At 45.2% G+C, this 72,089-nt stretch overlaps 3 protein-coding genes across 10 annotated transcripts; 1 reads left to right on the forward strand and 2 right to left on the reverse strand.

The window, feature by feature from the left end:
• Positions 1 to 10,666: 10,666 nt before the first annotated feature.
• Positions 10,667 to 24,839, reverse strand: LOC138764698 (zinc finger protein 229-like). Of its 8 annotated transcripts, XM_069940929.1 has the most exons (6): positions 24,759 to 24,839; positions 18,776 to 18,894; positions 16,975 to 17,076; positions 15,695 to 15,944; positions 14,130 to 14,263; positions 10,667 to 12,907 (listed from the first exon to the last, which is right to left on the reverse strand). In XM_069940929.1, exon 6 carries the CDS (start codon positions 12,716 to 12,718, stop codon positions 11,105 to 11,107), a length of 1,614 nt encoding a protein of 537 aa, XP_069797030.1. In that variant the 5' UTR covers positions 12,719 to 12,907; positions 14,130 to 14,263; positions 15,695 to 15,944; positions 16,975 to 17,076; positions 18,776 to 18,894; positions 24,759 to 24,839; the 3' UTR covers positions 10,667 to 11,104. The 8 variants fall into 8 exon arrangements, with proteins under 8 accessions (XP_069797030.1, XP_069797031.1, XP_069797032.1 ...); XM_069940930.1 differs by lacking the exon at positions 16,975 to 17,076; XM_069940931.1 differs by lacking the exon at positions 14,130 to 14,263.
• A 13,438-nt stretch (positions 24,840 to 38,277) lies between these two features.
• On the forward strand, positions 38,278 to 42,685 carry LOC138764704 (zinc finger protein 229-like). Its single transcript, XM_069940952.1, has 2 exons — positions 38,278 to 39,033; positions 39,397 to 42,685. Exon 2 carries the CDS (start codon positions 39,591 to 39,593, stop codon positions 40,782 to 40,784), a length of 1,194 nt encoding a protein of 397 aa, XP_069797053.1. The 5' UTR covers positions 38,278 to 39,033; positions 39,397 to 39,590; the 3' UTR covers positions 40,785 to 42,685.
• Positions 42,686 to 59,255: 16,570 nt separating this feature from the next.
• LOC138764702 (zinc finger protein 229-like) lies at positions 59,256 to 65,936 on the reverse strand. Its single transcript, XM_069940950.1, has 2 exons — positions 65,780 to 65,936; positions 59,256 to 63,989 (listed from the first exon to the last, which is right to left on the reverse strand). The coding sequence occupies exon 2, from the start codon at positions 63,797 to 63,799 to the stop codon at positions 62,525 to 62,527; it is 1,275 nt and encodes a 424-aa protein (XP_069797051.1). The 5' UTR covers positions 63,800 to 63,989; positions 65,780 to 65,936; the 3' UTR covers positions 59,256 to 62,524.
• Positions 65,937 to 72,089: the final 6,153 nt, after the last annotated feature.

Raw genomic sequence — 72,089 nt, forward strand, 5'->3', positions numbered from 1 at the left:
GAAAAGGAGAGTTTGGCTGCTGTGAAGAAATGCTTGTTCTGCCTTTTTTTAAAACTTTATTTATTCATTCAAAGTACAGATAATAAGTAACATATATAACAATTAACCATAAACAGGAACATAATATTTTATATATATTTAAAAAAAGAAAAGAAAGAGAAAAAGACCCCCCCCCCCTTCAGCCGAATCTCCTAAGGAGAGCCATAAAGAGAAGAAAAAAAAATTAAGCACAGAAATTAAGATCTAATCAATGTAAATTAAAATGTAAATATTCTGAATATAACAACCACCTATTAATAAAGAAACTATAGTTATCACGTGAAACATATGTTATTTTTTCCATTATTAAACAATATTTTATCTCATTATGCCATCTATTAATATCAATCATATTTGTATCTTTCCACGTACTAGCAATACATTTTTTTTTGCTACAGATAAAGCTAAGGAAACAAAATCAAGATGAAACTTATCTAATCCCAGACCTTTCAGAGGTTGCAAACTACCCAATAAAAATACTGTCGGATTGAAAAGTATTTTAATGTTATGCAAGTATTCTAGAAACAACTGAACTTTCTTCCAAAAAGATTGTGTGTATATATGACCAAACCGCATGAAAAAAAGTTCCAACAGAGTTACCACATCTAAAACACAAATCTGATTCATAAAAACCATACGTTTTTAGTTTTTCAGGTGCTAAGTATAATTGATTTAAAAGATTAGAATTAATCATTGCATACGTGCATTTATCAATCTCAGTCCCTCTTCAATTTCATACTTTCTTTGACATTCAAATGTGTTTCTTGTATTAAAAAAAAGCAACATCAATTTTTTTTTTCTTAAAATACGCCAAAATGCGCTTATGCTTAACCTCAAACATTAAAAGTAGCAAACCTCAACTTTGATATATCTACTGATATTACTAAAAGCTAATAATATTATATAAAAACTCAAAGCAATGTAAATAGGCCCTCCAATAGGAGAAAGGAAAACCACAAATTAAAGACTAAATAAAATGAAATTTTTTTAAAAATCAAAACAAAAAAAAAACCCAAAAAACTACCAAAATGTAGCAACTCCTAAACAAAACTTGGGTGTGGATCACCCACCATTGGCTGATGACTACTAGAACTTAGAGCCAATCTCTCCTTCCCCAGCCAAACAAAGAATAACATCAAAATATCATAATGACATATAAAATAAGGTAAGAATAAATAAGTTCTTCTATTCATCCAAGAGATTCCAAACTCGGAGACCCCATTTCCAGAGAAGTTGGACTTTTTCCATTCCCATTTCTCCCATTTCTGCCATTTCTTCCATTTCCAGAACAACCAGATTTTTCTTTAGGAGACAATGGTGGACTATGTCTTTGTCCTCTTGCATCTGGCAATTAATCAGCAAAATTCATTGCTTCACGATCATTCTCAAAAAAACAAGATTGAAATTCTCCATAGAACACCTTCAACACTGCCAGATATTCCATTAGAAAAAATAACATATAGTTTAAGAAATAATATTGAAATATTCGAACAAGTATGGGAGCCTTACATTAAATACAATAGCGAAAACCTACCGGGGACAAACATTACCTAAGTTGATGGAAGGAGAAGGAAAGAAAAGAATGGACTCAGTAGAATTTCTGGTGTATTTTTGTTGAATGACAACATTGTCTGACTGGTTTAATGCAACCTAGATTGTATACCTAAAATGGATGAGGGGGGGGGGTGGGGGGGGTGGCTTGGGAGGAGGGAGTGGGGGGGGGGGAGAAAAAGTCACTGTATATGTGTGAAAAAGAAAAAGTGTATATCATGGCTAATGTGATTTATGGTGTGAAAAATAAAAAATTTTTTAAAAAAAAACACTGCCAGATAGCGAAAAGTAGACTTATAGCCTTTACGCCACTCTTGTCTTTTAAACTGTTTGTCCTTAATGCAGGTGTATTAGGCATTGTAAGAGTGTGACTCAACTAGCAATCAGAAAATTTGCATATCCCACATCCACAATCCCCATAGGTGCTGAATACCGGAGGTTTTACTGCATTGAGTACAGAAGGTGGGATGTTATGTTAAAGTTATTTACCGTATATCCTTGTGTAATTGTCGATTCCACGTAATAGTTGACCCTAATCCCCCAACCCCCCCCACCCCCACCCCCCGAACTTTTTTTGGCCCAAAATTTGTGTATTCCAAGTTGAGCTCACCCATAATTTTGTCCACAACCACCAGCCCATCCGAGGTCCGGACACCCCGACCACAGACACTCGCCCGCCCAACTGCCCACCAGAAATCCTGATGCTCCTGTATTGTGTTTGGAAGAGTATCAGGTTTGGTGGACAGAGACTTTCAAACACATTCCCGGGGTTGCAGCTCTCTGCAAGCACTGATCTATTGCAGTACATCCTGCCACAGACTCTCTCCTAGGCCCTAGCCGCCCACCCATCTGAGCACCCAACACCCCAAAAGTGGATTTACTACCTGAACCCAGGAAACCAATCTCCCAATGTCTTGAACAATACAGATACTTACAGTGGTTAAAAGTTGACCCTGTTCCCCCATATCTGACCTGAAAAATTGGTTCAAAACACTTGACCATTACATTAATATTTACAGTGTAAATATTACATTGGTAAGGCCAAATTTGGAGAATTGTTTGCAGTTTTGGTCACCTAACTACAGGAAAGATATCAATGATTGAAAGAGTGCAGAGATTTGTCAGAAACTGAGTTACACAGATTAGAACTTTATTCCCTGGAGTGTAGAAGAATGAGGGGAGATTTGAAGGAGGTATACAAAATTATGAGGAACAGATTAAGTGCAAGCAGGCTTTTTACACTGAGTGTAAGTGAGATACAAAGCAGAAGTCATGAGTTAAGGGTGAAAGGGGAAAATTTTAGGAGGATTATTAGCTGGAACATCTTCACAGAGAGTAGTCGGAGTGTGGAATGAGCTGCCAACTGAAGTAATGAATGCGTGCTCAATTTTAAAATTTAAGAAAAATGAGGACAGGTACATGGATGGGAGGGATAAGGAGGGCTGCGGACTGAATGCAGGTCAGTGGGACAAGGCAGAATAATAGTTTGACAGACTAGAAGGGCCAAAGGCCTTTTTCTGTGCTGTAATATTCTATGGTTCTACACAACCCCATAGTGTCCCAATACTGATGGAGATTGTGGAGGAGATGTTCTTGCCAATCCACACTAATTGGGATCTGGAGGTGAGAAAATCCAGGATCCAATTACACATTGGAGCCTCAGGTCTTGGAGCTTGCAGATCAGTTTTCAGAGGATGGTGGTGTTGAATGTCCAACTGTCATCAATGAAGAGCATCCTGATGGATGTGCCTTTGCTGTGAATGTCTTTCAAGGTTTTGTGTAGAGCCAGTGATATGGCATCTACTGCATACCTGTTACTGCAATAGGCGAATTAAAACAGATCCACGTCGCTGCTCAGACAAGACCTGATATGTTTCAACACCTGCCTCTCAAAACATTTTTTCAGTATGGATGTGAGAGCCACTGCCAGACAGTCATTTAGACAGGTTACCACATTCTTCTTGGGCCCTGGTACAATTGAAGCTGGTTTGAAAGAGGTGGGTGTACCATGCCCTGTCAGAGTGAGATGTTGAAGATATCCGTGAATACAGTGGCCAGTTGGTCATCACAGCTTTTCAGTAATCAGCCACATACTCTGTCCAGACTGGACTCACTCCCCTGAAGCCAACCAGAATGTCATCTTCTGGTACTGACAATAGAGGATCATTGGGAGGAATGTGGGGGGAGCTTCAGTGTTGTAAAGGTTAAAACCTTGTGGTTTTAAATTTTTAGTTAATTTTGTGCCTATCTCTTGAAGAGACTATTGTTTGTAGTGTGACCATAGTGACTATGATGTAATATGTCATAATATCTGCGCAGACTAACGGCTTGCTCATTATTCTTCAGGATGTAGAGCACAAAAGATTTTTCTTTGAATTGTGTTCTCTTTAAATTTGTTTATATTGTTATGAATCTCTTTAAAGTTTGAGCTTTATATACATTTTATATCTCTATAACTTGTTATTTAAAAGTGTCGTCTATACATGTTTCTTCCTTGTTCTGATGGTCAAATCAGGTATAGGAAAGATTGAGCTCACCTGGGACTGAAGCTCTGCTGCCTCCTGTTGCACCAAATTTGGTTTTGTAGCAGGAAATGTCACTTCGAACCTGCTGTTGCTTATGGGTACCCTGTGGTTTCCATTCTTATCCAGTATCTCCACTTTGCCGGGCGATGGCTTTCCGTAGGTCAAACCTGCATCGTGATCTGGATCTCTGGACTTTTTAAATGCCTGAGATCTGAGTCTGTCAGCCAAAGCTGGCTCCCTCCCCCCAACCGCGGGTCCCAGTCACCCCTCACCATTACCAGAGGTTGGAAGTACTGTTACCTGTGCTGGCCTGGAATGAGAGACAGAGAGACAAAATCTATCCGAGACCGAATTGAACCATCGGATCTCAACGAGGTGGTGTGCGGCAAGGTTGTTGAAGGAGTTGCTTGTGTGTCTCTGATTGGATGCTCCATCTTCACCTGTGGTTCCCTGCAGAGAGACGTCGCATCCACTTAAAGGGAGATCCACGTCTAGGAAGAGGGGTCCAGTTGCCATCGTTTGATTTACTGTGACATGGAGCATCTCTTCATTTGAAGAAGGGGTCAGCCCGAAATGTCAGTAATATATCTGTATCTCTTAAGGACACTGCGAGACCGGCAGACTTTCATGTTTTAGAGCACACATGTCAAACTCAGGCCCGCGGGCCAAATTTGGCCCATGATATAATTATATTTGGCCCGCAAGATCATATCAAATATGTATTAGAGCTGGCCCGCTGGCCGCCGTGTCAATATAGCGCATGCACAGCTAATACTACAAATCCCAGAATGCTTTGCAAATGCGCCGGCCCGTCAGCCCGCTAATCGCCCCCACCTCCTCTCTTTACTTTCATTAGCATCTGTGACCTGTCGCCCAACTCACATGTAATAAACACCTTACGAAAAACGGCCAAACAAAAGACAGAAAACAGGACCTTTCAAGACAGGTGGGAGGCAAACTCTGACCCCAGAGTTTGATGAACTTGCATCTAAGAAGAGATGCCAAGTATCTGCTTTAGACCCAGGTGCATCAGAGTAAATCACAGTGTAGCAAGCTAAGCTTGGATTAATATTTTCTTTGGTTAACTTTGGACTGTTCATAGTTGAAAGATTGGATTTTCATTGAAGCAAGTTGTTATTTTTTTGACTTGTTGGCTTGTGAAAAAGAATACATTTAAAAGGAGCTAAAAGGCTATAGAGAAATATTATTTATTGAATATTTTATTTCTCATTTGTTAATGCTTCTTCTGGAAAGAGTTTAACCAAAACTATTATGAAACATTTATTTCAATAAGAAAAAGTTTAACATTACATATGTTGAAAGAAGAGAAAACATGCAGATGTTGTTGAAAATTTTCAATAAATATTTAGTTTGGCCCACGACTTAGTCCAAGTTTTTAATTTTGGCCCTCTGTGAATTTGAGTTTGACACCCCTGTTTTAGAGGACTGTCTTTTGGCTGCCTTCTCCATGAGACACCCCCACCCATGGGGGTCATTCGGCTCTCAGGTGTGGCTGAATTCCCGCTGTATGCAACAGAGGCTCCTTCACCCTCCTCCGTTGTTCAGTGTCCAGTGCGTCGGTTCCAGCAACCTGATTGACGGTTCCCATGGCGATCTGCCAGTAAGACTGGATCTTGTAGGTAGGAAGCGGGTCCAGGAGAATTTGAGCATAGGTGGAGGTTAAAAGTAAAACAGGAAAATCTGCAGACACCATAGTTGAAGTAAAAACACAACGCTGGAGACACTCAGCAGGTCATACAGGGGCCTTTCTATAGTAAAGGTAAAACTTCATAACCAATGTTTCAGGCTTGGAACTCTTTATGAAGGTCTAGAAAACTGACAACAGGTATCAATCAAAAGAGTGGGGGGTGGGGTGGCATGGTCACAAAGACAGGAGGTGATAGGTGCAAAAGGGAGGGAACAGGAGCGATCAAGGGGAGGAGGGATGTCCAGATGAATAGAGAGGGAAGGGTGGAAGAGAGCTAGAAGGTGGGGGTGGGGCGAGAGTAGGTCAACAGAAAAGTGGATATTAATGCCATCTGTCTGGAGAGGGCCCAGATGGAAAATCAGATGTTCATGAAGTGTTGTTTCATGGGCCCCTGCATGGGGCCCCGAACTGTGGTGAGGGAGGTGTGGGCACAAGTGTGACACCTCCAGTGGCTACAAGGGAAGGGGCCAGGGGTGATTGGTGGGGAGGATGAGTGCACATCACAGAGGGAGCAGTCCCTGTGGAAGGCCAAGAGGGGAGGAGAAATGTGTCTAGTGATGGGATCCTGCAGTAAGTGCAGGAAATTTCACTGAATAATGTGGAGGCTGGTGGGTGAGGATAAGGGGGATTCTGTATGAGCAGTAAATGGAGGAGATGCAGGTGAGGGCTGAGTTGATGGACGTGAAGGGGAAGCCAAGTTTGTGGAAGAAATCAGACATTTCAGAAGCTCTGGACTAGAAGACCTCATCTTGGGAACAGATGTGATGGAGGTGGAGAAATTGAAAGAAGAGGATTGAATCCTTGCAGGGGAACAGGGTGTGAGGAAGTGTAGTCAAGGTAGTTGTGGGAGTTGGAGGGTTTGTAGTATATGTTAGTGGAAAGCTCATCTCCCGAGATGGAGACAGGAGCAGGAACGTGTTGGAGATGGACCAGTTGAGTTTGAGATTGGGGTGGAAGATGACCATGAAGTGAATGAGTTGATGACTCATCGCAAGTATGCGAAGCAGCCCCAATGTAGTTGTCAATAAACTGGAGGAAGAGTGAGGGGTCTCCCCGTGTAGGCTTGTTGGATAGATTGCTCCACAAAGCCCACAAACAAGTCAGCATAGCTGGGACCCTTGCAGGAACCATGGCTACTCCTATGATTTGGAGGAAGTGAGATGAGTTAAAGGAGTTGTTTAAAGTGAGAACATTCTGCCAGGCAGAAGAGGGTGTCTGGTCGAGTCTCTGGTCCAGAAAAAAGCGAAATGTTTTAAGGCCTTCTGTATAAGGGATCGAGGTATAAAGGGATTGGACATCCACCATGGAGATGAGTCAGTCAAGTTCAGGGAATCTGAAGTCATTGAAGATGGAGGGCATGTGAGGTGTCATGGATGTAGGAGGGGAGAGATTGGACAAGTGGAGAAAAGATAAGTCATGGTAAGATGAAGCTTGTTCAGTGTGGCAAGAGCAGGCAGAACAATGGGTCCACCTGGGTGTTGGGTTTGTATACCCTGGGTAGGTTGAAATGGGCATTGTGGGGAAGGGAGACAATGAGGTTGGAGGCCATGGGAGAGAGATGATGAGGGTGAGATAGTGTTGGAGACAGTAGCTTAATGTGTAGTGATGGGGTCCTGTAGGATGGGTAGATAGGAGGAGGTGTCTAAGAACTGTCATCTGGCCTCAGCAAAGTAGCAGTCAGTGAGCCAGATCACAACTGCACCACCCTTGTCTGCAGGTTTTATGGTGAGGTTGGGATTGTTGCAGAGTGGAGAGCAGAGTGTTCAGATGGAGTAAGATGAGAATATGAGAGGGGAGTGATGAAGTTGAGACTGTTGATGTCTCAGTGGTGATTGGAAATAAAAAGAGATCAGAGTGGGCGGCTGCCCAAGACAAGGTATCCAAGAGGAGGAGAAAGGCTTAAAGCAGGAGGTATCTGGTGTGAGGGGTGGAGAGTCAAAGTCGTGGAAGTAGGCCCAGTGATGGAAGAAGAGTTCGGCATCATGGCGTGGGCGGAACTCATCATGGTGCGGGGAGGAGGGAATGAATGCGTCTTCTGCTGAGAACTGGGTGCTCCATTTCAGAGAGGGGAAAGTCAGAAGAAGTGGTAAAGACAAAGCAGGGGTGAGTGTGGTGGAGGGGTTGGGGAAAAGGTTAGCAAGGTCCGAGGGTGAAGATGGAAGGAATGATTCCAAGGAGGGAGGTGGAGGGTTGGGGAGGTCAGAGGGGGAGGGGTCACTTGAGAGAAGGGGAGAGGGTGGTAGGGTTAGAGGGAATAAAGAAGAGGGGAGATGTGGGTAGAGTAGAAAGAGAAGTGGGGGACAGGAAAGGGTGAGGAGTAGTAGAGGGATGAGCCAGTGGAATCCATCAGCAAGGTCAAGACCACAATAAGCATTTATGTCAGGAGCCACATAGTGGAAGTCAGCGTGGGAAGCTCTGGCCTGAGGGTGGTTGGGGCTCAGCTGAGTATCGGTGGCCAGTGCATCAGGACCTCCTGCAGGTAGAAAACTGAAGCCATGGTTGGTGCATGTGGCTGTGGTGTCAAGAGCCTGGTAAGTGGGAAGCCAGAGTCCATGCTGGAGTCGGTGGCCAAGTCATCAAGAGCTCCAGTAAGTGGGCGGCTCCTGGATCAGAAGCTCTGGTGGATAGGCAGCAGAGCCAGGCTGGAGATGGAGGCCAAAACTGGGCACAGACTCTGAGATCGCTTCACTGAGCACCATCGCACTGTCCGCACCAGTATCAAAGACCTCCCAGTAGCCAACCATTTCAGATCTGCGTCACACTCTTGTCTGTCGTTGGCCTCATGTGCAATCCCATCAAGAACACCCCTAAATTGAAGGAACATTTTTCGTTGGGCCCTCTCCATCCGGGTTTCTGCTAACCTGCTGTCCTTTCCCCCTTCCTTCCTTTTCACCCCCCCCAATCAGCTCCCCATCCCCTTTTCCCTCTCTACTCACTTTGCCAACCCCCCCCCCCCCCCGCTTGTTGCTGTGCTCTCCATCTCTTCCCCACCTATTACCTCCTGCCTTTACAACCACAACTCCCCCTTTACCCTTTTATTTGGATGCCTGCTGACATTTTTCCATATCTTGAAGGGCTTAAACCCGAAACATTGGTTATTTATTTTTAAATCTTCCCTACATACAATTTAAGGAATTTTTTGATCTGTGTTTCTACAGCATTTTTACTTTTCTTTTAAAAATATTTTTAATTGTTTAATATTAAAAAACCTTTATACTTGGTCTTCTCAATAATAATGCAAATATCATGTACATATCACACAAAAATTGTAAGTCAGAAGTGTAACCATAATTATTTACTTAACCTATCCCATCCAAAACATCGAATTCTGATTATATTGAGTTAATCCATTTCTCATAATATAGACAAAATTAGCATTGAATAGAAAATTGATAGGATACAATTAAGAACCATTTATATATATATAATATATATATATAGAAAGGGGTTTTATACTTCTCGTGTGTTTTCATCTTATTCTGTGATTTGATCAATGTTTTTACTTTTTAAATATTTCCCTTGTGGATTCTGTTATGTGCAGATGAAGGAAGTGAGCATGGATACATTCCAGCAAACCTCTCTCCCCCCTCCCCTCCCCCCCCCCACCCCCCCCCCCCCGCCGTCAGGGCTCCTCAGATTGTATCTCTCTGCGTTCACCTCTGTGTTTCATCCCCCATGTGTCTGATCGTGCCACCAGCCCATCTGGATGGTCTACACCTGGGCAGGACTTGGATCAATGTCCCAGGGGATTTGTTTGCCCTTGTGTTGGGGAAGGTGAGACGACAGTGACATTTTCTGCAAGATGACAGAAGGAAGTAAAATAGAGACAGAGCAAAAGGTAGAAAAGGGAAAGTCAAACTGGAGAAAGGAAAAAAAATGAATGCAATAGACAAAAAGCCACATTGCAACTTGATTTAAAAAGTCACCGAGTGTGAGGGCAATATATCTGAATGCCCAGAGTATTGGAAACAAGGTAATAAACTGTTATTTAAATAAAAGGAAGTCTGCTGACACCGTGGTTGAAGTAAATATACAATGTTGGAGAAACTCCACCAGTCAAATAGTGTCCTTTATATAGAAAAGATCCATAACCAATGTTTCAGTCTGCCAGGGTTGGTGTGTTTCCATACCCTTCATCAAGATATGGAAAAATATTGGCATCTGAACAAAAAGGTAAAGGGGGGGGGGGGAAGAGGTATGTGGGGAAGAGCATGGCCTCAAAGGCAGGAGGTGAAGAAGGGAGGCCACAAATCAGTCCAAAGGGGTGTGATTTAGTGGCCATTACACAAACGTGGTTGCATGTTGGAGATTATTAGAATTATATATCCAGGGATATATATATGATTGGTGGTGTGCCTCAGCGATCAGTGTTGACACCATTGTTGTTTGTCATCTATAACAATGTACTGGATGATAATGTGGTAAAATGCATAAGCAAGTGATAACACTAAGATTAGAGGCATTGTGGACAGCAAGGAAGGGTTTCTGGACCAGCTGGAAAAAAAATGACTGAAAAATGGCAGATGGAATTTAATGCAGACGAATGTGAGGTGTTGCATTTTGGAAGGACAAACCAAGAGAGGACATACATGGTAAATGGTTGAGCACTGAGGAGTGCGGTAGAATAGAGGGATCTGGGAATACAGATACACAATTCCCTGAAAGTGGCATCACAAGTGTTTAGGGTTATAAAGAGATCTTTTGGCATCTTGGCATTCATAAATCAAAGTATTGACTTCAGGGGTTGGGATGTTATGATAAAGTTATACAAGACATTGGTGAGTCCACATTTGGAGTAGGTGTGCAGTTTTGGTCACCTAACTACAGAAATCAATAAGATAGAAAGAGTGCAGAGATTTACTAGGACTTCAGGAACTGAGTTACAGGGAAAAGTTAAACAGATTAGGACTTTATTCCTTCTGAAACACTGACCCTTCAGCCCACATGTCTGTACTGAACAAGTTGCCCAAGTTAAACTAAACTGCTGCCTGTACATGATCCACCTCCCTCCATATTCACGGGTCCCTCAAGAACCAACACCAGGCAGTCTGTTTCAGGCACTCACCACTCTCTGGGTAAAATATTTGCCCTGAACATTTCCCTTTACCTTCTTCCCTCCTCCCTTCATCTTAAACAGATGCTCTTTACCAGAGAGATGCTGAGTGTCCATGGTGAATGCTCTCTGTCCCCACATGAGCTTGCTTGTGTCCTTACAGACAGGAAGGCTGAGTGAACCCCTTCCTGAATAGGAAGCAGGTGAATGTCTCTACCTGGTGCAAATTCACCGGTGGTCTTGCACAGAGGAGGAATGGGTGAATCCTTTTCCACATTTGCTGCGAGAGAATGGTTTCTCTCTGGTGTGAACTCGCTGGTGTGAACGCAGATTGGAGGGATGAGAGAAAGTTTTCCCACACAGAGAGCAGGTGAACGGTTTCTCCCCAGTATGAATCCGCTGGTGTGCCCGCAGGCCGGAGGGATAAGAGAAACCTTTCCCACACAGGGAGCAAGTGAACAGTTCCTCCCCAGTGTGAACACTCTGGTGCCGCAGCAGGTAGGAGGACTGAGAGAACCCTTTCCCACACCGAGAGCAGGTGAACGGTTTCTCCCCAGTATGAACCCGCTGGTGTGCCTGCAGGTTGGAGAGCTGAGAGAACCCCTTCCCACACAGAGAGCAGGAGAACGGTCTTTCGCCGGTGTGAACTCTTTGGTGCCTCAGCAGGTCAGAGGGCTGAGAGAACCCCTTCCCACACAGGGAACAGGTGAACGGTTTCTCCCCGGTGTGAACCCGTTGGTGTGCCTGAAGGCCGGATAGCTGAGAAAATCCAATCCCACACAGGGAGCAAGTGAATGGTTTCTCCCCAGTGTGAACTCTCTGGTGCTTTTGCAGGTGGGAGGACTGAGTGAATCCCACCCCACACACAGAGCAAGTGAACGGTCTCTCCCCTGTGTGAATTCTCCGGTGTCCCCGCAGAGAGGAGGAATGGGCAAATCCCTTTCCGCACTTACTGCAAGAGAATGGTTTTTCCCCAGTGTGAACTGTCTGGTGCCCCAGAAGGTGGGAGGACTGAGAGAATCCCTTCCCACATAGGGAACAGGTGAACGCTGTCTCCCCAGTGTGAACCCGCTGGTGTGCCTGCAGGCTGGAGGGCCTAGAGAACCCCTTCCCACACAGAGAGCAAGTGAACGGTGTCTTCCCAGTGTGAACACTCTGGTGCGTCAGTAGGCTGGAGGGCTGAGAGAACCCCTTCCCACATAGGGAGCAGTTGAATGGTTTCTCCCCAGTGTGAATTCTCTGGTGCCTCAGCAGGGCGGAAGGCCAAGAGAACCCTTTCCCACACAGGGAGCAGATGATCGGTCTCTCCCCCGAGTGAACCTCCTGGTGTGCTTGCAGTCCGGATTGCCGAGAGAACCCCTTTCCACACAGGGAACAGGTGAATGGTTTCTCCCCGGTGTGAATTGTCTGGTGTTGTAGCAAGTGGGAGGATCGAGAGAACCCCTTCCCACACACACTGCATTGAAAACGTCTCTCCCCGCAGTGAATGTTCTGGTGTTGCAGGAGGCTGGAGGACTGGGCAAACCCCTTCCCACACACGTGGCAGGTGAACAGACTCTCCCCAAGGGGAACACACCCGTGCTTCTCCAGGTCCTTGGAGGTTTGAAAGCTCTTCCCACAGTCAGAGCAAGGGAATGGGCTCCCCCTAGTGGGGATACACTGGTGTTGCAGCAGTGCCTCTGAGCTGGCGAATCCCTCTCCACACTTGTTACAGGGGAACGGCATCTCCCCAGTGTGAGCACAGGGATGTGTTTCCAGCAAGTCCACAGAAAGCCCTGCCTCACCACATCCTTCACTTTGGAGTGTTTCATCAGCGGTATCACTGATCACTTGACCCTCCATGTCAGACAATTCAATGAAGTCTAGTTCATGCACTAAACGGGTGTAGGTTTCTCCGTGCTGTGATCTCTGTGCTCCTAATCCACCGATAAGGCTGGCTGATCCTCGTCCCGAGGAGTCCAGTCAGAATGTCAGACCACAATATGGCATTGTCTGAAGCTTCCTGTCTGGATACGTACAGTTTTCTTAACCCTGTGAAGAGAAGATGGTGGAGTCAGAAGGAACAAGGCATTCTCTGCAGCCAATGTTCCAGGACAACACACCCTGGAGGCACAGCCAGTAATATGACAAACTGTGGAAGTGTCCTGAACTGTGAGGAGGATCACTACGGACAGGTAAACATATGGTGGGTGAAATTTAGCACAGAGAAATAAGTGTGATATGTTTTCATGGAAGGGAAGTGAGGCAACAAACATTAGAGCATGGAACTTATTATGAACTCAGGATTTACTGTTATATGGGATCGAGCTGTGAGAACCACATTTTAGTAAACACGCGATGATCTGAGGGAGGATGCAGGAATTATTTCAGATTTATATGGAAAAGGCTTATGGTATATTTTTTCTGGGAGGTCAATTACCACATTATTTCCCAGAATCCTTAGCAGTTCAGAACCTGCTCTGGCCAAAAGGCCTCGATAGTGAATGCGTAAACTTTATCCCTATGTCAACTTTCCATTGTGATGTCAAAAGGATTGCTAATTTTCATCTAATCACCACCACCCGACCTGCCAATCATATTAGAGACCTGTCACTCCTAAGTGGCACCCTCCTACTGTCAATCATGTTCACTTGCAACTACACACAGGGTTCCCTGAGCAGCAATGGTTAGGGGCTGGGAAAGGGGATTCCTTTGCATGGAAGGTGCTGGTGGCAGGAATTCAGCTGCATCTGGGAGCTGAGCAAGGTCAGAGGCTGGTAATTGGGGTGGGGATGGGCAAGGAATAGGGAAGAGTACACAGACCTAGATGTTGGCACCTCCGGCTACAAAGTGGAGCTTTGTGGTATAGTCCACACTTAGATGGAATGGCTTGTGAAAATTTGCAGACACTGTGATTGTAGTAAAAACACAGAAATGCTGGAGGAACCTCTGAGTTCTCAGGAGGTAAAGATATATTACCAATGTTTCAGGCCTGAGCCCTTCTTCAAAGTATGAGCAAAAAGCAGGTAGCGCTGGAAGGAGGCAGAAGATAAAGGTAAGAGAGAGAGAGACAGCTAGACGAAAGGAAAATTAGTGTAGAGATAGATAGAGGGCTAAGGGAAACTGGAGAAATTGATGTTGATGCCATCTGGTTGGAGAGTGCCAGATAGAACACTTTCCTTTTTCCCTTGGTCTCCTTTCCCCCACCCCCCCCACACCCCGCCCTACTTTCACAGAGCCCAGCCTCCCCCACCCTTCCTCAATCAATTCTCACCTTTCCTCTTTTAGTTATTCTGTCCATTTGCAATCAACACCGTTTGTCTGTTGCTCTGTACTCCTCCCTTTGCCTTTTACTTTTCTTAGCCACTAGTGTTTTAATTCCAACACCTGCCGGCTTTTTACTCGTACCTTGAAGAAGGAATAAGGCCTGAAATGTTTGTTGGCCAGTGAAAACGCACACAAACCACTCCATTATGATGGGTGCAGTGACACTGGGAAGAGATTGTTCCCATGTTCCAAGTGTGGGGAGGGATTTGCCAGCTCAGAAGCACTGCTGCAACACCAGTGGGTCCCCACTAGAGGGAGCCCATTCCCCTGCTCTGACTGTAGGAAGAGCTTTCAAACCTCCAAGGACCTGGAGGAGCACGGGTGTGTTCCCTCTGGTGAGACTCCATTCACCTGTTGCATGTGGGGGAAAGGGTTCACCCAGTCCTCCAGCACCAGAACATGCGCTCTGGAGAGTGAGCATTTAAATGTTGTGTGTGCAGGAAGGGATTCTCTCGATCTTTGCACCTTCTGAGGCACCAGAGAAATCACACCGGGGAGAGACCATTCACTTGCTCCCTGTGCGGGAAGGGGTTCGCTCAGTCCTTCACCATGCGTGCACATCAGTGGGTTTACACCAAGGAGAAATTGTTTACCTGAGTGCAGGAACGTAGGCGTTTCAGGGTGTAGCAGCCAGGGCACATGTCCTGGGAGCCACTTGAAGGGGATGGCGCCACTGACCTCGCATTACTTGACCACTCGCTCCTAGCCTCAGCTGACCATTGCCACCTCCCCCCCCCACCCCCCATCTAACTCTGGACATGGCAGCAGTGGGTGAACAGTCTTGATTTGAATTGTTTACCAGGTTTCAATGCAGACCAGAAATTCCAGCAATGTCACTGAAGACTCGCCCTCGACTCCTGATAGGTGACAAACAGCAGGGAACAATGAAAACCACCAGGAAATGTAGAGCTTTGTTAGCAGTGGGGGTTAAACTTGGTGGGTCTCTTTTACTCAACATCTGCTTTCATAACAATGTACTGGCACGAGGGGACTCAGTAAGTGCCAAACCAAACTGTAGCAAAGGCACAAAATTAAACTGCTTGGAATGGCCATTGGCTCCCATTCCAACCTAGTCCATTACAGCTGGGATATGGGGCAACAGGTTTCCTTTCACTATTTCCACACGGGAATTTGGTATTCTTGTAAAGAAAACAAAAATGGTGTCATTGAGTATCTTTCATTGTGTTTCTTTGATGAGTGAGCGTTGGCCTACACCAGAGCTCCCGACCCCTCCCCTTGGCCTACCTCACTCACACACACATACACACCAGAGTCCAATGTGCGGTAGTAGGCCAAGGGGAGAGTTCAGAGTTGGCATCAGGAGCTCAGGTTTGTGCCTGTAGGCCGACTACTGAGGAGAGGGTTTGGGCATCGGGAGCTCCGGTGTGCACATGTAGGCCGAGGGGAGGATTCGGACGGAGCTCCAGTGTAGGCCAGCCGAGGGGAGGGTACGGAGTCGGGACTCGGGTGTTGGGAGCTCCAGTATAGGCCAAGGTGAGGATTCCAACTCACCCGATTCCAAACCTTCTCTGTCCCCTATTGGAGCCAGGGCTGAGGAGAGTGCGCACTGAAGGATGTGTTTGAGCGGGGGCTTCGGCATCTTCCTGCTTATCTCCCACTGGGTGCTCAGCACAAGAGTTACCTTTCCACTGAAGGTAAGAGAGGGTGCCCACGAGGACAGTTATGGCCACTCAACACCTTTAACTTTGACCCCTCTGGCCTGGGGAATGCCGCTCGCTGCTTTCATTCAGCGAATGCTGGCCTTTGAAGGAGACAGAGGGTTTTTATTAATTGAAACGAGTGTCGTGCTTTTTAAGGTGTAGATTATTTTTCAGTATCTCAATATACCCAAAATAACATTGAATATGATGGTTTTAGGGTTCTACACTGCGAAGACAGGTAGGAAAGGTGAAGTGGATGGTGTGGCAAGAGATGGTTGCGGGGTGAAGGGTAAGTTTTAACCTGGGGCGGAGGGTTGAGGGTGGGGTGGTGATGCAATTTCAGTGCTTGCCATAGGCGGGTTTTTTTCTAGATACGCCACTGCGTGGGAAGGAATTCACTAAGCCATCTGGTCTGTGGGGACATCAGTGAGTTTACATAGGGAGAAAGAGCATTAATCATGGACAGTCAGCATCCTTCCTCTCAGTTAAAGCGTCACATGTTAAACGGCCTGTGTTTAAGATTTAGTGGGAGGGAAAAAGGTTAAAGATGTTCAGGGCAAATATTTTACCCAGCGAGCGGTGAGTACCTGGAACAGGGTACGAGGTGTGGTTAATTCTTGACAGGCCCATGAATATGGATAGAGGTGGATCACATACATCAATTTTAGTTTAACTTGGGCATCCTGTTCAGTACAGACACATGGGACGAAGGATTGATGTTTCAGAGGCCACAGGTTTAAGGATTGTGTTTTTTGGGGATTTTCCCTGTAGCCTGAGCTCCTCCCATCTCGCTCTCCCCACTATTATTTGGGCTTCTGCCCTCTTTCCCTGTTATTCTGAGTGTGGGGTTCCTGCCGTCTATTGCCTTCCAGGTAGCTACCTGAATGTGCTTTAAAATGTCACAACCAGTGCCTGTGACACTGTAATGGTATTATTTTCTTTAAGATGGACCTGAAGTTCCTCCAAAACAAATGCAAATACAGCTGCATAAACAAACTTTTAATGACTTTACAAATTGGCTCTTGTGTGTTCAGTTAACATATTCTCAGCTAGTTTGGCAGGGAGCTGAAGAGCTCTTAAAAGATTTTGACAAAGGGGGCATTATTAACAACAGCACAAAGCATCACTGACCGCTATCATCAATCAAAGAGCTGCCATCCACATAAAGGGTTAAATTAGTCACACAGTGGGATGCAGCTCTCTCTCTCTCCCTCTGTGAAGGGACATGGGAAACTGAAAGGGAACCAAGATATATAGAAACTGTCAATGCAAGGAAAGCACCAGGGGAGCAGAGATACAACAGGGAAACCACAAGGAACTCGTGGAGATCAGGCAATACAATTATCAGTCTGTTCATAATTGCTTTCCTCAAACAACATTGGTCAGCCAGAGATGGGTTGGGATCCCACAGCAATCTTTCCTGCTATCATGGACCAGTCCTTTCTTTCCTGTGCATTTTCTTTCTACTTTTTTCCCCTACTTGGAACCACGATCTTTGTCAACAAACTCGCTGGGCTTGTTCCCCCTCCCTGCCCCCACCCCATAGGCCATACTTCTTAGCTCAATTAGTCAGCACTGCACTGTTTTCATGACTCACCAAATTTCTCTGTATCTTGATCTGTCCCTTCTCCTCTTTAATCTAATAACTACCCTGCACCAAATGTTATGAACTCACTGGCCAGTTATCCCCACTCTGAATAGACCAAGTCCCCTGACTCATTGACCAATTCCTCAAATAGACTGAGTTCACAACTCACTGGCCAATTCCCCACCTCCCATCCCCAATAGACAGTCCCCTGACTTACTGGTTAATCCCCATCCCCCAGTAGATTAAGACCCCTGACTCACTTGGCAATTTCCCACCACCCACAGACCCCTGACTTAGTGGCCACTTCCCAATTTCCCCAATAGACTGAGTTCAAACAGACTCGCTGCCCAATCCTTCCTGCTGATAATAGTCGGAGTCATCCAGCTCACTGCCCAATTAATAGACAATAGGTGCTGGAGTCGGCAATTGGCCAGCACCGCCATTTATCAGATCATGGCTGATCTTTCCCTTTCAATAACCAATCCCAGCCTTATCCCCATAACCCTTAACTCCCCTGCCCACAAAAGCCTTATCCAACTCTCTCTTAAATCTATCCAACGAATCCACCCCCACTACCCTCTGTGGCAATGCATTCCACAGACCCACAACTCTCTGGGTAAAAAAATTTCTCCTCATTTCTGTTAAATGTATTCTTAAACTATGCCCTCTAGTCCGAGATTCTCCCATCATTGGGAACATGTGCTCTGATTTCACCCTGTCAAGCCCTTTGATAATCCTAAATACCTCAATCATGTCTCCCCTCATCTTTCTAAACTCCATCGCATATAATCCAAGTCTTTCTAACCCCACTGCATTGACAGGATCCACAAAAGGACCTGCAAGAAGGAATATGTGGCCTCTGAAACATCAATCCTTCGTCCCATGTGTCTGCCATCCCGGGAACTAACCTTGTAAACCTGTGCTGCACTCCCTCTATAGCAAGTATGTCCTTTCTTAAATATGAGGACCAGAACTGAACGCAATACTCCAGGTGAGGTCTCACTAGGGACATGTACAACTGCAGGAGGGCTTCTCTACTCCTATTCTCCAATCCCCTCTTTATGAAAGCTAACATACCTTTCGCCTTCTTTACCGCTTGCTGAACCTCAATGCTAGTTTTCAATGACTGGTGAACAAGTACACCCAGATCCCTTTGCATTACCCCACTCCCTAGCTTAACACCATTTAAATAATATTCTGCTCTCTTGTTTCTGCACTAAACTCCTACAATTCATATTCCTTCTTGCAGGTCCTTTTGTGGATCCTGTCAATGCAGTGGGGTCAACCTTGGGAGAGGGATCATGCCACCAGGGGATTGATGGTGGGAGATCAAGCTAAATTTACCTTGGGGGCCCTATCTCCCTCCGTTTCTCCAACACCAGCCCCGGCCACTTATTCAGTCCGAACTTGATCTGTGATTCCTGTCGACTATACCATATGTTGAAGGTGGACCTGAAGTTGCTCTAAAATAAATACGAACACAGATTTCAGATTTATTGCCAGAGTACTTATATGACATCACATACAACCCTGATGCTTCGATCAGGCATTCCCTGTCTTGTGTCTGGGGGCCATTATTCAGGCATTCCCTGTCTCGTGTCTGGGGGCCATTATTCAGGCATTCCCTGTCTCGTGTCTGGGGGCCATTATTCAGGCATTCCCTGACTCGTGTCTGGGGGCCATTATTCAGGCATTCCCTGTCTAGTGCCTGGGGGCCATTATTCTGTTCATATTTACAATATATACAGATAACCTTGTTTAGAGGGAGGGGTCAATTATTATGAAGACAAACAAGTAAGGGGAGGGGGTTTAACTACAGATCACAGATCATATCACAGAACAACATGATCAGATCAGAGAAGTAGAAAATATGTAAGGGAATTTTACCTGTATCATTTGTATAATTTTTGTATTCAATATCACTTTTCAGACATAGTATGAGTTATGATTTAATTATAGAATTTAATGTCCTCAATGCTTCTAATTTACAATTGATATTGATATGTATATACCTTGCGTGAAGGATTTTTTGCTAAACTCAATAAAAATATTTTAAGAAAGAAAGATTCTTTTTCCTGCAGGCGAGGCAGAATTACCACTTATTGGTAGTGGCCCAAAAAAAGACACAACTTACAGATGTAAAGAAATAAACAAATGTAAGCAAACTGACTGTGCAACACAGAGAAAGAAAATAAAAAAAAATAAAATGCAAAAATTAGTTCTTAAATGAGTTTGTCATTGAGGAGTCTGATGGTGGAGGGGTAGTAGCCATTCCTGAACCTGGTGGTGAAAGTCCTGTGGCACCTATACCTCTTTCCTGACGGCAGCAGCGAGAACAGAGCATGTCATGGGTGGTGTAGATCACTTTTCTGCTGCTCTCCGACAGCAGCGTTCCCTGTAGATATGGGGAGGATTTTTATCCTGGGCTTTACAGTCCGGGGCATTGGTGGTTCAGCCGGTCAACACACTTTCCACCACACATCTGTAGAAATTTGCCATGGTTTCCGATGTCATACCAAACCTTTGCAAACACCTGGGGAAGTAGAGCCACTGATGTGCTTTCTTCATGATGTCATTAGTGTGTTGGGTCCAGGATAGATCCTATGTGATGGTGACTCCCAAGAACTTAAATTTGCTCATGCTCTCCACCTCTGAACTCCCAATGATCAATGAATCGTACACCTCTGGTTTTTCCTTCCTGAAGTCAACAATGTTTTGATAACATTGACTGCGAGGTTGTTGTTGATGCACGCTTCAGCCAAGTTTTCACCCTCCCTCCTGTATGCTGACTCATCATCCCTTTGTGTACAATACCCTACTGGGGTATCAGAAGTGAAATTTGTGGATGGTGTTATTGTCGTACTGAGCCACACACAGTCATAGGTGTAAAGTGAGTAGGACAGGGGGCTAAGAAGCCAGCCCTGTGGTGCCCCGGTACTGATGGAGATTGTGGAGGAGATGTTCTTACTGGAGGTGAGGAAATCAAGGATCCAATTACACAGTCGGGTTGAATCCAGGTCTTGGAGTTTGCTGATCAATTTTATGGGGATGATGGTATTAAATGCCAAAGTGTAGTTGATAAAGAGCATCCTGATGTGTGCACCTTTGTTCTCCAGGTTTTTATATAGAGCCAATGAGATGACGTCCGCCAGAGACCTGTTGCTACGATAGGTGAATTGGAAAGACAAGATCTGATATATTTTAACACAAGCCTCTCAAAATACTTTATCATTGGTTGATAGTCATTTAGGCAGTTTACCACATTCTTCTCAGACACCAGTATGATTGAGGCCTTTTTGAAACAGGTGGGTACCACACCATGTCAGAGTGAGATGGAGATATCTGGATATCTGTGAATAAGTTGGTCAGCACAGATTTTTAATACTCGGCTAGGTACTCCATCCGGATCAGATGGTTTCCTCAGATTTACTCTCCTGAAGGAAGCATCCACGTCATCCTTGGATGGACAGGACAGGATCATCAGGGGACATGGATGATTCTTTCTTGTTCCTGTGGCATTGAGTATGTCTGGGAGTGAAGCTTTGTTGTCTCCTCCTTCACTGGATTTGGTTTTGATGCGTTATGTCATTTAGGCCCTGCCAAAGGCATTGGCTATCCCTCAAGGTTTCCATTTTCATCCAGAAATTCCACTTTGCACAGGAGATGGCTTTCCGTAGGTTATACCCGCTCCTTCTGTAGTGTTCTGGATCTATGGTCCTAAATGACTACGATCTGTCTTTTATCAGCTTCCAGATTTCATTGTTCATCCAAAGCTTCCAGCTGGGGAAAACCCTGAATGATTTAGTGTGGACAAACTCATCTACAGCTGTTTTGATAAGAGTCTGACATCCCTGGTGTAATCAATCATATCCTCAATCGAGTCCTTAAACACTGCCCAATCTGCTGGCTTGAGGAAGTCCTGCAATCATTCTTCAGCCTCCTGCAACCACCTTTAAGCTGTCCTGACCTCCAGAGCCTCTCTTTTCAGACTCTGTATGTACAAAGGCAGAAGGAGCACAGCCAGGTGATCATACTTGTCAAAATGTGATCTCGGGAAAGAACAGTTGGCCTTCCTTATCTTGGTGTAGCAGTGATCCAGTGTGCTGGAACCTCTGGTACAACAGGATACATGCTGGTGGTAGTTGGGCAGGGTTTTCTTGAGACAGGCCTGATTAAAGCCACCGACTAAGATTCATAGCACTTCGAGGTGGGCTGTCCCTCGTTTACTGACCACATCATGCTCCGCAAGTTCCTATTTGTATTAGGCCTCAGGAGGGAGATAAACTCCAATGAGAATGACTGATGAGAACTCAGGCTAGATAGAATACGGCTGCATAAACAAACTTTAATGACTTTGCAAAAATATGAGAAATCCATTACATCATGAAAACACAGCCAGGAGCTGTTAACTTACTATAAGGAGACTACTTGTGGCTTACAAAAATCACAGAATTTATAGTTTCTCACATCTGGTTTCTGGAACATTCGAAATGACTGTTCCTTATAAGTACATATTCCATAAAATTTTCCGAGGATTCATCAGTTAGTCTTACACCACTCTACCACACAAGGATCTCCTTATCATCTGAGTAAAACACAAATGTCTGCATACACTGTGATTGGAGCAAACACACTAAAATCCTGGAGGAACTCATCTGTTCTTTTCAGTATCTAGAGAAGACAAAGGTACATTGCCAATGTTTTGGGCCTGAACCCTTTGTCAAAGAAAAAGCAGAAAGGTAATATATATCAGAAAGTCTCACAAATCAAACAATGGCAGAAGAATCCAGACCAGCAAAAGGTGTTAATTAGATGTAATAAGCTACTAATTGAATTCCTGCATTTTCTGCTTATTCCTTGAAGAATGAATGGCTCAGGCCCAAAACGTTGGCAATATATCTTTGTCTTCTCGAGATATTGAAAAGACTGGCCAGTTTTCCTCTAGCATTTCAGTGCATTTACTCCTTATCATCTCCCAAGCCACATAACAAGAAAGGAATGTAGCCCACAAATGCAGCCTCCCTTTTACAATTTCCACAACTTACATTTTCATTCCATTCTAAAATCTCCTTTCTCCATGTGGACACCTGTGGACAAACGCCACTGGTGATTTTGCCCCCCCCCCCCCCCCCCGGACAAACCCCACTGATGATTTTTGTCACTCTGGACAACCCCACATCAGTGATTCCCCCCCCACCGGTCAACCCTCGCCAATGATTTTGCCCCCCCCCCCCCAGTACAATCCCCTCCCGTGATTTTTACCCTGCTGGACAAAACCATCCAGTCACTCTCACCCCCCCCCCCGCCCCCCCATGGACAACCCCTCCAGTGAATTTTACAACCCAGGAAAACCACCTCCAGAGAATTTTGCCTGTCTGGACAATCCCCTCCAGTGATTTTTACCGCTCCCCCAGTGATTTTTACTCCCATGGTCAACCCCCCTCCAGTGATTTTGACCCCGCTGGACAACACCATCCAGTGACACCCCCCCCCCCGCCCCCCACCCCCGGTCAACCCCTCCAGTAAATTTTACGACCATGGAAACCCACCTCTAGAGATCCCCCCTCTTGGACAATCCCTCCAATGATTTTGATTCCACTGGACAACCCCTTCCAGTGATTTTCACCCCGCTGGACAACCCCATCCAGTGTCATCACCCCGGACTCCAGTGAATTTTACGCCCCTGGACAACCCCCTCCAGTGATCCCCCCCATCGGACAACACCCTCCAGAGATTTTCACCCCCTAGACAACCCCCTGAAGTGATTTTTCTCCCAGGACAACCTCTCCCGTGATTTTTTTTCCCCCATGAACAATCCCCTCATGATTTCCCCCCCCCCAATGATTTTTACTCCCCATGGACAATACCTTCCAGTGATTTTCACCCCACTGGACAATCCCCTCCAGTGGCATTCCCCCCAGGACAATGCCCTCCAGTGATACCCCCACCCCCCAGACAACCCCCTCCAGTGACTTTTTTCCCTTGGACAACCCCTCCAGTGTTTTCTTTTGCTGCCTGGACAACCCCCTCCACTGATTCTGTCCCCTGGACAAACCCCTCCAATGATTTTTGCAACCCCTGGGCAACCCCCTCCCATGCCTTTTGCCCCCTGGACACCCCCCTCCAGTGATTTTTTTACTCCCTTTACACCCCCAGTGATCCCCCCGGCAAACCACACACCAGTGATTTTTTGCCCCAAGACAACCCCCTCCAGTGATTTTTAACACCTTAGCCAACCCTCCACAGTGATATTTACCCCCTGGACAAACCCCTCCAGTGATATTTTTTTACCCCCAGACAACCCCGCCCAAATATTTTTGCTCCTCTGGACAACCCCTTCAAGTGACTTTTACCCCACTGGACAATGCCCTCCAATGAATGTTGCCCCTGGACAACTCCCTCAAGTGAGTTTTGCCCCCTGGACAACCCTCTCCAGTGATTTTTGCCCACTGGACAACCCCTCTCCAGTGATTTGTACCGCCTGGAAAACCTGCTCCAGTAATATCTACCCCATGGACAACCCACACCAGTGATTTTTGCCCGCATGGACAACCCCCTCTAATGAATTTTACCCCCTGGACAAACACCTCCAGTGATTTGTACTGCCAGACAAACCCCCCCCCCCCAGTGATTTTTAGCCCCTGGACAACCACCATCAGTGATTTCTGCCCCACCCCCCCCGAACATCCCCCACCTGTGAATTTTACCCCCATGGACAAGCACCATCAATTAATTTTACCCCATGGACCACCACCTCCAGTGAATTTTACCTCCTGGACAACCCCCTCCAGTTTCCCCATCGGTCAAACCCCCTTCAGTGATTTTTTTTACCCATCTCTGGACAAACCCCACCAGTGAATTTAACCCCCCCCCCCGACAACCCATTCAGTGATTTTTGTCCCCTGGATGACCCCTCCAGTGATCTCCCAGCCTACAACCCCCTCCAGTGATTCCGCCCCTGGACAAACCCCTCCAGTGATTTTTGCCCCCATTAACATTTATTCCACCCTCAGTGAGGGTTGAAACAGACAACCAATATCAGACACGAGTACAGTCATTGTCCAGAAAGGAGGCGAGAGTAAAGTTGACTGTTTTCTTCAAGTCCTGTTCTGAATAACTGTCCGGGTCTCGCTCTTTTTAACCACAAACTGGAGGGTAAATAAATGAAAATCTGCTCCAATGTTGAAGCGAATGGTTCCTACAAAACAACAACGAACACTGTCCTAATGACATAGATGATCAGCTGGAATTAAAACAAACTGCTCACATCGCTGTTTGTGATATGTGCTGAACCAGCTACGGAATAAAACCATATAAACGAACTTACAAGCAAAATCTTCCTCACAAACACAGCGCTGAGGGAATGGCGACGGCAATGAAGAACCCCCAACATGGCTACCATAACACGTGATCGCTACTGACCAATCACATTAATGCTCAATCTGAACAAGGCTCGGCCACCAGGTGTCGTTGGGAAGCAACGGTGGAAAAACGAGCCCATGAAGGAACCTTGTTCCTGCCCCGTCCCCAGATCAGTCAACATTCTCCTCTCCAGTCACTAGATCATCTCTCATCTCCCCCCAGATCAGTCAACATTTTGACCCCAGAAACCAGATCATCTCTCATCTCTCCTAGATTGATCAACATTCCGTCTCCAGACACTAGATCATCTCTCACTATCACCCTTATCTCTTCCTGAATCCTATACCTTCCCGCCAATCCTTCTGAATTAGCTGATACCCCTGGGTGTTTAATTCCCAATCATATTCACCTGAAAGCACGTTTGTGTTGTGGCCACTAAATTGCATGCCTTTGCACTGGTGTGTGCCAACACTTTATTAACCTGGTTTCCAGTGCTCTGGGCATTCACATAAAATGTCCTCACAATCAGTGATTTTTTCAATGAAGTTGCAATGTGACCTTTTTTTTTGTCTATTGCATTGATTTTTTTTTTCTGTCTCCACTTTGACTTTGCCTTTCTCTACCTTTTGCTTCTGTCTCTATTTTGCTTCCTTCTGTCACTCTGCAGATGATGCCATTTCCCTGCCATAGTCGTCCCACCCTCCCCAACAGCAATGGCAAACAATTCCTCGGGACATTGATCTCAGTCCTGACCAGGTGCAGACCAGCCAGATGGGCTGGTGGGACAGGTGGACACATGGGGGATGAAACATGGAGGTGAATGCGGAGAGAGGAGCCTTTACAAGGGGTTGATGAAATGTATCCATCACACTTGATCAGCATAAGGGAATGATTTTGCTGGGAAGAAAGAGGCAAATTTAATCTGCAGAGCAGAATTCATAACATGGTGCAGAGAAAAAGAGAGGCCTGAATGAGAGGTAAATATAACGAAGATTGTGAGGCACAGATTACAGCAGTGAGGGAGTGATGAGAAACGTTCAGAAGGCCTTGGTTTTACACTGGGGACCACTTTTTTGTGAACATGGTCCCTAAAATTGTCCCTTATGGTTGGCATAGCTGTTAGCGAAATGCTAATTAGGTTTGAATCTGGTGCTGTTTGTAAGGAGTTTGCATGTTCTCCAAGTGTCAGCGTGGGTTTTTCCCATGTGCTCCAGATTCACCCACCTTCCAAAATGTATGGGGATGGAGGTAAATAAACTCTCATTGTTGTCATTCAAGGTGTGTGTATGGAATGGGCGGTAGTTTGGGGATGGAGCCTGGTTGTGGGAACAGGTTTAGGACCTGGGAAGGTTCAGTATTGGGAGGTTGCTGATGTGTCCGAAGAATTGTATGTGTGTGGGAGGGGTTGTTAGGGGATGTCAGGGGCTGCTGGGGCCTTTTTGAAGAGAAGGCTGTTTGTGTTTCTATGGGCTGGGAACACTATCTTCAGAAGTATAACATCACACACACCAGCAGATTCAAGAGCAGTTTATTTCCCACTGTCATCAGACTCACGAACAAGCCACATATTATGTTGCCTTTGTCCCTAATCAACTGATTCTTCTGTAACTCACCATTTTGCACTCATGCACTGTGTCTTGTTGTACTATGAATGAGATGTCTATTTGTCTGCTCACTGAACAACCTGTTACTACCTTTTAGGATTCATGTGACAATAAACTTTAACAATTAGACCCTGGATTTGTCCCTTGGGTGAATGGACATGCAATGTTTCAGGTCGGGGCCCTTTCCTGAGACTGAGGGATAGGGATAGAGGAAAGAGAGTAAGTAGAGGAAAGGCTGGGCAGGGTAAACTGCCAAATCTTTTACTTTTCTAAAAACGGGGTGTTCCAGAAGTAGGAAATCCCACTTCTGCTGATACATTTCACAGGGTCACAAGTTGTCTGAGTCCATCCCAGATTAAGGGAGTTCTCTGCTTTCTCCCGGGTTGTCTGGACCGTTCACATTCTGAGGTTGGTTTAGATCCAGAAGGAGATTAAACAAGACAGAAAACACCATAAAGTGATCTCGACTAATTTATTTTTGACAGGAAAACATTTAACAGAAAGCAAAATAATGAGCCTCTGACCCTTCAGCCCATCGGGGATTCAACTTGAACATGGGCTGAACAGTGGGGGTGGGGGAAGGGATGAGGATGGCTGTTCCTTTGCAAATGCGATGCTGGTGGCGTGAGTTCAGTTGCAGCCGGGAGCCGGGGGAGGTCCAGGCGCTGGGTGGTGGGGAAGGATGGAGCACCACACTCACACACCTGGACACTGACCTCTCCCACTGCAAAGCCCAACCATGCTGAATGGGCCGCTTGGGTAAAACAGGAAAATCTAGAGAGGTTGTGGTCGATGCAGAACCGCAAGAGCACTGGAGAAACTCAGCAGGTCATGCGGCATCCAAGGAAAGTAAAAGGCAGTTGACAATCTGGGATGGAGCCCTTTGACAATCGTGCCGAAAATCAGGCCCAAATTTAAAAAAATGATGGGAGAGGGGAAGGAGGAGGAGCACAGGCTGACAAGAGGGTTGGGGGGGGGGGGGGCGGGGAGGAGAAAGAAGCTGAGAAGTGATTGAGGCACCGAGCAGGGGGCTAAGAAGGGGAGCTGTCTAATAGGATGAGGAAGGGAAGAGGGTGGGAGCTGGAGGGGAGGAGATGATCGGGTAGGGAAAGAGAGAAACCAGAGGAGGAGGTTCATGGAAATTGATGTTAATACCATCAGGTTCCCATGTCTGTTAATATCTGTACCCATGGAGAAATCAAGGGTAGAGGTAATGAGACCAATGGCTGAAAGATTCGCCAACAAATGAGTGAACATGTATAATGCAATGAAATCAGAAACAAGGCACTCCTGCTGAAAAGAGAGCAGCTACTTAGCTGGAGCATAAGATATTGCATAAACATCGTGCAATGCACATGACAATAAATAAATTATCACATGGTCACACACTGCTGGACACAGCAAAGGAACTCTGCTGAGAAGGGGAAAGTAGAAATGGTACTTTTACAGACACAGCAGATGACATGAGTGACTTTTGAAAGGGCAGATACAGGAACCGGAAGGATTTGAATAATGGTTCCAGGAAAGATGGGTGAGAATTTGAGAATTATCTGCACAATCCTTGAACCTGATGAGGTCAGACAGGGTCTGTTTGTACCAGCAAGTACAAAGGGGAAGTGACCCAAGAGATCTGATGGAGATTAGATGAAAAATTTGATTCAAACAACAGCTGTTTGAATAAAGTCACATTTGAATAAACTGGCATCGCCCAGGATGAAGAGTCGGCTGATGCCACTCGCCGCTGGGATGACTCTCCCAAAAGCCCCTTTTACACAGCATTAAAAGACAGAAATTAACTACCTATTAACTATTTCACCTACCTATATAAATGCAATGAAGGTGGGTTGGGGGGGGGGGGGGTCATTTTCATCCCATGTGACACTTCCAAGGAAGGGATTATCAGATACGATACCTTTCGCAATGGCTTCTGTCAAAAAGGGTTCACACTGGACATTGCTGTAATGCTGCATCACACTGGACGTCAGTGCTGTAACACTAAAGGTCCCGCCTCATTTTGCTTCAGGATGCCAGCTTGCTTATGTAAAAGGTCAGACTGACTGGGTATTTCTTGGTTCAGTGTGAACGACCTGAGCTGCCTTTAAAGACGGGTCATTCGCATGCCAATTAAATGAGTTTTCTATGTAAAAGGGCCTAAAGTGTATCCAGATCCCTGCCTAGAAAGAGTCTTCATCTTTATTACTATATATTTAGGGCACTGAGGAGTGGGGTAGAACAGAGGGATCTGGGAATACAGTTACTTAATTCCTTGAAAGTGGTGTCACAGGTGGATAGGGTTGTAAAGAGAGCTTTTGGCATTTTGCATATCATAAATCAAAGTGTACAGGAATTGGGATGTTATGGTTAAGTTGTTTAAGTCATTGGTGAGGCCAAATTTGGAGTATAGTCTGCAGTTTTGATCACCTAACTACAGGAAATATATCAATCAGATTGAAAGAGTGCAGAAAAGATTTAGTCAGATGTGGCCCAGACATCAGGAACTGAGTTACTAGGAAACGTTAAACAGGTTAGAACTTTATTCTCCAGATCATGAAGAGTGAGGGGAGATTTGAATGAGGTACATAATATTATGAGGGGTAGAGGCAGAACAGGGATTTTTCCACTGAGGTTAGGTGAGATACAAACCTTCAGCAGAAATTTCCTAAAGCGTCTCTTACAGTCAGAGAAAGAGAAGTAAAAGAGAGTTTCCTCAGAGATACCATGTGTCCATGGATTTTGCCCCAGCGCTCCCGCAGCCTCCACAGCCACACAGGGCACAGTACAAACCATCAGCAACCCGAGCTCTAGGCCTGAACCTCTGATACCATTAGGAACCTGCCCTCATCACCCTCTCATATCCCGAATGCGATGCCTGGTACTCCTTCACCAGTCACCAGCCTGGTGGGAGTCCCTTGACTGCAGCCGCCAGCAGCCTCTGTGGCTTCCTCGCCTTGAGTCGCCAGCAGTCTGTGTGGTTCCTTCAGCCGCAGGAACCCTCACTGGTCCACCGGTGAGAAAAGTTTGGACAGGTACGTGGGTGGAGGGTTGTGAAGAGCTATGGACTGGGTGCAGGCAGAATAATAGTCAGCACAGACTAGAAGGGCCAAAGGCCTCATTTCTGTGCTGTAATGTTCCATGGTTCTAAGGCAGCTCCCCCATTGCATTCATAAGCAATTAACCTGTTCTCTCTAGATTTTGACCCCCGCCCTCATTAAAATGCCCACCCCTCATGTGGCCCTATGCTACTGTTAAAGTGACTGTGCCTTTCAAATCTTAGAACGAATTTCAGTACTGCAACATTATTAAATGTACCATTTTGTTAGTCTTGCAGAACTTGAGAACTCGGTTAACAAAAGGTGTGCTGTTAACGAAGGGCTGGTCCGCCAACTGGTCTGACTCCTTCTGCTTGTATTCTGTTCTTTACAGCTTCTCAAGTCAGTGGTCAAGCTGGTCCCTGTCTTTATCTCCTTTTTTTTACTGACTCTGGGACCATCATTAGCTTTGATCAGGGATTTGCTCTCTTAGTTGCCTCACAAGACATATCGCAGTTCCTGTTACTGTGAACTATTTTTTTACTAGCCTATGGTAAGGAACTAACATTTGGAGCCTGTACATTAGTCACACTTGGTTGCTATCTTTTTCATTCATACCCAAGGGATAACTTATCTGAGATAAAAAGGCAGAACATCCTGTTTTTTCATCAAAGAGACACATTAAATCAATGGTTTTCAAGCTGCCCCCTGAACTCACATTCCAGCTGAAGCAATCTCTATGCCATAAGTGCTCTGTGATTAGTAAAGGGTTGGTTCAGGTGGGACATGGGCGAGAAGGGAAGGGAAGTTTGAGAACTACTGCTCTAGACCCAATCGTTACTGAAATTGAGAAAAGTTGTAATTGGCCCATTTCCTTTGGAGTTACGAAACCGTGCACATAATGAGTCCCTGAGGTACGATTAAAACAGTGGTTTTCAAGCCTTTTCTTTCCACTCACGTACCACCTTTCCAATCGTAGAGCACTTGTGACAGAGGAATTGCTTAAGGTAGAAACGTGAGTTGAGGGGGACTGAGAACCACTGAGTTAAACATTTAGCTTGTACATTTCATCTTCCTGCGCTTTGTTCCTACGACTCACATAATCTGGGGAAATCGAGGCCAATGGAACTTTAGTAGCAGGCTGACGTTATCCTGATAACACATGTCACGCCCACCCCCCCCCCCCCGCAACTTCTCTTAAATTCACAATCCTCCCTGCATTCTTTCACAAAGCAGCAAACGCATGTAGACATGAATTAAAATTGACATACTAGGCAGACCCTTAATTCCTTCCACACTATGACCCCATAGGATGTTTGCTAGAAAATATTGACGATGACCACTCACATCTTGTCTTGGGTAAACTTGTACCTCTCACTTTGTTCATTTTAGATTGGTCACAGTGTTCAAGCTACCGAAAGAAAATAGACACACACACCAAGAGCAGTTCAGTTTAATCAAGTCTTTATTACTAAATCTAAAGCTGAATTCACACGACAATATGCAAGCCCTTCCCAATTATACTTATCAATGCCTGGACTGGTCCCAACTGCCAATGCGAGGCGACGACTGCACACTTGTAGTAGGTTGTCTGGGCGCCGGTAGCAGCTTCTCCACCTCCCCGGACCGGGTCGTCGGTTTGGAATATATAGGAACATAGGAAGTAGGAACCGGAGTAGGCCAAAAATGGCCCATCGAGCCTGCTCCGCCATTCAATACGATCATGGCTGATCTAATTTATGACCTAACTCCACCTACCTGCCTTCTCCCCATATCCCCTAATTCCTCTATCATGTAAAAATTTATCTAACCAAATTTTAAATATGTTTAATGAGGCAGCCTCAATCACTTCCCTGGTTAGAGAATTCCAAACATTCACTACTCTCTGGGAACAACTATTTTTCCTCATCTCTGTCCTAAATCTACTCCCCCGAATCTTGAGACTTTGTCCTCTCATTTTAGTTTCCCCGGCCAGCTCAAAAATCCTTCCTACATCTATCCTATCCATACCCTTCATAATCCTATATGTTTCTATAAGATCTCCTCACATTCTTCTGTACTCGAGCGAATACAATCCTAGATGATTTAATCTTTCATCATAAGTCAACCCCTTCATCCCAGGGATCAACCTAGTAAACCTCCTCTGGACCGTCTCCAAAGCCAGTATATCCTTCCACAAATATGGAGACCAGAACTGGACACAATACTTCAGGTGCAGTCTCACCAGTACCTTATACAGTTGCAACATTACCTCCCTACTCCTGAATTCAATTCCTCTAGCGATGAAGGCCAACATTCCATTTGCCTTCTTAATAACCTGCTGCACCTGCAACCTAACTTTTTGCAATTCATGCACAAGCACTCCCAAGTCCCTCTGCACAACAGCATGCTGTAGTTTTTCACCCTTTAAATAATATTCAGCTCTTTTATTTTTCTTGCCAAAGTGGATAACCTCACACTTACTAACATTGTACTCCATCTGCCAGACCTTTGCCCACTCATCCAGCTTAACTATATCCCTCTGCAGACTCTCCACATCCTCATTACAATTTGCTCTTCCACTCAATTTGGTGTCATCCACAAACTTGGCTACACCACATTTTGTCCCCTCCTCCAAGTCATCAAGGTAAATGATGAACAGTTGTGGGTCTAACACTGACCCCTGCGGCACCCCACTTACCACTCTCTGCCAACCTGAGAAACTCCCATTTATCCCGACTCTCAGCCTCCTGTCAGACAACCAATTTTCAATCCAGCCCAATATACTTCCCCGGACTCCACTTTCCTGTAACTTACTGATAAGTCTCTTGTGCGGCACCTTATCAAACACTTTCTGGAAATCCAAATATACAATATCAACCTGTTCCCCTCTATCCACCACACCCTCAAAGAATCCTAACAAGTTTGTCAAACAAGATCTTCCCTTTCTAAAACCATGCTGCGTCTGCTTGATTGAACCTTTACGTTCCAAAAGTTTCACTATTTCATCTTTAATGACAGCTTCAAGAATTTTTCCAACTACAGACGTCAAGCTAATTGGCCGATAATTTCCAGTCTTCTGCCTACATCCCTTCTTAAAAAGTGGCGTGACATTTGCTGTCTTCCAGTCTGTCGGGACCTGCCCAGAATCCAAGGAATTTTGGTATATGACCACCAATGCATCAACTATAACTTCTGCCATTTCCTTCAGAACCCTTGGATGCATATCATCAGGACCAGGTGATTTGTCTGGCTTTAGTCCCATTAGTTTCTCCATCACTACTTCCTTTGTAACAACTATTTTTATCAAGGCCCTCCCCAACATTTGCATCCTTAACTCCGCACTTGGGCATGCTGGACGTGTCTTCCACCTGAAGACTGACACAAAATATTTGTTTAATGCCTCGGCCATTTCCTCATTTTTTGCTACCAGTTTTCCTTTCTCATCCTCCAAGGGTCCTATGTTAACTCTGGCCATCCTCTTCCGTTTTATATATTTATAAAATGTTTTGCTTTCTGTTTTTATATTTTGTGCCAATTTACTTTCATAATCCTTTTTCCCATTTCTTATTATCCGCCTTGTAACCCCTTGAAGTTCTTCTTGCTGAGAGATGTTGCCACCTCTTGGAGAGTCTCAAACTTCAGCAGTGGGACCATGGCTTATATTACCCAAAAGTTGTTTACTTCAGATCTTATCTCTTTGAACAAATGATTTAATTATCTTCAAGGTCTCCTGACAGTCTGCAACCAACAAAAGACAACTGCATCTCTTGGCCTCATGGTGGAAGTTGGATAAATGTCTACTGATTCATATGCATCCCTGGGCCCCATAATGTAAATTTAGATAATGTCTTCCTATTCAACTGCATCCTGGGCCCCATGGTGGAATTGAGATTATGTCTTCTGATGCAACTGCATCCCTTCTTTCATAAGCTAGTCTAAATCCTCCATTACACATCTGGGTGAGACCCATGAGGTTATGATAGTGGGGTAGGTAGAGAGGAAGAAAGGCCACACTTACCTGGTGTCAGTACCATCATTTTTATGACAACAGACACGGTTGGTGGTTCCCCATGTAACCCTTGATGTAAAGGACATTTACTGACTGAAAAACCTTGGTTATGCAGAATATGAGTGAACCCAGAAGGCAAGTCTGCAATTAGGAAGATGTCCCTCCTGTGGCGGTTGCAGTGGGCATTCGGGAAGAGCCTGGGGCAGATAGTTGGGAGGGGTGAGTTCCTATTGTGGGTAGCAAGGCTTGGAGGAAGAAGAAACCACTGCAGGCCTCTTCCCTGGGAGAGGAGGAGATGGCGATTTCCTCTGGACCCATCTCAAAAGATGGGGGGGGGGTCAATAAGGGCTGAGGGAGTTTGGGGGGGAGCAGTGGGGTGCATCTTCCGCTCGGATCAACTGGGCGAAGTGCCTTCTGGTGGGACGGTGGTAGGTGGGCTCCCTGCTGGTGGAGATGTGACCCTTTGAGAGGAGCACCTGTACCTGGGTCTACCTGAGTGCCACTGGAGAGTCCTGGCTGGCCAACTGGAGGGGATTAGAAGAGAAGGTCTCTGACTGGTTGGGTCACCTTTGGGTCATCTCGTCCAGGAATGGCAGGACACTGGTCATCAACCAGCTGGTGGCCCCAATGTTGCGGGACTGGCCGGACACCTGGTCCTGCCCACGGTTTTTGTCACCAGAACCCAGAGGATGTTGGTGGACTTCTGGGGAAACAGAAGATACTGGATCTCTGCAGCGGTCCCGAGTGTCTCGATGGAGGAGTGCGGTCAGTCGGAGGTGTGCGTCCGTATCCAGCTGGTGGCCCTCCCTCTCAGGGCCCTGCAGAGTTACATGAACACTGAGCACCCTTAGCGAAGGCCACGTTTTTCCTTCACCGGGGACACGTGGCGCTCTGCGGGAGCTGCCCGCGCTTTATCGCCAGCTGTTGCGGGTCGGGAGCACCGGTCTCTTCCGGAGGGGCTGGCGCTCGTACTGTAGCGATGGGTGTCGGGGCGGAGTGATCCCGGCTGTGCTGAACCCCGATCAACCGGTGTTGTTCTTCGGACCCCGACGTCACTTTTGAGAGTCAGTCCAGCAAAACGGTGATCCGTGCCGTTCTGGAATGGACCGAAATGGTTCTTGTCCAGGCTGCTCTTGCAAATTTTCCACTGCCTTCCCCTCATTGGCCGTCCGGTTGCAGCCTCTTTGCCTTCCTGAAGGGGCTGCTCCTTGTATTCTGGCTTCACTTCATCGGGCGCTCAAAGAACCTCCTTCTGGGGGCTCTCCAAGCTGACTATTCACCGGCCGACAAGGCGGGCAGTCAAGGGTTCACGGCGAGCTGACTGCCGGCCCCTCTTTCGGGGTTGTGTCTGAGCACGTACTGGGAACAGTGGGAGCATGTGATATCCGAGGGCAAGTTTCGGGACCTTCACCGTGTGTTATCGACCGGATTTTAATCTGAATCTGACAGAGGGGCACTACTGATATTACCTCTTATCACAAGTAGTATGTTTAGATGTAGTTCTATGTTTAGATGTAGTTCTGTAGTTTGGCTATGTTGCTATTTGAATACACTTTTGCATTATAAAAGAGGGGACAGCTTAGTGGATGGGGGTTCAGGTTGGAGAGAGGGGACCAGACTGACGACGGGAAGAGTTCCGGGACTGTGGAGCGAGGGTCAGTGCCAGAATCCCGCGGGGAAGTTGCTATCAATATGGGTTGAAACTTGAAAGGTGATTTTTCACCGTGACATTGAGACTAAATGGCGCCACTGTCGGGGTGAACCTCCCCCTCCCTTCCTCCCACCGTTATCTGCGAAGCGTCGTGTTGTGCGTCTGATGGTTTTGTGGGGATATTTTGCATGTTGCCTGTGAGGCAGGAAAGACGGAGCGTTTATTCCACAGGGAATAAACAATGCAATTCACCTCCTCGTGTGTGACGGGGATCTGTTTCCACACTTCACTGTTCCCTGCCCTGAATACCCAGTTCTAGGACTTTCTACAACATGGAATGTTACAGCACAGTACAGACCCTTCAGCCCATGATGTTATGCCGACTAATGTAAATCTACTCCACAACAATCTAACCCTTCCCTCCTTCACCACATAACCCTCCCTATTGTTCCAACTTCCTTCACCAACCCACCACTCTGTATAAAATAACTTACCTTTGGTGTCTCCGCTCAACTTTCCTCTAATCGCCTTAAATGGATGTTCTCTGGTAGGAGTCTAGGGGAAAAAGGTGTTGCTGTCCACCCTATCTCTTCCCCTCATAATCTGGTATCTCTTAAATCTTCTCAACTCTTTCATCCTTAACTACTCTAAAGAGAAAATCCCCAGCTCTGTCAACCTCGCTTCAGATGACACATTCTCCAGTCCAGGCAACATCCTGGTAAAGCTCCTCTGCACCCTCTCTGAATAATTGATATCTTTCTAATAATGAGCTGACCACAACCAATCACAATTCTCCAAGAGTGGACTAACTGGAGTTATGTAGAACTGGAATATGACCTCTTGAACTCAATCCCACCCAACTAATGAAGGTCAGTGCCCCACTCATCTCTGCAATAAATACTATTCTTTAACACTTATTAGATTGAGATTGTCAGGGGACATACATAATATCACATACAACCCTGAGATTCCTTTTCCCTGCGGGTGAAGCAGAATTACCACTTATTGGTAGGGCAAATAAAAACTAACTCAATGAACACATTTAAATAAATATGAACAAACTGATAGATAGAAAAAATAAAATGCAAGAGAGATTAAATGAGTCCCTGAATGAGTTTGTGGTTGAGGAGTCTGATGGTGGAGGGGGTAGTAGCTGTTCCTGGACCTGCTGGTGCAAGTCTTGTGGCACCTGTATCTCAGCAGTGAGAACAGAGCGTGTGCTGGCTCGTGTGGATCTTTGATGATTGCTGCTGCTCTCTGATGGCAGTGTTTCCTGTAGATATTCTCAAAGGCGTGGAGAATTTCACCAGTGGTGCATTTAGCTGCATCCACCATCTTTTGCAGGGCTTTCTGCTCAGTGTTGCCACCCTCATCCCAGGGCACGATGGAGGCAGTCAGCACACGTTCCGTGACACATCTGAGGAAGTTTGGCAAGGATTCAATGTCATACCAAACCTCCGCAAACTCCTAAGAAAGTAGAGCCACTGACGTGCTTTCTTCACGATGACATAGGTATGTTGGGTCCAGGAAAGGTCCTCTGGAATAGTGACTCCCAGAAATTTAAATTTGTTCACTCTCTCCACCTCTGATTTCCCCAGTGATCACTGGATGGTACATCTCTGGATTCCCCCATCTCAGGTCCACAATCAGCTCCTTGGTTTTGGTGCAAGTTTGTTGTTGGTGCACCATTCAGCCAAGTTTCCAATCTCCCTCCTGTCTGCTGACTCAGTGCCCTCTTTTATACAAGCCTCTACCATAATTTCATCAGCAAATTTGTACATGCTGCTATTATCATGCTGAGCCACACAGTCATAGGTGTAAAGTGAGTAGAGCAGGGGGCTAATAACGCACTTCTCAGGTGCTCCAGTACTTGATGGACATAGTGGAGATGGTCTTACCAATCCTCACTGATTGTGGTCTGGAGGTGAGAAAATCCAGGATCCAATTACATAGTGGGTATTAAGGCCCAGGCCTTGGTTTGCTGATCAGCTTTGAGGAGGTGATGGTGTTGAATGTCGAACTGTAGTCAATACAGTGCATGCGTCTTTGCTGTCCAGAGGTTCCTTTGTTTTGTGTGGAGCCAGAGAGATGGCATCTGCTGTACTCCTGTTGGTGCGGTAGGCAAATTGGAACGGATCCATGTCATCACACCGACAGGAGCTGATCTGCTTACAAGGAGGCTGCCTGGATTGGAGAATGTTTATAAAGTAAGGCTAACAGAACCAGGGGACTTTCCTCTTTGGAGTGAAGAAAGAAAGGTCTCCAAAATTATGACAGGCATACATAGTACCCTTTACCTAGAATGACAGTAGCAAAAACCAGAGGACATCTGTTTAATGTGAAGGTAGAAAATTTCAGGGGACATGTCATGGGTATGCTTTTTAAACACAGAGTGTTGGAGGTGCCTGGAATGCATTCCTGTGGGGTTGGAGCGGAGGCTGGTGGAATGGGGACATTCAAAAGATTCTTGGACATTGATGCAAGGGACAAATTGTGGGCCAAAAGGCCTAGACTGTGCAGGAAATGTTCAATCTCATGAAGTTTCACAAACATAAATAGGCCCTTTGGCCTAACTTGTTCATGGAGGTCAACTTGCCTGTATTCCACCCTCCAAACACTTCCCATCCATGGACCAGACCGGACCATACTTGGTCATTGTCCCCCAGCCTCAGTGCTGGTCAAGAAGTTAAAATTCTGTGCCTTTGAACCCCACCCCCCCCCCCCCCCCCCTCTATGATGCTGTTGAAAAACACTGACTTTCATGACAATAAATCCTGCTTCTGGTTCAAATCATTGTTGATGCCATCCGGTTGGAAGGCCTCCAGACGGAATATTCCTCCAAGTGTAGGCTGCCCCAGTCTGAACCTCCCACCGGATGGTATTACCACTGCCCGTAAGCACTCTTTGCACCCATCTATCCTCATGCCCACTTTCCTCAAGCTTTCTCTCCCTCCCTTTTCTCTGTCTCTCTTTGACTCACATCCTTCCCCACCAATTCTCCCCTTCCCTCCCTCCTGTCCTCCCATCCACATCTACTATGCACAGATGGAAGGGAGCAAGTTTCTGGCGCTCGTTGCATTCTGGGTAGAAAAGCTGACATCTCACTTGGGGGCTCCCAATGTTTCCTTCCTTCTGCGTGTCCATCAGGAAATGACATCACAGTAAACGCCCACCGGCCAATTAGCACCGCCCGTTGCCGTTAGCCCCGCCCGATGAGTAGATCGACCGCTGCAGCAGGGCAACAGCGTGCGGGCGGGTGTCAATCAGAGAAACACAAGTAGCTGCAGCCGCTGGAACCTGAAGCGCCGGAGAAACTCACGCAGCATCCAGAGGGAGTGAAGGGAACCGACGTCCCGGAACGTTCTCTCTCTTTCCCTCTTCCTCCTCTATCTCCCCAGCCCCTTCCCTCCCGTCTCCTATCAGCTCTACCCTCTCTGGTCCCTCCGTCCTCGCCCCATCACCTCAGCTTCTTTCTTTTCTCCCCTTCCACGTGGATCCACCTATTACCCCTGACGTTTTATCCTGTGCTCCTCCCCCCGCCTTTTTATTCAGACGTTTACTGTTTGTGCAGATTCGTGACGAAAGGCTCAGGCCTATAACGTGGTTCAGCTTTTACTTCCTGTCGATGCTGCGTGACCTGCCGAGTTTCTCCAGCACATTGGTGAACTGCCCTCGACCCAGCACCTGCAGGTTTTCTTGTTTAACTCCAGGGGAGCGATGCTTTGCATTTTACTAAATGTTCTGTGAACGTTTTCCTCCGGTGAATAAATTAATCGCGATCACCCGGATCTAAACCAACTTCGGAGTCGGAAATTGCGGCGAACTCGGCAAGATCCCGATGGGATGTTGGAGCGAAAAGTGAAAGCAGTGACTCCGACAGTTTTCGACCACGAGAAATGTGTCCGCAGAAGTGGGCTCCTTTGAAGTGCGCGAGCAATTCGGAGGTTTCTTACCGTCCCTAAGAGGTAAAGGGATACATAACGAACGTTTTGGACCTGAACGCTTCTGCCATATATTGAAAAGCAGACAGGGACCTGGATTAAAAAGGCTGGGGAGAACCGCAGGGGGAGGAAAACAGAGCAACAGACAAAAGATGATAATTGGATATAGATGGCAGGTCAGGAGATAGAAGTGCTGAGAATTGATTGGGAAGGGGGATTTTAGGCTCTGACACCATGTGTCTGCTTGTCCATGGTGATCCTCCTCACAGTTCAGGACACTTCCACGGTTTGTCATGTTACTGGCCCTGCCTCCAGGGTGTGTCAACCTGGAACATTGGCGGCAGAAAATGTTTTACTTCCTCTCACTCCACTATCTTCTCTTCACAGGGTGAAGAACGATGTGAGCCCAGACTGCAAACTTCAGAAAACACCACGTTGAGGTCTAACACTCTCCTTGGATTCCTCAGGACCGTAATATCAGCCAGCATTCTCGGTGGATTAGGAGTGCGGTGGGGGGGGGGTCACCACAGAGAAACTACACCCATTGAGTGCGTGAACTGGACTTCAGTTGAATAGCTGACATGGAGGGTCAGGTGCCCAGTGATACAGCAGATGAAACACTCCAAAGTGAAGTGTGTGGTGAGATGGGGCTTTCTGTGGACTTGCTGGAAACACATCACTGGGCTCACCCAGGGGAGAGACTGTTCCCCTGTTCCAAGTGTGGGGAGGGATTCGCCCGCTCGGAGGCACTGCTGCAACACCAATGTGTCCACATAAGTAGAAGCCCATTCCCCTGCTCTGATTGTGGGAGGAGCTTCCAGACCTCCAGGGACCTGGAGGAGCACAAGTGTGGTCCCCCTGGGGAGAGTCCATTCACCTGCCGCGTGTGTGGAAAGGGGTTCACCCAGTCCTCCAGCCTCCTGCAACACCAGAACAATCACTGCGAGGAGAGAGTCTTTAAATGCTGTGAGTGCAGGAAGGGATTCACTCAATCCTCGCACCTGCTACAACACCAGAGAATTCACACTGGGGAGAGACCATTCATCTGCTCCCTGTGTGGGAAGGGATTCTCTCGGTCCTCTTGCCTGCAGGCACACGAGCGGGCTCACACTGGGGAGAAACCGTTCACCTGCTCCCTGTGTGGGAAGGGGTTCTCCAGACCCTCTGGCCTGCAGGTACACCAGCGGCTTCACACTGGGGAGAAACCATTTGACTGTTCCCAGTGCGGGAAGGGGTTCTCTCAGCCCTCTGGCTTACGGGTACACCAGCGGGCTCACACTGGGGAAAAACCGTTCACCTGTTCCCTGTGCGGGAAGGGGTTCTCTCAGCCCTCCTACCTGCGGGTACACCAGCGGGTTCACACTGGGGAGAAACCATTCACCTGCTCCCTGTGCGGAAAGAGGTACACTCAGGCATCCAGCCTGCAGGCCCACTGGCGGATTCACACCGGGGAGAAACCGTTCACCTGCTCAGTGTGTGGGAAGGGGTTCACACAGCCATCTGTTCTGCAGGCACACCAGCGGGTTCACACAGGGGAAAAACCGTTCACCTGCTCCATGTGTGGGAAAGGGTTCACTCAGCCCTCTGGCATGCGGGTACACCAGCGGGTTCACACTGGGGAGAAACCATTCACTTGCTCCCTGTGTGGGAAGGGGTTTTCTCAGCCCTCCAACCTACGGAGACACAACAGTGTGCACACTGGGGAGAAAGCGTTCCCTCGCAGCAAGTGCAGAAAAGGATTTGGCGATTCCCCCTCTCCTCAGGGCCACCAGTGAATTTGCACCAGGGAGAAACAATTCACCTGCTCCCTGTGCACGAAGGAGTTCCCTCAGCTCTCCAGTCTGCTGGCATGCCAGTGAGTTCACACAGGGAGGGAGAGCATTCACCGTGGACAGTCAGGTGTCTGTTTCAGGTGAAGGGGGATGGAGGAAGGTGAAGGGAGATGTTCAGGTCATAGATTTTACCCAGAAAGCAGTGAACACCTGGAATGGGCTCCCAGGTGTCGGTGGTTCTTGATAGCCCCATGAATATGTAGGGAGGTGGATCATGTGCGGGCAGCAGTTTAGTTTAACTTGGGCATCCTGTTCAGTACAGACACATGGGCTCGATGAAGATGGGGATTTTCCCTGTAGCCTGCTATTCTGAATGTGGGGTTCCTGCCATCTATTGTCTAACTTGGATGCTGCCCGACCTGCTGAGTTGCTGAGGTGAATGCGGTGATGACTTCTGACCTGGTGCCTGCGTGTTTGGGTTTTTTTTTAATGAGATCATAAACCAGCCAGGAGACGTCAATGTCGTTAACTGCTGGACAAGACTTAGCTGTGCAAGTTCCCATTGGATTTGCAATTGATTAAGTTTGAAACTCGACACTGCAACCTCTGGATTTTCAGGTGCTGGGATCTAATGCAGGAGAAACTCAGAAGGTCACACAGCATCTCAGTGGTTCTCAACCTTTTTCTTTCCACTCACATACCACTTTAAGTAATCCTTATGCCATCGGTGCTGTGATTAGTAAGGGATTGCTTAAGGTGGTCTGTGGGTGGGAAGGGAAGGTTGAGAATCACTGCTCTAGACCCAATTGTTACTGAAATATTTTGCTTGAGAAAAATTGTCATTGGCCCATTTCCTTTGGAATTACGAAACCATGCACATAACGAGTCAGTTAGGTATGATTAAAGCGGTGGTTTTCAACCTTTGTCTTTCCTCCCACATACCATCCTAAACAACCCCTTACTAATCACGGAGCATCAATGGCATAGAGAGTACTTAAAGTGGGATGTGAGTGGAAAGAAAAAGGTTGAAAACCACTGATCCATAGAAAGAAAAAGGCAGTCGACATTTCAGGCTTGACGTCCACATAAAAAGGTGAGGGGAGGAGCACGGGCTTGCAGGTGGACACTGGTGGGAGGAGAGAAGACCTAGGAGAGAGGGTTAAGGACATCTGATGGGAGAAGGAAGTGAAGGTGGGGAGCTGGAGGAGAGGGAACAGGGATAATAGAACTGGAGGTTGATATTGATGCCACCTGGTTGGAGAGGGTCGGGATGGAATATAAGATACAATGCACAATAGTGTTGGAGAAACTCAGCAGGACACACAGCGGCCACAGGAAGGGAAAGGCAGTCGATGTTTCGGACCTGGGCCCATTGTCGGGCAGTCACCTGAATGAAAAGTAGGGAGGGGCAGGTGAAGCAGCACAGGTGAAGTTGTAAGAGGTCCTTGGTGGATACAGGTGAGAGGGTAAAAGTGGAATAAGCTGAGAAGTGATAGGGGAGAGGGCAGAGGGTCTTTCTGACAGGAGAAGGCAGGGATGTGGGTGGGGAGCTGCAGAAAAGGAGACTCGGAAAAGGGGTTTGCGTAAATTGGAAGTCTATGTTCAAGATGTCTGGTTGGAGACTGCGGAGATGGGATATAATGTCTTGTCCCTCTAGTTTGGGGGTGATGTCGACGATTGGGGTCCAGTTTGTGGTTCCGATGGGTATTTTCCTTGAAGCTCCAGCTCTCCGTGTGTTTGTACAATCCCCAGTTGACCTGCTGTACCTGTTCATCAGATTTTTCATCTAAACTGCATCAGATCTGGGTTACTTCCCCTTTGTACTTGCTGGGCTGGCTGGTATGGACGGAGACTGTCTGACCTGTACCTTGATGGACATTAAATAAAAATGGCTGCGACCAGAAGATTTCAGCCTCATTCTTGACTTCCAGATGCAGCAACACGTAGCTGCCTGAAAGTCCTTTAAAATGCCTCAACCTGTGCCACTGTAATGCTGTTATTTGGTGACCTGTCGACGACTCCTACCAGTGATTTTTGTCCCCTTATTATTTCTAATCCCTATCCAGATCGATTCAACATTCTGCTCCTCAGAAATGATATCATTTCACTATCACCCTGATTCATCCTGAATGAACCCTGATGCCCCACGCCCTGTACCTTCCTGTCTATCCTTTCGTTTTCAATCTTTTTAATAGGTTTTTATAATAAATATGATAACGAAAAGTGAACAAAACTAAAAATACACTATCACATATGAATATATATCAAAATAAAACTTCAAACAGTATAAACTCTGCACTGGATGAAGACAGAAAAGACATAAATAAAACCATCTAACCTACTCCTAAAAAAAATCTGAGCAACTTATCCTGAGGGACACATAAATTTTGTAGCTTTTGATTCATACCATAGATCAAAAAACAAAGGTAAGACTATATCTCATTCGGAAGAGTGAGAACATCTAACCACGTTAGAAACATTTACATTATATGAAAATAAGACATAAAAAATGTCACCATGAGTCTTCAAATTTCACTGATGAATCTAATATACAATATCTTAATTTTTTTTTCTAAACTTAAACAGGACATAATATGAGAACCATTGAAACACTGTTGGAGGGCTGGAGTCTTTCCATTTGAATAAGATGGCTCTTCTTGTCAACAATATAGAGAAGGCCCCAGACCATTGCGCTGGTACAGAAAAAACTCCCTTATGTCTGGGTCAATAACCCTGAAAAGAGCAGTTATTGGATTAGGTCATAGTTCCACCTGGAATACAGTTGCAAAGATATGAAAATTTTCTTTGCAATAAATTTCTAAGGATGAACAAGATCAAAATGTGTCACACGTAGAGATAATATTAGAAAAGATACAAGCCAGTTCATCTTTGGACACATAAACATAATGCATCACTTTGAATTGGATAAATGAATGGCACGCACATATGGATGTATTCACCAGTTTAAGAATCTTGTCCAATAGATCATCATTTTGGTATGGGCTTTATATCATGGATTAAATTGATTTATATTACCCCCTTACTAATAATAATAAATCCTCCTTATTTAGGCTGTTTAGGTGAACTAGACAGGGATGTCCCCTTAGCCCCTTGCTATTTGATCTTGCTTTAGAACCTCTGGCAATAGAGACACTCTTGACATTCATGGGATTGTCAGAAATTGAGTTATTCATAAGGTTTCTTTGTAGGCAAATGACCTATTAGTTTATATTTCAGATCTCGAAAGATCAATCCCAGCTATGCTATCTGTGTTTTCTCAGATCAGCTCTTGATATAAATCAAACTTTCATAAAAGTGAACCTTTTCTGATTAATATGCAGATCCTTATCTACATTCAAGTTCCATTAAAGATTGTCAGAGATAATTTCACATACTTGGGCATTGAAATTACTAAACTTTATATAAACTCAATTTTTTTCTCCTCTATTCGAGTATGTGAGATTGTCTTTTTCTAGACGATCTGCTTTATCATGATCTTTAATAGGTCGTATTAATTCAGTTAAAATGATATTGCCTAAATTTTTATATCTATTTCAAGCAATTCCAGTTTTTATCCTGAAGTCTTTGATAATATTCACTCAAAGTTTCTTTCTTTATTTGGAAGATCAAAAACTGAAAGAAGATGAAGATAAGACCCTACCCGATTTTACATTTTATTACTGGGCCATTAATATTCATTATCTACCTTTTTGGATTTTTATTCTGACAAATGGGATCATCCATTATGGACTGATTGAGAATTGAAATCTATGCAGCAGTATTCAGTGGCCTCTTTATTGGGTACCTCTCTTCTATTTACTTTTTACAAAATCAATAAGGATGTATCTCAACCAATACTCAAACGCTATATATTTCAAATCTGGTTCCAATAAAGGAATTTTTTAATTAAAAAAAACTTGTTTTAACTAGTGCAATCTCTCATAATTGTTTTTTCAACTGTCAATAATTGATCAATCCTTCTCTAAATGGAAAATCAAAGGTATTATTTCTTTTGCAAATTTATTTCACGAAGGTTGTTTAATATCTTGTGAACAGCTGGCAAGTAAATATGATTTACGAAATTTTTTTTAGATAGTTACAGATTAGAAATTTCTTAAATATCATATTATCAGACTTTCCATTTGTATATCTACCAGATCTAGTTGATAATATTTTTCAACTGAATCCTTCTCAGAAAGCATTAATTGGAATTATATATGATAGATTATTGAAATTAGGTCCAGTACTTAACAATAAGATTTTAAAAGGCTTGGGAATTGGAATTTCCTGCCTATCCTTCCCAATTACCTGATACCCTGAGTATTTAATTCCCAATCATTTTCAACCATGATGCAGCAGATGATTAGACTTTCTACTACAGATTTGTAAGGTTTGCCATGGGGAAAAATAGGTGCTGATGTGCTTCCTTCATGATGACATTCATCTAAGAAAGGTCCTCTAAGATAATGACTCCCAGGAATTTAAATATTTCACCCTCTCCACCTTTGATCCCCCAATGATCACATGACCGTACACCTCTGGTTTTCTTTTCTGAAAGTCTACAATCAGCTCCATGGTCTTGTGGCACTGAGCAGTTGTTGTTCGTACGTCGATCTCCTATATGCTGACTCACCATGGTTTATGCAGCCCACTATCATGGTATCGTCAGCAAATTTGTAAATGGTGGTGTTGTCGTACTGAGCCTCGCAGTCATAGGTAGAGCAGGGGTCAAAATACACATCACTGCACTGCTGATGGAGATTGTGGGGGAGATGTTCCTCCCAATCTGCACTGATTGGGGTCTGGAGGTGAGAAATTTGGAATCCAATTCCACAGTGGGGTAGTGACGCCCAGGTCTTGGAGTCTGCAGATTAGTTTTGAAAGGACGATGGTGTTGAATGCCAAACTGTAGTCAATAAAGAGCAATCTAATGGATGCATCATTGCTGCCCAGAGGTTCCAGGGTTTTGTGCTGAGTTCATTTCTCCATCCCATTCTCTTGCTGACGTGTCTGTCCATGGTCTCATGCACTGCCAAACTGAGGCCACGCCTGTCTGGGCACTCTCCAACCAGATGGCATTAACATTGACTTCTCTGTTTTCTGCTAAAACCCCTGAAAATCTTCCCCCATCCACATCTCCCTGTCTCCTTTCCTCTAATTCTGTTTGTCTGTCCCTCTCTCCCCATTTCCCTCCGCCTCCTTTCGCAGAATCAAAATCAATTCTCACCTTTCCTCTTATTGTATCCAATCCATTCCTTTTGTTTGTTGGTCTGGACTCCTCCCGCTCCTATTCTTCCCCCATTCTCTTTATTGATAGGCCTCCTTGCTTTTTGCTTACGCCTTAAAAACGGGCAAAATATTTCAGTAACATTTGGGTCTTGAGCAGTGATTCTCAACCTTCCCTTCCCACCCACATACCACCTTAAGCAATCTCTTACTAATCACAGAGCACCGATGGCATAGGGATTACTTAAAGTGGGATGTGAGTGGAAAGAAAAAGGTTGAGAACTACTGGTTTAATGATATTCTTTCATTGAGCACCATGAAAAATCTCTGACATTCCTCCACTGTTCCTCAACCATTCCTCCATATAGCCCGCATTGCCATTCTATCCTGTCCAATTCCTCCTTGTTTAGGCCTAACACACTTGTTTTAGGCCTAACTATTGTACCCTCCATTTGCATGATAAACTCAATCATCCTGTGATCACACTTTCCAAGAAGATTTCTAACAACAAGATCTCTAATTTTACCTGTTTCATTGCATGTTCCCTTGTAGGTTCAGTAACATGCTGTTCAAAAAAGCCATCCCGTATGCATCCGATGATGCCCTCCTCAAGGTGGCCTCGACCACCCAATCTATATGCATATACGTTCATCCAATGCATGCTCAAGTCCCCCAAGATAACTGCTGTTCCATTCTTATAGGCCTCTGATATTTCTTTGTTTATTGCCAGTGCCACACACAACTTTGGTCAACAGAAAACTCCCACTCATAATCTTTTTGAATATTTTATTTAATCAATATATGTAATATCATAATAAGTAAGATTGATAAGTAACCATAATACACTATAATCAAATATATGCTGAAGAAATATAGAAAAAATAAATTAAAAAACTAAAGCTAAAACTAACTAAGAACGAAAAAACCCTCCTAACCCTCCCAACTCCCCCCCCACCACTAAACCTACTCTAAACCCATAACTAACATACATAATAACATAACTACATCGTAATCAATTCAAATTGCATCAGATGACACCCAAGGGACTTAAATAACAAAATTATTAATCATCAGGGAAAACTTCACTGGACAGAAGAATTTTAAAAAAAAATTTAAATAAATTATAATTTTAGCCTCATAGTTCTAGCGTACAGGCTTCAAATTTGCAGGAATAAAAAAAATATTTACCCCTTAGATTGTAAGTAATATTTTTCTAAAGAAACACAACTCAGCATGTTATCTAATGTTAATGAAACATTGGATTTCCATGTTACAGCAATACATTTCCTTGCTATTACTAAAGCTAACTTATCAAACATTTTAAAACACTTGCTTAGTGTTTGGAATAAGAAATTGATGGAGATCTTCTTTCATTAAAAATGTCATTAATTAATCCTTTATTTTGTTTCAAAAAGATAATTTTTTTCTTAAATATATGGAATAATGAAGGAATTTCAAAACTGGGAGATAGCTATAACAGTAGATTGATGTCTTTTGATCAATTAATAATTGAAAACAATATGACTCTTCATATTCTATTTTGTTATTTTCAGTTGAGAGCTTATTTAAGAGTGAAATTAAGATCAGAAATGATTTTGAAAGACTTTTCAAATTTGGAGCAAATTATAGTTGATGGGATGGCTAAAAATTTATTTCAATTCATATTTTGTTACAAGAACAAGCACTTTGTATAATTCAAATGAAAGGTGGGAACAAGATTTAGATACGATAATAGATTGGCAGCATTGGCAAAATGTATGTAAAGAAGTTATGTCTAATACTGTCAATGTAAGGTATAGTTTACTTCTCTGTAATATTTTTACATCAATTGTATATTTACACTTCAGAAACTGAGTAGATGGAGATTGAATTTATCCAATCAATGTTTTAGATGTGGAACAGAAATTGAAACTTTTCTTTATTCTGCATGCTTTTGTTCAAAGGTTAATTCTTTTTGGGTCTTGGTTAGTAAATTATTTCAACAAATTACTGGAATGATTTTTTCTGTTAAATCCTGAATTATTGTTGTTAAGAAATTTTGAAAGTGTTACTTTTAAATTATTGTTGTCAGATTCTCCCACTCGTATATTTTTTTCACATTTACTATTCCTAATCTCGACCCAAATGGATTTAACATTTTGCTCCTTAGATCTTACATCATCTCTCACTATTGCCCTGATCTCATCCATAACTAAGAGCACAGCCCCACCTCCCTTATCACCTGATATCCTTTGCTATTTAATTCCCTATCCTCTCCACTCTGTAAATGCCATCACTTGTACTAATTTGTGCCACAAGTTCACTGACCTTTCTTTGAATACTACAGCATTCAGATAAAGCATTCTGATTCCGTGGTGCAACCGAGAGTTTGTATCTCATTCTTCGAAGAATCATGACAGAGATGTAAGCTTGAGATATTTTTCTTTGAATTCATCTTGCTTTGTTTATTTCTTTTACATCTGTATCAAGTTGAATATCGTTATTATTTATATAGAATGCTTTGTTACTCATCATTATGAAAAATCTCAATGTGAACTTATGCAAAATGTCTATCTGTTTTATCAATGACTTAAAAGCTACTTACAGCTGCAACTACAAAGTTTGATTTTATTGAATTCATAAGCTACTAATTTGAACTATCATCACTTACGTTTCTTTGAAGATGACACGTTTTGAAATTGGGAAATGCTAGAACTAGTGTTGTCTATACATCCAAACCCCTCCCTCAGTACCTGCCTTGGAATGGGCCAGCAACATGTGAGATGTGCTGATGCTTTATGGGGATTAAAGCCTATTAATCATAACTCTCTGTCTCATGCGGTTGATCAGTGGTGCTACAGATACCCACTGTGTTTTTAAAATCTGGTCATTTGCCTCTTTTATACTTGACTTTTATCCCTCTAAGTTTTTTTTTAACTTTTGCTTTTACCTTTTTCAGATTCTTCTCTTTTACTTCACACATCCCTCAGTTGAGGGAAATCGCAGAACCTCCTTAAAGTATTTTCTAGTTAAACAAGAAAATCTGAAAATGCTGGGGTCGAGGGCAATAAACAACAGTTCTGGACAAACTCAGCCTGGGTCCTTCATGTTGTACGTCCCCTTGCTGCTGCGATACTGTTTGGTGCGGTGCCTGTTCAGGGTCTCTGTGTCAGCCTTGTGCACAATGTAGGCCCCTCTCCACTTAGCTCCTGTCTGAACTTGAGGCAGGAATCGAGGTGCAGAGCTTGCTGCTCTAGACTTTGGGCTTGGTCCGCACAGGTTGTCACAGACCACTGATCTGGTTTGACAAATCCATCTCTGCACCCACCTCCAACACCCTTCCAACCAGCAACCTTGTGCCCATTTCTCTGTTATGCCCTTCAGTTCCTCCACCTCTCAGTATTTCTCTGTCCCTCATACCAGGCCAGCAAAGGTGGAAGTGCTTCCAACCTCTGTAATGGTGAAGAGTAACAGTGACTGGGACCCGCGTGTTTGTTATTGTGTGCCAAATAACAAGTCAACCTCTGAGACTAACGTTAATCAAACTGTTTACTTTGTACACATAGGAGAGGGAGCTTCTTACATGATGTAAGCTCTGTGCCAAAGCCTGTTTTTCACCGCGGAGCTTGTGCATGTGCAGAGCACAGTGGTGAGGATGGTGGCTGCAATGCAATGGCAGTGGGTGTTTGGAGACAGGGAGCCAGCTTTGACCACCAGAGCCAGATCGCAGGCATTAAAGTCATGACATCCAGAACACAACACAAGGAATGGGTATGACCAGCGGAAAGCCATCTCCTGGGCGGTGGAGATCCTGGGTGAGAATGGAAACAATGAAGGATACCGAAAGTTGTGGCAGGGCCCAAATGGCATCACCTCCTACTAAAACAAATCCAGTGCAATAGGAGACAGCAAATCTTCACTCCCATAAAAGCTCAATCAATTTTATGCCTGATTTGACAAGGAAGAAGCACTGGGCACCTCCACGTCTTCTGATTATCCTCCACCGTCAGTGTCCGAGAATGACGTGCGGGCTGGGCTCAGGAGAGGAAATCAAAGAAAAGCATCTGGTCCAGTCGGAGTACCTCAATTTTAAGCACTGTTGCCCTCTATACACCACTGTTCCCCAACTTGTTCCCAAGTGTTCCCCACCTGTCCACACTTCTTTACCACTGTTCTCCACATTCTCCAATGTTCGCCATATGTTCCCCACTGCTCTCCCCGTTATCGTCTGTTCCCCACTGTTACTCATTCTTCCCCTCTGTTCCCCACTGTTCCCCACTGTAATGGAGGATTTAGACTAGCTTATGAAAGAAGGGATGCAGTTGCATCAGAAGACATAATCTCAATTCCACTATGAGGCCCAGGATGCAGTTGAATAGGACATTATCTAAATTTACACTGGGGCCCAGGGATGCATATGAATCAGTCAACATTATCCAACTTCCACCATGAGGTCAAGAGATGCAGTTGTCTTTTGTTGGTCGCAGACTGTCAGGAGACCTTGAAGATAATTAAATCATTTGTTCAAAGAGATAAGATCTAAACAACTTCAGCCATGGTCCCATTGCTGAAGTTTGAGACTCTCCAAGAGGTGGCAACATCTTTCAGCAAGAAGAAGAACTTCAAGATTCCAAACCGACGTCCCAGTCCGGGGAGGTGGAGAAGCAGCTACCGGCGCCCAGACAACCTACTACAAGTGTGCAGTCGTCGCCTCGCTTTGGCATTTGGGACCAGTCCAGGCATTGATAAGTATAATTGGGAAGGGCTTGCACATTGTAGTGTGAATTCAGCTTTAGATTTAGTAATAAAGACTTGATTAAACTGAACTGTTCTCGGTGTGTGTGTCTATTTTCTTTCAGTAGCTTGAACACTGTGACCAATCTAAAATGAACAAAGTGAGAGGTACAAGTTTACCCAAGACAATTGGTGTAGTCGGCAGGATTGGTCTCAAGATATTTTGCCGAAAGAAGGAGGTGAGCCCTGAGCAGTTCTTGATTCCGGAATGGACTTCCAAAAACGATGGGTTTGGCATGTTGGCCAATACCCTGTCTTTGTTGGGACCACCCCTCAGTTGGGATGAGAAGTTAGATCCATCAAATGCGCCTCTGGGAGAGCGGGTTGCCACTCTCCTTCGAGAAAGTAAATTTCCTGTTAAAAAGGGGAAGCTGATGGACGGTTTTTGGCTGGTGGCCACAGCCTTACGCCATTCTGTTTAGCGTGAAGCAGAATCAGTTCAGCGAGAAGTAGAATCTCAGCATAAGAGAGAGCAACTAGAGGAGGAGGTAGAAGCCCTGCGACAACGCTGTTCCATGATGAGTGAGATTGTTTGTACCAGTCAGGACCGAGCCAAAGAATGGGAGGATAAGCATGTCCAAACGATCTGCCGTAATATTAAACTCCGGCAGCAGCTCTGTGCAGATAAAGAAAGGCATGGAGTAGAACCCAATCCATATCGTATTCGTGCCATGATAAGGAATAGCGATGATCCTGATGTAATTGATGAAAGGGACGGGAATATCTGGAATGATGACAATGGTAATAATGCAGATACTCCTCAGCATGTGCCTAACATACTGCCCTCTCCACCTGCTGTTCACGCCCGCCCCATAAGGCAGCAGACTTCCCAAACAGACGAAAGAGGAGATGATGTAAGGGAAGAGAATGAAGGGTTAGATACCCCGATCTCCCAAGAGGACCCAGGGGAAAATACCTGAACCCCTGCTTATGCTCAATGGCCTACCCCCTTTACAGGATGGCCTAGTCCTCGTCCCGTCCACTAGGCAAAGGACCCTGTGGGTCAAAGTGGGAGCAGAGGTCAAGAGCCGTCAATGATCCGTGACTTCTCTATAAAAGAGCTGGCTGCCATTGGAGATCGATTTAGGCAAAAGGCAGGAGAAACTCTGGTAGCCTGGCTCCTGCGTGTTTGGGAACAAGGAGTGGGTAATGTATATTTGACCCCTGAGGAATTGTTGGGATTAGGAACATTGACTACTGATATCCGGGTCACTTCTGAGCTGCGGGTTAGAGGAAGAGGTGGATTACTTACTTGCCACTCTAGGGGATGCCCTGCTCTGAGTATACCCATCACCAGTAGATTGGGATTTACATTTACAGAACAATTGGGGCACCCCAGAGGAGGGTATCGCAGTAATTCGTCAGCAGGCCCTGGCCTCTGCCTTTATGCAGGGCGTTTGAGGCTGTGGGTACATGGGGGGAGCCCTGATGAAGAGCCAGAATGCATACCAGATTGGTTCGTTCTGCCCAACCCACTGTATGGGGACTGGTTCTGTCCGTAACTAGTCTGCTAATTGGGCACCCTTTGTCTGAGGCAGTGTACGCCTTATCTGGGCTTAGAGAATTAGAGTTGGGAAGTAAAATCCACTCACGTACAGCCCAGGTTAAATCAGACAAGCAGGATGAAAGGAGAGGGGCTGTTGCTAATAAAGGATCAACAAGAAAGGACCTTTCTCTAACCTTGTTAAAGTTAGGCGTACCTAAACGTGATATTGATGGGAAACCTACTTGAGTCCTTTATGCCCTTTATAAGAGGAAGGCAGGGGAACATCATCCCCAGCTGTTGAGTCCTCCTGGCCCAGCTGTGCCTTCTGCTCCCACTGCTGCACCCATCGAGCCAACTTCTCTTGCTCCAGTTATCCATGATGAGATACAACAAATGGTTAAAAAGGCTCTTATGGATAATAGTGGCATGTGGGCCTGGAAGCCCCCGAACCCTACTAAAGCATGAGGGTGTGGGCAGGGCCCCCGTGTCTACTCCATTGAGATACGGCGGATACACAGGGACCCACGGCCCTACATACCGTTAAAAATCCATTGGGGTGGGGGTAATGACTACCAATATTTGGCCTTGGTCAATACCAGTGCGGAGCACTCGGTGATTCCGGGTAACCCTGACCTCTGGACTGGACCAACATTTTGAATAGAGGGGATGGGAGGAGCGATCACCCTGGCGAAGGAAATAAAAGTCCATGCCACGGTGGGTGCCCTGGGTATTAATATGTTGGCCGGTACGGCCCTTAATACTAGCCAAGGGGGATTTGCATTTGGAATTCGGACTATTACTAAAAGATTAGTGGTGGTCGGGCTAACTGGGATCCTGTGATGATGCCCCCCCGCCCCCCCCCAAAACCAGTGTGCATTCCACAATATCGCCTCCCTGGGGGGCAGGAAGAGATTACTGCCACCATCGATGCTCTGCAAGAAGAAGGGGTAGTGAGGCCCGCAACATCGCCCTTTCATAGTCCTGTTTGGCCGGACCAGAACCGGATGGCTCCTGGAGAATGACAGTTGACTATCGTTTTTTGAACAAGCATACCCCACCACTTGCTTCGGCAGTTCCGGACATTGTTACCCTTATTGAAAACATTGCTACTGGGAACTCAGGAACATGGTATGCTGTCATTGACCTCGCTAACGTCTTCTTCAGTATTCTTCTAGCTGAGGTCTCACAGGATCAGTTCGCCTTTACCTGGAAAGGAGACCAGTATACCTTCACCCGCCTCCCTCAGGGCTATGTACAGTCTCCCACTATTTGCCACAGCCTAATTGCCCGTGATTTGGAGACAGTGACAGTATCGCCTTCCCTCTCAATTCACCATTATATTGATGATGTGATGATTCAAGGGGCCAAGGAAGAGATGGTACAGGAAGGTATGGAGAGTGTCCAAGATACCCTGATCCAAAGAGGGTGGGCCATTAACCCCGCCAAGGTACAGGGCCCGTCCCAGACAGTTGTCTTCCTTGGAATTCATTGGCATGCTGGAGAACAGGTGGTTCCCGATAAAGTTCGCAATAAGATTGCAGTCTTGGCCACTCCTACTAACAAAAAAGAGACCCAGCGTTTCCTGGGGTTATTGGGATACTGGCGACGCCATATTCCACACTTGGCATTGCTTTTACGTCCTCTATATAAGGTAACCCGAAAGAAAACAGACTTTGTGTGGGGTGACGATCAGGAAAGGGCGTTCCAGTCCACCAAGTAGGCTATTCTTCAGACCCTGCCCATCGCTCCCCGCATCCCAGATACCCCCGACGTACTACAGGTCTCTGTTACTGATGATGTGGCATCCTGGAGCCTCTGGCAGAAACAAGAGGGCCTCCGAGTCCCACTGGGATTCTGGTCACGTACCATGCCCGAGGCTGCCACTCGTTATTCTGCTTTTGAACAACAGTTACTAGCCTGTTACTGGGCCCTGCTGGAAACTGAAAGAATGACAGGCGATGCAGATGTTCAATTGCGACCTGCACTTCCAATAATGAACTGGGTTCTGGCTAATGACGCTAATCTAAAGATCGGGCACGCTCAGCAGTCTTCTATTGTTAAATGGAAGTGGTATATTCAGAGTCGTGCAACCAGAGGGCTTGAAGGGGTGGGCTGCATACATGAACAGGTGGCTGATCTTCCATCTCGTCATGAGGACGTTGAACCCACCTTGCCCCCTCCCTTACCCCCTTCACCAGTTCATTGGGTAAACCATATGATTCGCTCACTCCAGCAGAACAAGAGGATGCCTGGTTTACTGATGGTAGCAGCCGGTGGGTGCAAGGAAAGCAGAAGTGGAAGGCAGTGGCTTACCATCCCAGGTCAGGAACTCACTTATTGGAGGAGGGGGTTGGTGGCTCCAGTCAGTATGCTGAGTTGAAGGCAGTCACTTTACCACTAGACCCCCATGATCACCCTCTTCGCTTGTTTACTGATTCCTGGGCTGTGGCTAATGGACTAGTGGTATGGATGCCTGACTGGCAAAAGAATGACTGGCTGATACATGATCGTCCAGTATGGGGCAAGCAGTTATGGCAGCTGTTGTGGGATGCTTCCCATCATCGTGAGATAACCATATATCACATTGATGCCCATACCAATGTGATGACGAACATGGCACAACATAATGCAGTAGCAGATCAGCTTGCCACTATCAGCCGTGCCGATACTGTCCCCCTGGCTCGATGGGCACACGGACAGAGTGGCCATTTGGGGGAGAAGGGATCAGCTATGTGGGCCCGTACACATGCCTTACCCGTCCATCAGGACGATGTCCGCATGGTCGTGCGTACATGCCCAGCATGCCAGTTTGTGAAGTCCCGCACCGTCCCTCCTGGTCCGCATGGCTGAATAAGATGGGGAGATCGCTCAGCTGCGGTCTGGCAAATTGATTACATAGGCCCCATGCCAGACTGTATGGGTAAACGTTACGTCCTTTTCGGGCCTGGTTTTTGCTTTTCCCACCAAGACAGCTGACCAAGCTAGCACTATCCAAGGACTAAACCATTTAGTTTCTCATTATGATGTACCAGAAGAAATTCAGTCTGATAATGGCTCACACTTCTCTGGGAAGGCAATCTGTGATTGGGCAACTGACAACAGTATCTTATGGGTCCACCATATTCCTTATTACCCACAGGCTGCTGGGTTAGTTGAATGAATGAATGGATACTGAAGGAACAAATTCGTTTGTTAACACCACTGGGGACCCTGAAGGGGTGGTGCCATGTGCTGCAGCAGGCAGTCGACAATTTGAATCATTGCCCTTTGAAGGGAGGTACACCTTTCCACCGACTTCTTCACGCTTCTGAACTACAGCCTATTCCAGAGGAAAAACAGTCATTGCCCCCCATTCCCGAGCCAGAGAATGCTGGACAAAAGATATGGGTGGCACCACCAGGTAGTGGCCTTCCTGTAAAAGGGGAAATAGTGACACCTGCCCAGGGTAACTCTCAGTGAGTTGCTATTGAGGGACAGGATGATTTAGTTTGTTTAAATACCGAACGCTTACGGCATCGTGAGTGACATATGTCAGGCTTCTTTGTTCCAGATCCTCTATCTTGTGCTCCTGCTGATCTGGCTTAACAGCTGCTTTGATGCCAGCAATTGGATTTGTAATGTCGAGGACGTTCCTAGGGAGTTGCCCGTGGGGGACACGGCCCGATGTATTCACTAATGTATCTGATATTGTTCAACATGTTTCAAAATCTGTTCGTGAGTTTCAGTATCTGGGTAATGTGGCCCACAAGGATAGTTTGAGCCTTGGTTGGAATCCTTTTTCATGGTTAACTGGTACATTTGGGGGATTGGGCCACAAGATTCTCCGTTGGTTGCTCGCATTATTGCTTATTTTTGTGATTATTGTAGTTTTAATTTCTTTTTTTCGCTCCTTCTGTACTCAAATGCTTGTTTGGTCTCGTAAGTGACAAGCTGTGACCAAGGGGTGGAATGTAATGGAGGATTTAGACCAGCTTATGAAAGAAGGGATGCATTTGCATCAGAAGACATAATCTCAATTCCACTATGAGGCCCAGGATGCAGTTGAATAGGACATTATCTAAATTTACACTGGGGCCCAGGGATGCATATGAATCAGTCAACATTATCCAACTTCCACCATGAGGCCAAGCGATGTAGTTGTCTTTTGTTGGTCGCAGACTGTCAGGAGACCTTGAAGATAATTAAATCATTTGTTCAAAGAGATAAGATCTGAAGTAAACAATTTTTGGGTAATATAAGCCAAGTTTGAGACTCTCCAAGAGGTGGCAACATCTCTCAGCAAGAAGAAGAACTTCAAGATTCCAAACTGACGTCCCAGTCCGGGGAGGTGGAGAAGCTGCTACCGGCACCAATACAACCTACTACAAGTGTGCAGTCGTCGCCTCGCTTTGGCAGTTGGGACCAGTCCAGGCATTGATAAGTATAATTGGGAAGGGCTTGCACATTGTAGTGTGAATTCAGCTTTAGATTTAGTAATAAAGACTTGATTAAACTGAACTGCTCTCGTTGTGTGTGTCTATTTTTTTTCGGTAGCTTGAACACTGTGACCAATCTCCAACTGTTCCCCATTTTCCCCAATGTTCTGCACTGTTTCCCAATGTTCCCCAACAAATCATTATCACAACAAATCTAAATGGGGAGGGGGAGGGGATTAGGGTTACCGAAAGTAGGAGGGGGAGGCACAAACTGCCATTCAAGAACTCAATCAGTTGGGGGGAGGGATTGGTGTGGGTCCCATCGGCATTCAATACCATCATCCCCTTAAACCGAATTAGTAAACTCTCAGACCTGGCCCTCAGCGCCCCACTGTGTAATTGGATTGTGGATTTCCTCACCTCCAGACCCCAAATCGGTGCGGATTTTTGAAAGCATCTCCTCTACAATCCCAATCAGCATCTGAGCACCACAGGATTGTGTACTTAGCCCCCTGCTCTACTCGCTTTGCACCTATGACTGCGCAGCTCAGTCGTACAACACCATCTACAAATTTACTGAAGGTGAGCAAATTTGAATTCCTGGGAGTCACTCTCTCGGAGCAAAGTCATGTGAAGAAAGCACTTCAGCACCTCTACCTCCTCAGGAGTTGGGGAGGTTTGGTATGTCAGCAAACACCCTGGCAAACTACGACAGACATGCAGCAGAAGGTGGGCTGACCGACTGCATCACTGTCAGTACCTCAGAGCAGAAAGCCTATCGCAACACACACAGCCCAAACTCTCCCTGCCATTGACAGCATCTGCATGAGATGTTAGGTTGGAGTACAGCTGCAGTTATCAAGGATCTGCACCACCCAGGACGTGCTGTTCTCGCTGCTGCCACCAGGAAAAAGTTAGTAGGTGCCACAGGACTCGTCCACCAGGCTCACCAACAGTTGCTACCCCTCAACCACCAGACTCCCAAACAACAGAACCAATCAGAAACTCATTTTCAAGACTCTTACATTATTTTGCTGTACATTTATTTTTACTTGTATTTATAGTTTATTTATGTCTTTCTTTGTTTACATTTCTCTTAAATACATCTTTCTTCTCGAGTTCAGTTACTGATAAGTAGAAATTCTGTCGAGCCCAGAGGAAGACGAATCTCAGGGTTCTATGTGATGTCATCGATTGTCCTAGGATCCTGTCGCCTCTTCCAATGCCTGCTCTTCGCAGCTGTGCAGCCCTGTCCAGTGCATCAATTCCGGGCTCAAGGCATCCAGGTCACCCTCCTCGACCCCTGTTGCGAACCCCAGTCGTGATAAGGAAGCTGCCAGCATTCAGGGTCTTTCAGGAGCCCTGCTCCCCATCGGCAACCTCACAAATTCCTGACCTATCTTTCAACGGCTCTTGAACCCCCACCACCCCGTTGCACTGATCATAGACTTGCTCTACACCACTATGAAGGATTGTCTGTACCTTCGTAAAGCTGCTTGTTTGCTTGCACTACAGTAACTGTGAATATTTATTGTCTCTTTTTAGATACATGAAACTAGAAAAAATGCAGGATTCTGCAGTGGTGAAATTTGAGACAGTTGATCAGTACAACACTGTGGGCGAAGGACCTATACTGTGCAGTAGCTTTTTTTAAAAAATGTACTTCACTGTATACTATGGTTTCATTATGAACTATCTGTATGTCTGAGACCAGTACGAATTTCAGAGTATTTGTACATTGTATATTACAATAAATTTTATTATTATCTTGCTATCTGTGTCCCAAAAACTGGTCTCCACCTGGCATCCTGGTGTGAGCCCTTGCACCGTGAACCCCCACGTCGCATTAATGCTGTGGTTCCCTGCAGGACCTTCTCCGAGACTTGTTCTTCCACTCTGGTGACCTGCGCCGTTCCACTTCTTCCTCTGAGTCCATAACACTCGAGGTCTGGGCTGCCGAACCTTGGGCATCGCCATTCAAGGAACCCACTGTTGGATCTTTGATGTTCAGTTAAACTGCCACCAGCTCCGTTCTACAGGCAGTTGAAACCTGCGCAGGGCATTCGATGGAAACACCAGGCAGTTGGACCTCATGGAGAAACACTGACAGATGCATCTCTGCTGTCCCGCTCCTCCCGGGTCTGCACCAACGACAGCAGCGCCACCATCTTGAGATGTCCACTGGTCTGGACTCAAAACCACCTGTCTCTGCCATTGGATCCTTGCAGCAATAAACCTGAATATGTTGGAGTTTTTTTGTTGTTGTTGTGGAGGTGATTGAACAAGCTCTTGGTCTCTGCTGTTTCACGAGAGACCGTTGACATTACCCACAATGCCTGGTGCTCCAGAAACTGCCCAGTACATTACAGTAAAAAACAACTCTCCCTACCATCAAGAACCTCAAAATGGACACGTCAAAAAGCAGGAGCAATCATCAAGGATCCACACCATCCAAGATATGCTGTTCTCGTTGATGCCATCAGGAAAGAGTTAAGAGGTACCAGCAGATTCAGGAACACCTGCTACCCCTCCGCCATCAGTCTCCTAAACAACAAACTCAAAGACTCATTTAAGGGCTCTTACTTTGCACTTTATTTGTGATTGAATATTTATTTTCTGTATTGTACAATCGGCTTGTTTGCACTTGCTTCTAATAACATAAGAAATAGGAGCAGGAGTTGGCCATCCAGTCCGTCATATCTGTTCCACCATTCAGCGAGAGCTTGTCCGATCTGATGATGGGCTTATTTTCATTTTCCTGTCTTTTCCCCACATCCCTTAATTTTCCCCTTCTATGTAAAAATTGATCCAATCTTTTCAAATACATTTACTGAGGTCACCTCCACTGCTTCAATGGGCAGAAAATTCCATCGATTAATCATCCTCTGGGAAAAGCAGCACCTCTTCTCCCTCCTAAATCTACTACCCTGAATCTTAAAGCTACACCTCCTAGATCTGGCCTCCCCCACCAATGGATACAATCTACCTACCTCTATCTTATCTACGGCTTTCATAATTTTATAGGTTTCTCGAAGATCTCCTCTCATTCTTCGAGATTCAAGTGAGCACAGACCCAGAAGACACAATATCTCATCTGCTAACCTCTTCATCTCGGGGAACCTTCTCTGCACTGCGTTCAAAGCCAGTACACTCTTCCTCAAGTAAGGAGACCAGAATTGCACGCAGTACTCCAAATGCACATTCACCAGTACCCTGTTGCCATATAACCTCCCTGCTCCTGAATTCAATGCCTCAAGCAATGATAGCTAACATTCCATTTGCCTTCTTGATCTCCTACTCCACCTGCAAACCAACCTTTTATGATTCATGTACAAGCTCTCCCAAATCCTTCTGCGTGGTAGCATGCTACAATCGCTTGCTTTTTAAATAATAATCTGATCTTCCATTTCTTCCTTCCAAAGTGGATAGCCTCACATTTACCAACATTTTACTCCATCTGCCAGACCCTTGCTCACTCACTTAATCTATCGATATACCCCCTGCAGATTCTGTATCCTCTGCACAATTTGCTTTACCTCTCAATTTAGTGTCAATAGCAAACTAAGATACACTTGCACTCGGTCTCCTCTCCCAGGTCATTAATCTAGATCGTGATCCGTTGCAGACCCAGCACCGACCTCTGCGGAACACTGCTTACCACTCGTTTAGATTTCACTCTTGTATACAAATCTCCCGAGTGCAGTTTCTTTGAGCTACAAATACATAGAAAATCTGTCTGGCCCCAGGAATTTCAGGGTTGTATGTGATGACATGTTATGTACTCTGGCAATAAATCTGAATTTTGGAGTTCAGTGTGCAGATACAAGAGATGAGAATCCACAGAAGAGACAGGAGTAGGTGGATCCAGGACACCCTTTGAATTCAAGGAAGATGGGGGCAGGATTGGGTGTGATTGGCATGAAGGCAGGGTTAAATATGATGTCATAAAAAGGGCTCACATGGGGTGTTCTATCAGAGTCAGAGTGTTTTCTGGACCACGATATGCCGGGGTTAAAAATGTCATCAACAAATTCATTGGAAGTGGCAAAATATATTTTTCCCCATTAAAACAAAAATCTAGTATTCTGATAAATGATTCTCTCACTCTCTGGAAGACCTGGTCTGCAGCTGAAATTTACATCTCCAATTTATTCCCAGGAAAATCGTTTCCTCGTGGATTCTGTAACGTGCTGATCAAGGAAGTGAACACGGATACATTCCATCAACCCCTTGTCAGGGCTCCTCTGACTGTATTTCTCTGCATTCACCTCCATGGTTCATCCCCCAGTTCCACCCAGCCTGTCTGAATGATCTACACCTGGGTAGGACTGGGATCAATATCCCAGGGGGGATTGTTTGCCTGTGCTGTTGGGGAGGGTTAGTACTGTGGCAGGGGAATGGCATCATCTACAGGGAGACAGAAGGAAGTAAAATTGAGATAGAAGCAAAAGGTTAAAAAAAAGGGAAAGAAAGTGAAGACAGAAAAAAATTTAATGTAAGAGACAGAAAAGGTCACATTGCAACTTGACTGAAGAAAAGGACACCGAGTGTGAGGGCACTTTATCTGAATGCCCAGAACATTGGAAACAAGGAAACAACTGTTGGCACAAAGTTTAAAGGGGTCAAGACACAAACATGATTGCAGGTTGGAGATGACTGGGAATTAAATACCCAGGATTGTCAGAGAATTTGGAAGGGTAGGAAGATACAGGAGGTGGGGTAGCACTCTTAATTCACGGTGAGATCAGGATGATAGGGAAAGATTATATAGTTTCTGAGGAGCAGAATGTTAAATTGATCTGGGTAGAGAATAATAAGGGGACAAAAATCACTGGTGGGAGAAATCCACAGGTCACCAAATAATAACATTACAGGGGCACAGACAGCTACAGTACACACTGTTGGGTCTGGAGATAACATTGACTAGAAGGTGCTTCGGAAGACAAGAATGAGGTCAAAATCTTCCAGTTGCAGCCAGTTTTATTCAATGTCCATCAAGGTATAGGTCAGACAGGGTCTGTCCGTACCAGCCAACCCAGCAGACCTGATGCAGTTTAGATAAAAAAAATCAGTTGAACAGGTGCAGCAGGCTGACTGGGGGTTATACAAACACACAGACTGGAGCTACAAGGAAAAACCCCATCGGAACAACAATCTGGACCCCAATTGTCGACACAACTTGCAAACTGGAGGGACCTCCTTTTCATTTGAGTGAGTCTGTTTTTCCATATTCCCAATGAAGGATCCAGGTCCGAAATGCCGACTGCCTTTCCCTTCCTGTGGTCACTGTGTGTCCTGCTGAGTTTCTCCAGCACTAATGTGCATTGCATCTTATATTCCGTTCAGACCCTCTCCAACCAGGTGGCATCAATATCAACCTCCAGTTTCTGTTACCCCTGTTCCCTCTCTTCCAGCTCCACACCCCCTTCAGTTCCTTCTCCCATCAGATGTCCTGAACCCTCTCTCCTGCACTTCTCAGCTTCTCTCTCTTCTACCCTCCCATCAGTGTCCACATTGAAGCGTCTGCTACTCCCTTTCCCCTCACCCTTTTTATTCAGGAAAATCTCTCATTTTTGTAAATCCTAGGGAAGGGCTCAGGCCCAAAATATCAAATGCCCTTTCCTTTCTATGGATACTGCATGACCTTACCTAATCTGCAAATCCAGCAGTTTGCAGCAGAGATTCAAACAACGAATTTCAAACACCAAAGTGCACTTGCACAGCTAAGTCACATCTAGCAGTTAACGTCTGGTTTATGATCTCGACAAAAGCCCAGCCACAGACTGTAGGGCAGATTGAAACATTCCCCAGAAGGTGAACAGTCTCTTCCTGGTGCAAATTCATCAGTGGGTCTGCAGAGAGCAGGAATCGGTGAATCCCTTTCCGCACTTGCTGGGAGAGAATGATCTCTCCCCGGTGTGAACTCTCAGGTGCCTTTGGAGGTTGGTGGAATGAGTGAAGCCGATCCCACATAGGGAGCAAGTGAACGGTTTCTCCCCGGTGTGAACTCGTTGGTGGGCCTGCAGGGCAGAGGGCCAAGAAAACCCCTTCCCGCACAGGGAGCAGGTGAATGGCCTCTCACCAGAGTGAACTTGTTGGTGTACCTGCAGGCCTGAATGCCAAGAGAACCCCTTCCCGCACAGGGAGCAGGTGAACGGTTTCTCCCCGGTGTGAACTCTCTGGTGAGCCTGCAGAGAGGAGGAATCAGCAAACCCCTTCCCGCACTTGCTGCAAGTGAACGGTTTCTCCCCGGTGTGAACTCTCTGGTGGGTCAACAATGCGGAAGACTGAGAGAACCCTTTCCCACATAGGGAGCAGGGAAATGGTCTTTCTCCGGTGTGAACCCGCTGGTGTGCCCGCAGGCCAGAGGGCTGAGAAAAGCCCTTTCCGCACAGGGAACAAGTGAACGGTCTCTCCCCAGTGTGAATTCTCTGGTGTTGTAGCAGATGCGAGGATCGAGAGAATACCTTCCCACATGGGTAGCAGGTAAACGGCTTCTCCCCCGTGTGAACCCGCTGGTGTGTCCGCAGGCCAGAGAGCTGAGAGAACCCCTTCCCGCACAGGGAGCAGGTGAAAGGTTTCTCCCCAGTGTGAACCCGCTGGTGTACCTGCAGACCCGAGGGCCAAGAAAACCCCTTCCCACACAGGGAACAGGTGAACGGTTTCTCCCCGGTGTGAATTCTCTGATGTTGTTGCAGGTGTGACGAACGAGAAAACTCCTTCCCACATACATTGCACTTAAAGTCTCTCTCCCCAGAGTGAATGTTTTGGTGCTGCAGGAGGCTGGAGGACTGGGTGAACCCCTTCCCACACACATGACAGATGAACAGACTCTCCCCAGGGGGAACACACCCGTGCTCCTCCAGGTCCTGAAAGGTTGGAAAGCTCTTCCCACAGTCAGAGCACAGGAATGGGCTCCCCATCATGTGGACACATTGGTGTTGCAGCAGTGCCTCCGAGCTGGCGAATCCATCCCCACATTCGGAACAGGGGAACGGTCTCTCCCCAGTGTGAGCACAGGGATGCGTTCCCAGCAAGTCCACAGAAAGCCCTTCCTCACCGCACACTTCACTTTGGAGTGTTTTATCTGCTGTGTCACTGGTCACCTGACCCTCCATGTCGGCCAATTGGCTGGTCCAATTCACGCATTCAACGGGTGTAGGGTTTCTCTGTGCTGTGATCTCTGCGCTCCTAATCCACTGATAAAACTGGCTGACACAAAGGTTCCGAGGTATCCAGTCGGAGTGTCAGACCACAATGTGGCGTTGTCTGAAGCTTCCTGCCTGGAAACGCACTGTTTTCTTAACCCTGTGAAGAGAAGATGGAGGAGTGAGAGGGAGAAAGATATTCTCTGCAGCCAATGTTCCAGGACGACACACTCCGGAGGCTTGGCCAGCAACTTGACAAACCATGGAAGGGTCTTGAACTGCGAGAGGGATAATCACGGACAGATAGACACATAGTGGGTGAAATTTAGCATAGAGAAACTAGTGTGATATGATTTGATGGAAAGGAGACGAGGAAACAAAGATTAACGAGCAAGGAACTTGTTATGAACCTAGGAAACATGCAACAATCTGAGGGAGAAATCAGGAATTATTTCAGATTTTTAAGCAGAAGGCACACGACAGCTTTTGTTTAGCAGGTTGATGATCACATTATTACCCAGAATCCTCAATGGTACTGAAACTTCTGTGTAACGCAACTCTAAAGCTCCAAAGCATGCATGTAAACTGCATCCCCACATCACCTTTCCATTGTGACGTCTAAAGATTCGCCAACTTCCAACCACCTGACTCGAATCAGAGACCCGTCCCTCAGCCGCTATCAGCCCATGTGATCCTGCCCAAGTCACATACTCTCCCAACTGCACACGGGGCTCCCTGAGCGGCAATGGTGGGGGGGGGGGGGGGGGAGGTGATGGGGAGATGGGAGAGGGTCCTTGGTAACGACTGTGCTGGTGGCAGGAATTCAGCCACATCTGAGAGTCAAGTAAGGTCAGAGGCCAGATAAGTGGGGCAGGGATGGGCAAGTTACGAGGAGAACACACAGACCTGGATGTTGGCACCTCCATCTACAAATCTTCTCTTTCTGTCTCCTTTCCCCAACTCTGTTTTCACACAGCCAGTCTCACCATCAATTCTTGCCTCTTTCTTGCCTAACCTTCCAACCAGATCCAATTAATATCTTTTGTCTGTCCTACTACACCAGTGGTTCTCAACCTTTGTCTTTCCACTCACATACCACTTTAAGTATTCCCTATGCCACAGGTGCTCTGTGATTAATAAGGGATTGCCTCAGGTGGTATGTGAGTGGAAAGAAAAAAGGTTGAAAACCACTGTTTTCATTGACTCGTTATGTGCAGTTTCAGAACTCCGAAGGAAATGGGGCCAAATGGGAATTTTTCTCAAGTAAAATGTCTCAGTAACAATTGTGTCTAGAGAAGTGATTCTCAACCTTCCCTTCCCACTCACATATCACCTTAAGCAATCCCTTACTAATCAGAGCACCGACGACAGAGAGAATAGTTAAAGTGATATGCGAGTGAAAAAAGTTTGAGAAACACTGCACTGCACTAAGTGATCGCGGCTAATTCAACGAGAGGAAAGCGCAGCTCGTCAGCAGGGCAACCCCTCAGAATATGCCCACACCCCTTACATTCCAGGCATCTCAGATCCCCCCACGGCAATCATTCCCAAAAAAGTCCACCTGGAACTGACCCATCTTCACCCATCTGCCTTTTAAACCCAGACACCGACCACATGCTGAGTTCCTGCAGCATTTCACGGTGTCTGCAGACTTCACCCTCCCTCCCTATCTATCCTCATGTCCACTTTCCTCTCCATCTCTCTCTCCCCACCCCGTCCCCTCTGTGCCCTGTTCCTCCAGTTCTGCTTCCACACAGCCAACCCACCCCCCACCAGTCCTCCCCTTCCCTCTCTCCTGTCCTCCCCTCCACATCCCATTAACACCTTTTGTCTGTCGCTCTGTTCTCCTCCTCCTGCCGTTTCTTCCCAGCCTTTTAATTCAGGCGCTGCCGGCTTTTGACAGCCCCTGAAGAAGGGCTCAGGCCCGCCCCGTCAGGGATAGATCTTTACCTCCTGCGAACGCCGCTGAGATCCTCCGGCGTTTCCGACCTCTCCTTTGGGCGACCCCTTCCCCCCCTCAGTGGGCCAGCGCGCAGGTGCGAGGGAGCATGATTGACAGTTTCCAATGGCGAATCCGACGGGGAGATTGGGACGCGTGGGGGTGATTGGTGTGGAGGCGGGTCCGGGAGAGTGACGGGTTTCCGAAGGTGAGCATTGGTGGAAGATGGGGAGCGGGGATGAGTCATCGGGCGATGTGCGCGATGACGCCAAAAAGGCACATCACGTGCTTTAGTTGAGGTTTGTTTGTCCTCATTAAGGCGGCTGAGGTAGATCAGTTTCAGGCACCCAGTGCATTGTGGGTGTAAACGCTGCCATCTCTTTACAGAATCACAATTTATTGTCATTAACGTCAGGAAATTCGTTGTTTTGCGGTAGCATCACAGAGCAAACATTCATATAAAGCATCTTACAACAATAAATAAAAACTGCACTAAAAGTCAAAGTGAGGCAGTGTCTGGTTCATTGATCGTTCAGGAATCGATGGCAGCGGGGACAAAGCTGTCCTTGTGCCACTGAGTGCTCGTCTTCAGGCTCCTATACCTTTCACTGATGGTAACAGAGTGAAGAGGGCATGGTCTGGGTGGGGGGGGGGGGTGTCATTGAGGGTGGAGTGGTCTGGTGATGTCGTAGACCGAGGTAACAACCCTCTGGAGGTTTTTCTTGTCCTGAGATTTGGCACCTCCATATCAGACAGAAATACAACCAGCCAGAATACTCTCCATGGTACACCTGTAAGTTTTCAAATGCCTTTGGTGACATGCCGAATCTCCTCAGACACCTTGCAAAGTATAGCCACTGGCGAGCCTTCTTCATGATTGCACCAATGTGGAGGCTTCCAGGACAGATCCTCGGAGATGTTGACACCCAGGAATTTGACATTCTTGACTCTCTCCACGACTGAGCCCTTTTTTAAAAAAAAATATTTTTCACACTATGAACCATATTGACCAAAATACACATAAACCTTTCCCCTCTTGAATATCTCCCCCTTTTCCCCTCTCCCTTCCCTCCCTCCTTCCCACCCCCTCCCCACCCACTCAACATTCAACATATATGATACATTAAACCCATTAAACAATATCATCACACAATGAAAATAAACAAGAAAATTGTGTCATCTACTTTTACACATTGGTTCAGTTCATTTTGTCTTCTTTTTGTGAGAGACCAGTAACACTGAGATCAGTAACACTGATCATTGTGTGAGATCAGTATTACTGATCTAAAAGAAAAGTGAGGATTGTGAGAGATGAGAAAAACTGATATTGCAATATGAACATGAAGAAAATAAAATTGATACATAAGTAAATGAATGAAGCCAATACAACCAACATGAGACATGGATATTAGAAGGCAGGAAGCTGACACTGTCTGAGTAAGATAAGAATCTCCTAGCCCTTCAGAAAGAAGCAGCAAGTTCACTGAATGAAGGAGATAAGGACAGACAATTGAGAATAGAAGTAGAGTTAGTCTGAACGAGATAAGGGTCGCCAAGTCCCAAATAGAATTAGCAAGGCTTGCATAAGTAATTAGAAAACCTTAGACTGTATTAGCAAGTTATACATATATAATTAGTAAGCCATACACAGATTTTTCAAGTATGCATATTTAACTAGTAAACCCTAGACAAGATTAACGAACCCTGCATATGAAGGGACTGTAGCCCTGAGAGTCGGGAAGGTGTGAATGGGGACAAGGGCAAGGTTGTGAATAAGAACAATGGGAATAATGGCATGAGAAGACACCGACAGGATACCCCCTGGTCCTCCAAGTATACTGAAACTGCACGTAGGCAGGAAGGATTGCCTCTGCCAAACCCATCCAGGGGGCAGAAGAATGTAAGGGGGAGGGTATTCTGATACTGAAATTTACTGTATAAAAGTTGGGTGAGCCCCAGTGTATGTGTGTATTCCCAGGGTAAGGGGAAGCACCCAACTTTGCATTGTTGTTGTAATAAATGTTCTTTGTTCTCAATATTTGTCTCGAGCAATTTCTTTAAAGGTACTTCTGTTTCTAACATTTTCGTTCTGTCATTTTAGGTCACACATGTCAAACTCAGGCCCGTGGGCCAAATTTGGCCTGTGATATAATTATATTTGGCCCGCAAGATCATATCAAATATGTATTAGAGCTGGCCCGCTGGCCGCCGTGCCAGTATAGCGCATGCACAGCTAATACTACAAGTCCCAGAATGGTTTGCAAATGCGCCGGCCCGTCAGCCCGCTAATCGCCCCCACCTCCTCTCTTTACTTTCATTAGCACCTGCGACCTGTCGCCTAACTCACATGTAATAAATCCCTTACGAAAAATGGCCAAACAAAAGACAGAAAACAGGACCTTTCAACACAGGTGGGAGGCAAACTCTGACCCCAGAGTTTGATGAACTTGCATCTAAGAAGAGATGCCAAGTATCTGCTTTAGACCCAGGTGCATCAGAGTAAATCACAATGTGGCAAGCTAAGCTTGGATTAATATTTTCTTTGGTTAACTTTGGACTGTTCATAGTTGAAAGATTGGATTTTCATTGAAGCAAGTTGTTATTTTTTTGACTTGTTGGCTTGTGAAAAAAAATACATTTAAAAGGAGCTTAAAGGCTATAGAGAAATATTATTTATTGAATATTTTATTTCTCATTTGTTAATGCTTCTTCTGGAAAGAGTTTAACCAAAACTATTATTAAACATTTATTTCAATAAGAAAAAGTTTAACATTACATATGTTGAAAGAAGAGAAGATATGCAGATGTTGTTGAAAATTTTCAATAAATATTTAGTTTGGCCCACGACTTAGTCCAAGTTTTTAATTTTGGCCCTCTGTGAATTTGAGATTGACACCCCTGTTTTAGGTGGTGGAGGTTCGCAGTAGGACTTCTCTGTTGTGTTCTATATACGGTTCCCAATTTTGTTTGAATATTGTGATATTATTTCTTAAATTATATGTTATTTTTTCCAATGGAATACATTTATTCATTTCTATGTACCATTGCTGTATTCTCAGGCTATCTTCTGATTTCCAGGTTGACATAATACATTTTTTTTCTACAGCTAGGGCTATCATAATAAATCTTTTTTGTGCTCCATCCAAATCGAGGCCAAGTTCTTTACTTCTTATATTACTTAGAAGAAAGATCTCTGGATTTTTTGGTATGTTGCTTTTTGTGATTTTATTTAATACCTGATTTCGATCTTCCCAAAACTTTTCCACTTTCTCACATGCCAAAATTGCATGTACTGTTGTTCCCATTTCCTCCTTACAGTGAAAAAATCTATCTGATACTATTGGGTCCCATTTATTTAACTTTTGGGGCATGGTGTATAGCCTATGTAACCATTTATATTGTATCATGCATAACCTCGTGTTTATTGTATTTTTCATAGTTCCGGAGCATAGCTTTTCCCATGTTTCATTCTTTATCTTTATGTTTAGATCTTGTTCCCACTTTTGTTTGGGTTTACAGCCTATTAGTGTTAGTGGTAAATCTTTCCAATGCTCTAAATCGTCCTGTAATTTTTTCATTAGTAGATAATAATTGAGTTTATATAGATGGCCGAGGTTTTTATTTATTTGTATACCTAGGTATCTTATTGCTTGCATTTGCCATCTGAATGGTGATTCCTTCTTAAATTTTGAGAAATCCGCATTATTCATTGGCATTGCTTCACTTTTATTTGCGTTAATCTTGTAACCCGACACTTCTCCATATTCCTTCAATTTTTTATGTAATTCTTTTATTGATAATTGTGGTTCTGTAAAGTATACTATGATGTCATCTGCAAATAGACTGATTTTATATTCCTTCTCTTTTATTTTTATCCCTCTTATTTTATTTTCTGTTCTTATCAGTTCTGCCAATAGTTCTATAGCTAATGAGAACAGTGATAGTGGACATCCCTGCCGAGTTGACCTGCTTAATTTAAATTGGTTTGATATATATCTATTTACTGTCACCTTCGCAAATGGTCCCTTATATAATGCTTTAATCCAATTAATATATTTCTCTGGTAGGTTGAACCTCTGTAGTACTTTGAATAAATAATTCCATTCTACTCTGTCAAAGGCTTTTTCTGCATCTAAGGCAACCGCCACTGTTGGCATCTTGTTTCCTTGTACTGCATGGATTAAGTTAATGAACTTACAGATATTGTCCGTTGTTTGTCTTTTCTTAATAAATCCCATTTGATCTAGTTTTACTATGTTTGGTGCACAGTCAGCCAATATGTTTGCTAATAGTTTAGCTATTATCTTATAATCTGTGTTGAGTAGAGATATTGGTCTATACGATGCTGGTGTTAGTGGATCTTTCCTCATCTTTGGTATTACTGTAATTATTGCTGTTTTCATGAATCTGGCATGTTTTGTGTTTCTTCAATCTGGTTCATTACTTCCTGGAGATGAGGAATTAATAAGTCTTTAATGTTTTATAGAATTCTATTGGGAGTCCGTCCTCTCCCGGGATTTTATTGTTCGGTAGTTTTTTTAATATGTCCTTTATTTCCTCTATTTCAAATCATTTTATTAATTTGTTTTTCTCCTCTTCTTGCAATTTTGGTAGTTCAATTGTAGCTAGAAATTCATCTATTTTGTCTTCTTTCCCTTCGTTCTCAGTTCGGTATAATTGCTCGTAGAATTCATTAAAGTTTTCATTCATCTCTGTTGGGTTATATGTAATTTGTTTGTCCTTTTTCCTTGATGCCAATACCGTTCTTTTAGCTTGTTCTGTTTTAAGCTGCCAAGCTAGTATTTTGTGCGTTTTTTCTCCTAGCTCATAATACTTCTGCTTTATTTTCATTATGTTCTTCTCCACCTTATACGTTTGTAGTGTTTCATATTTTATTTTTTGTCCACCAATTCTCTTCATTTTGTTGTATCTTCCCTTGTTGCTAGTTCTTTTTCTGTACTTACTATTTCCCTTTCCAGCTGTTCTATTTCCAAATTGTAGTCCTTCTTCATCTTAGTCACATAACTTTAAAATGTACTTTGAAATAAATACAGAATCAGTGAAAGATAAATTTATATTATGGGATGCAATGAAAGCATTTATCAGAGGGCAGATAATAAGTTATCTAACTAAGATTTGTCGCTCAATTAATTCTCTAAAATCCTGTCTTTTAAGTAGCATGGAGTTTAATCTCCATCTATATGTTCTTGGTGGGATGTCCTCCAGTTCTATTGCTGATAACAGGGGTGAGTGATCCGATAACAATCTAGCTTTATATCCTGTTTTTCTAACTCTCCCTTGGATGTGGGCTGACAATAGGAACAGGTCTATCCTTGAGTATGTTTTATGTCTACCCGTATAATATGAGTATTCCTTCTCCTTTGGGTGTTGTCTCCTCCATATATCCAAAAGTTGCATTTCCTGCATCAATTTAACCATAAAATTGGTTACTTTGTTCTTTCTGCTCGTCTTTTTTCCAGTTTTATCCATCTTTGAGTCCAAATTAAGGTTAAAGTCCCCTCCTATAAGTATATTCCCCTGCATATCTTCAATCTTCAAAAAGATATCTTGCATAAATTTTTGATCCTCTTCATTAGGTGCATATACATTGAGCAAATTCCAAAATTCTGAATATATCTGACACTTTATCATTACATACCTCCCTGCTGGATTTATTGTTTCCTCTTCTATTTTGATTGGTACATTTTTATTGATTAATATAGCTACTCCTCTGGCTTTTGAATTATATGATGCTGCTGTTACGTGCCCTACCCAATCTCTCCTTAATTTCTTGTGTTCCACTTCAGTTAGATGTGTTTCCTGCACGAATATATATCAAATTTTTCTTTCTTCAGTAAATTTAACAGCTTCTTCCTTTTGATTTAGTTATGCATTCTGTTAATATTTATAGTCATAAATTCAACATGGCCATTTCATACTTTGTTTACCTCTCCTTTCCGCTTCCTCATCACCACCTTTCCCCCTTATCCATTTCTGTTTTCTTTTTTTGAACGCACTGTAAGACAACATTTCTAAAACATAAAATATTTCCACTATTGCCACATCTAAAATTCCCTTAACCCCAGATGTCCCCCCCTCTCTGAGTTGCCCCTTGTCCCTTGGCAGGCAACCACAACTTCCCTCTCCATTTGGATTGCGAACCCGCTCACAAGCGTCAACTGATTTCACAGTGACTGTTATTCTCTCCCACCCAACCCCCTCCAGAAAAGACTTTTATCTTCACAAATAACAAAGCTCATCCGCTTAATTCCCCCTTTACTTCCTTTCTTCCCTTTTCTTCCCCTCCTTAGTTCTTACTTA

The sequence above is a fragment of the Narcine bancroftii genome, chromosome 5 (assembly GCF_036971445.1).
Source record: "Narcine bancroftii isolate sNarBan1 chromosome 5, sNarBan1.hap1, whole genome shotgun sequence".
Classification (NCBI taxonomy): domain Eukaryota; kingdom Metazoa; phylum Chordata; class Chondrichthyes; order Torpediniformes; family Narcinidae; genus Narcine; species Narcine bancroftii.

Coding starts and splice junctions, on each gene's coding strand:
- LOC138764704 (XM_069940952.1), top strand. CDS start 39,591: ATGGAGGGTCAGGTGCCCAGTGATACAGCAGATGAAACACTCCAAAGT.
- LOC138764702 (XM_069940950.1), bottom strand. CDS start 63,799: ATGGAGGGTCAGGTGACCAGTGACACAGCAGATAAAACACTCCAAAGT.
- LOC138764698 (XM_069940933.1), bottom strand. CDS start 12,718: ATGGAGGGTCAAGTGATCAGTGATACCGCTGATGAAACACTCCAAAGT.